The following is a 72,089-nucleotide window of genomic DNA, read 5'->3' as shown; positions in this document are numbered from 1 at the left end:
AAAATTAAAAGCAAGTCCTATTAAGCAAACCAAAATAGGTTGAACTTAGGTTACTCAAGATGGACAAACCACTACTGTCCTTATATTTTTGAGACCCTTAAGTTTCTTTTAGAGCAGGAGGAGCCAGTCAGAAAGCTCCTTTTAAAGGTGAATAAGGAATTTCTAACAGAAAAGCATAACTTATTCATAACTTGATCATTTACTTTGTTTATTAGATATAGAGGTATGACCCATGCATCATCTATTTTAGGTGAAAGATCTTACAATCCTAAGCGTTTCCACCACAGGGTCCATCGAATCATGATTGATGATCACAATGTGCCCACTCTAAAGTAAGTTTCTTGCCAAGTTGGCTGTCAGAAGAGGGCTAAATGAATTGAGCTCAATTTTTTTGAAGTACTTTAATTCAACTAAAAATTTTACATTTGAAATCAGAGAGATGCTGACTCTTTCGAAGGAAGTCATTGAGTGGATGGCTGAGGATAAAAGAAACATTGTGGTGATTCACTGTAAAGGTGGAAAAGGTAAAAACATTTTTCTTTTTATTTCTCTTTTTGTAGAGAAATGTGAAAAACATATTAAGGTACAAGACCAAGACATACTGCTATTAATCAGTGTTAATAATTGTTAACACTTTTTAATATTAGCTTCAAGACTGAAGAAAGGGAAGGAAAGGGGGGAGTAGGGGAGGAAGGCAGAGAGTAAAGAAGGGAAGAAAATAGGAATAAAAACTAAGAAATTTCCGTTGTTATTGACTATTTGGTTTCTTCATTTTTGATTTGCTAAAATAATCTGTCAAAATACAGTGTTTAGAAACTGTCTGAGCACTTGTGTTCTATTTAAGATTGTTCTTAAACTTTGTGAGAGGCTTTTAAAGTTAAGGGCACCAACAGTGATGCTATTTCAAAAACCAAATCTACTGGAATTTTTATAGTGTAATGATACAAAGAAGATGATTTTGGTGGGTGTACAATGAAAAAAAAAGCTGTTAGTAAATCCAACCAATTTAAGTTGAATTAGATTTTCTCTCATTCAACTTTAGACTTTTAATAATCATCCAAGCATATTTCACAATTTTTGACAAAGAATTATGTTTTTGGTGAGCCGTAAAATGGTTTTTTATATTGAATTCCGGGAAAACATAACTCTGTAAAACTGCCGTATATATTTGTGTAGAATCAAGTTTTAGTCTTATTTGAAAACTAGTTTCAAGCCCATTAGTGAGTAGGCAAGTTCTGTCTCCAGATCCACAGGTTGAAATATTCTGTATATGTTAGCAATTTACAATACCATGGATAAATGAAGAATATAGAGGTTGAACCACATGGAACTGTCAGTTTTGGACCATCTTTCACTTATAAAAATGGCCGTTTCACATGGCTCAACCTAAAATATTATAATTTCAAGCAATTGGCTTCACTATTCTTTTAATTAAAGCTAATTCCCTGCTTGAAGGAAAACATTCATTTCAAATTTCATTTTTTTCTTTTTTCTGAGAGAGGACTATTCTGTGTTCACATGTCTTTCATCGATTTCCCTTTAGGATTGTTTGGAGGGCTGGTGTTCAGCTGGTGCACATCAGAGCAGCCTCTTTTTTTTAAATTGTTATTCGTATCAGTTTTCCTCTATCTATCTATCCATTATCTATCTATCTATCTATCCATTAAATCAATCTTATTATCTATCTATTTATTATAAATCTATCTATCCATTAAATCAATCTTATTAATTATATTACTCAAATCTTTCTATTTAGTATTTCTTTTCTTTTTTACTATTTCTTTGTATCAACTATTTTGTATGTTGATTTCTTCTTTTAATTCTATCAACTTTTGCTTTTTATATTTCATAGTGTGTTGTTAGGTGCATGCAAATACATGATTATTATATCTTCTCAGTGGGTTATTTCTGTTATAAATTTTTCATCATTTTACATTCAACCTTTCTGTGTCATTTTGGTTTAGATATGTCTCTTTAAAGAGCATATACCTGCATCATTAAAAATGCAATCTCAGTATCTTCATTTTCCATGTATTTATTGCAATTGCTGACATATTTGGACTTATTTATGACATTCAGCTATATGTTTTATATTTACCACAATTTTTCTATGCTTCTTTTTATCTACTTTCCTGCATTCTGTGGATCCTCTCACCCTTTTGTTTTTCCTATAATGGTTTATTTTGAGGTTTCTTGGCTTTAACTCCTACCTACCAGCTTGACTCCTCTCTCCATTTCTGATCCTCTGAGTTTTCCTTGCCTTTTTATTTTTGAGTTCAGCCATCTTTTTTCTTTATCATTTCCATATGTTTGATACAGAGGTAGAAGTTTTCAATCTATCATTGGTGCTCAAACTATCATCTTGATTTAGAAATAGTCTTTTTAACTTTCAATCATCTTTGTTAGATTTCTTGAACTTTAATGCAAAGAGTACCCAGATTTAATATTCTCAGTACCCTTGTAAAGAAAACTCTTTAGATTTCTTAGAATAAATATTCTTTTATCTTTTATGGGAAAACGTAAGAGAAACCTCCTTGCCAGATTTGCCAGATAAATAACAAAATACCTCAGATGAAGCAAAAAAAAAAAAAAAAAAGGGTCCAGCAAATAAAACTCCAAAAACAGTGATCCAGGTGCAGTGAAGAAATACTGAAAAGACCAGAGGAGTCAAGCAAGCCTGCAGGTGACTGGAAAAGGCAGTCACATCAGTGGGATATAAAGGAGCTCAAGACTAAGATAGATACATTGATGTAGAACAGTCTTTCTCAAAGTGTGCATATTATTATGCAGTTGGTAATGGTGGGATAATTAGCATTGAACTGTCCAGATTTAAAACCTAGGACCATCGCTAACCATTTAGGTGAGTTAGATAGCCATTCAAAACCTCAGTTTTCCCATCTGTAAAATGGGAATTGTAATACTTACCTTAAAGGATTGTTAAGAAATTAAAATGAAGTAATGCATATTACACTGTGTAGTAGAGCACCTGATACATAGTAAACAGTGAGTAAATGGTAGCTATTATAATTATTAAAATAGAGTCTAAAGACAGCCAGCACCAGAATCGTTAATGAGGAGGAAGTGACCATAGCAAGTGTAGACTAGAGAGTCAAGGTGCTTGTCTGTAAAAGGACAGAGAGAAGTTAGTTGTCTGAGCATTTGGGGCTGATAGTGAGTGTTGTTTATAAGATAGGGTAAGGGGAGCTGAATATGTTTATTTGCCAAGGGAAAGGAGTCAAAGAGAGGGAGTGGTTGAAGACACAGAAGAGTAGGGCCTGATAAAGTCAAAACCCTGAGTTGAGAGAAGGGGATGGGATCCAGAGCCCAAGTGGAGGATTTGGCTGAATTAAGAGGAGAAACTCGTCACAAGTGAGATTCAAGGGAAGAGGTGTAGTCACAGGAATAGATGTAGTTACAGGAAGCTTGTAAGGGGGATTCAGGGAGGCAACACGTTATCGGAGATCCTGCCTCTGGGAAGAAAGAAATGAAGACACAAACTCAGAGTCAGTGGGAAGGCAATTGGGTTGGCGACCTAAGGAATGTAGGGAAAATTTCAACCAAATTCTAAGGGAACCAAGAAAAAGAACTGACTAGCACCATTGAGAAGTGTTTTGGCTGCAGTGAGGGTCTAGCTTAAGTGTCAGACCATTAATTGACATTATTACCAACGTGAAAAGTTGTGTGATTTTTCTCCAGCGGTTCTCTGTATCTCTGGTGTTTCTGCATCTCTGTTGTCTCTACATTTCTGGTGTAGGAATGGAGGAAGTGGGTGCCCAAATGGACCCAGTATTAGGTTTTTACAGAATGGGCACAGCAAAAGGACCAGAAGCAAGAATGGCAATGTTACTGGCACTGTTATTTAGTATTGGTAAAACCAACAGTGAAATTGTCCGTCATACTTCTAGGTGGATGAGGAAGTGAAAACAAAATGAGAAAAATGAGTGGCCATGGGACTGGATGACAGGATAAATTGAAAGAGCAAATATATTCATGCATGCCTTGAACAGCAGATCCTGTCTAGATGCATTTATGTGACAGTGTACAAAGCAGATACATGCACATCTCCCATGGAGACCACAGTCTATTGTTTACAGAGAAAATATATGTATTAGATGGTGACACGTGCAATTGAAAAAATAAAAATAAGGAGAATATGTAATGGGAGAGAGGTTGCTAACTGATATGTAGATGGTCAAGGAAGGTCTTACCAATACAAAGACATTTGAGCAGAGACGTCACACAAGGAGTACTGTGAGCGTACAGATGTGTAGGGAAAAGTGGGTATAAAGAGTATCAAGAGAGTATCAGTGAAATAAATCCACCAGAACTTGGAAAATTCACATTGGGCTTGAGTGATCATAGCTTTTCTTTATGTGTATGCAACAAATCCATTTAAGTATATTTGTGTTAAAATTTCTCCCTAAATTAACACCAAGGTTACTGGCTTACAATTTGGGAAATGCACTACCTCCTGATTTGCAAAGCAGGAAATGAATCAGCTCTAGGCTATCCACACCTCTCCTGCTCTCCACCATAAGGAATATCCAGGGATGCTGAGGAATCTCTTTTGCAAGTTTGTCCAGTCAGGAATTCTAAGTTTTCTGGAAAATAATTCCACTGGGCCCAAGGACTAGATTAACTGAGAACTCTCTCACAGCTTCATCAGCTATCTTTTATACATGTCTTTTACCAATGTTTAGTCTATCCTTTTCAATTGGATTTTTTTTCCCGGTTGAGAGACTAAAAAAAAAGAAAAGAAATTGAAAAGTTGCAGTTATCAAAACATAATGATTAAAAGCACAGGCTTTGAAATGAAAGATCTAGGTTTAAATCCCAACTATGCCGTTAAAGAATTTTGCGGCATTGAGTAAATTACTTAAATTCTCCATGCTTTAGTTTTCTAATAAGTATAATGTGGATGATGACAGTTCCAACCTCATGGTCCTATTTTAGAGATTAAATGAAATGTGAAAATTATCTATCTGAAAGAAGTATCAATGGCTTGATAATATTGGCCATTATTGTTATCCTTCAACTGGTATGCTATCAGTTTTTAGCAGCAGACTTATCTTTCCTGAGTCTTTTTCTAGTAGATATACAATGAACATATTTTTATTTAAATAATAGGAGTGAATGTTTAAGCGTCTCTAGCTCTTTCAAAGTCTTTTTTAATGGATGCTACAAAGTACATTTTCATTTGAGACATTCATTGTATCAAGCAAGGCAGTCAAACTGACAAAAGGCTATTTTGGTCTGAAAATCTTGAATGAGAAATTGCTTCAGTTACATGTTAAATGCTTTAAACAACTCTAAGGGATACACACACACACACACACGTACATACATACATACATATATACATAATACATAGAGCTACCACTCTTGGTGTCTGGAAAATCACCTCAGTGCTCTGGTTATAGATTCAAGAACTTGAAATATAAGATCTGCATTGTGAGGAAGGGTGATGGACACCACTTGAGAAAGAATAAAGTTTAAGGATTGTTGCAAAAGGTCATATAAGCTGGCATTAAGGTATCTAGCTATTTGACTATGTGAAAGTTTCTTAAACTTACAGAACCTCAGTTTCTTTATGCCAGGTTGTTTACCTCACTGAGGTGTTGTAAAGATTATATGAGATCTGTAAAGCATTACCCAAATGTTAGTTGTTATCATTATGAAAGCCAAAAATTGTATTATATTTAGAGGTGCAAGATGCTTTTGCCGACTTCAGGATAACAAAAGCTCTCTTACGACTTCCATCTGACCAACTTGGTGGATTATTTCATGTTCTCCATTCCCTCCATAAACACACCTATTGGTGTCCATTGGCATGTTGAAAACTTGTAGCTAGTATGCTTCTTTTTAGTATGCCTATGTGTTTCTGCTTCCACCAGTGTCTGCCAGTTCTACTTGTTATTATACTTATGTCAAATAATCAAATATTATGTAGATCTGTAAAATGTCAGAGTGAACAGAAAGAGTTACAATTTTATGAAACCTAAGTTGAATGTTTCAAGAAGATTCAATGAAGCTGACTGCCTACAACCAAAATTGCAGCTGAATTAAATGCAAGTACGACTAATGTAAAACATTGGGAGAAAAATTCCAGTAGTAAAATCTAGAAGGATCCTGCACTTAGATTGCTTGGAAGAATCTGAAGCTAGAAATATGGATGAGGCAATGGTTTATACCATGAGTCTGGCCTTTCCAAGAAAAAACTCCAGTTGGGGGCACTCAAAATGTTAAAACCTTGGTCCAATATCAGAAGTTTAGTGAATGAATGTACATTTATGTTTTAAGTTAAAATAAAATATTGGAGGCAAGTATGTATCATTTTTACGATTCCCCGCTGTACACGACTTGACTGGATGAGAGAGCATCTACTTTGTCTGTGCTTGTACTTGTCTACAGTCACAAGGACATGAATCTGCAAAAGTTTTCTTCAAATGGGAAAATATCAGAGTTATAGAGACCAGAAATGTCCTTGAAAATTGAAATGTTAACAGTCTATACAACTGAGAGCCAGGTTGTTAATGGTCAGTAGCTTCCTTTAGCAAGAAGCTTTTATTTGTAATAGCAGACGGTGGTACAAAGTCCTCTTTGGAAGCACTTGGCTTAGAATAGTGTTTTTCAAACTATGGGTTGCAAAATAAGTTTAGTAGTCCATTAAACAAACAAACAAAAAAGGACTAGAAAATAGAGTGCATCTCAAGTTAGAAGAGTAAGTTTGGAATTACATAAAATAAGTTCAGCATATACTGGCTAAGACAAAAGCTACAGATCATCGTAAAAATAAAAGTAACATGTTTTTTAAACTCAGATTTTGTATGGCAGGACAAAAATATCAATTGGAATAAAACATAAGAGACTTCGAGAATGAAATGACATGAAATCAAGGGTTTGCTTTACAATGCTATAGAGGAAAGAGAGAGAAAGAGGGAGAGAGGGAAGAAAGGAAGGAAGAAGGAAGAGAAATTAAATAAGTACAGCAATATAACATGATAATTATAGAATCTGGGAAACAGGTATATGGGGGTTCATTATACTACTCTTTTTACTTTCATATATGTTTTGTAACACACTTAAAAACTCTAATGAAAATGTAAGGAGTAAAGGGTATTCAAATACTCGATAGTGTTTTGGGTTCTGACCATGTTTTATCTTTTATAGGTACTTTTAGTTAGAAAAACAGGGTATGTAATTAGGTCTTAATTGGTAAGCAGCTCTTTAGCTTTGGAGTCCTAGAGCAGAGCTGATTGCTTCTGCCTATTACTGCAGCCCCCAGCAGTAGTAACTCAAGAACGGTATAGGTGTGCCCATGTGCGTTCATGCACAGAGTTAGGGCAGAATTCCAGGTGGAACCTCTGAGCAGTGAAACAGCTTTGGCTATTTCTGAATTGAAATATTTTGAACAAGCACTTTCAGAGTGAAAGAAAATCAATCCAAAATGAACTCTTGGGATATTTCTAAGAGTATTTTTATACCAAGTATTACCATGAACATTGGTTCATGAACTAACTGTTTTCTTTTCCAGGACGGACTGGTACTATGGTTTGTGCCTGCCTGATTGCCTGTGAAATATTTGTAACTGCAGAGGTATGAAAGATGTTACTATCAACTCTGTCCTGTGCTGATTGAATTCGCTAGTTCTGAAACCTTACTGGTAGGATGTTAAGATGATCCTTTGAGTCATGGTACTTATGAAAATGTAATTGGAGAGGTGGTTATTAGAAAGCTTGGTTTTAATACATCCTTGTTTAACTTGCTCTAGTTAGTAACTAACCTAGGTACCTCTTACTCTGGGCCAAGATGAGGGTGCTGTCAGTGACATACTCACCTTGGGCACAAAAATTAAGGGAATGCCAAAAATTTTAGTAATTAAGATAAATAATATTCTAATTCAATACTTTCAAAAATAAAAATTAATGCAAAAACTCCATGATGTATACAATAGCAACATTTTAAATAGAAACAGGACTCAATGGGGGCAGGATTGAGATGAGATGAGTAAGGTCCAAGTTATGCAATTGTACAAATACTCAGCAATCTAGAGGTTTTACTCGCCTCCCCTAGTCCCAGATCTGCTGTTACTCCCACCAACTGCAGAATTCTTCCTTCCTCACAAGAATAGTACCAAGATTGATGAGGTAAATTCTCCAAAGGACCTTAAACATCCTCAGAAGTGCTAGGAAGACAGACGGTATCATTTTTCAACTCAGAGCAGTCTTGCCCGAATATTATTATCTTTGCGTACTCAGTATATGTGGGGTCTGTGCCCTCTAGAAATTTGTGAGAAGACAGAGTGGGCTGTTTCTACGTCTTTAAGTAGGGTCGTCAGTCTTTTTTCTGCCATGATCTTGCTGAGAGGTTACCACTTAAAGGACACACTCTCAGCAGCTCTGCTCCTCGTTTGGCCGCCAGTCCAGATAAGAGGAGCTGTGGGTTATGCACAATGCCCAGCACTCTAATTCCACCATCTTCTTTTTTTCTAATTTGAGACACACAAATTATAAAATGGATGTTCTAGGACAGTGTTTTTCAAACTATGGATCATGATCTATCAGTGAGTTGTAAATCAACTTATTGGGTTGTGACCAGCATGTTTTTTAATAAAATAAAATAGATTAAATAGAAAATGTCAAATGGTAGTATTATTTTGTGAAACTTTTGTTTCAGGGGTGTGTGTGTGTGTGTGTCCTAGGTTTATTAATGTAGATTGTAGCTTTAAAAATAAAAAGATCAGGGCCGGCCCGGTGGCACAGCGGTTAAGTGTGCACATTCCACTTTGGCGGCCCGGAGTTTGCCGGTTCGGATCCCAGCTGCGGACATGGCACCGCTTGGCAAGCCATGTTGTGGTAGGCGTCCCACATATAAAGTAGAGGAAGATGGGCCCAGATGTGAGCTCAGGGCCAGTCTTCCTCAGCAAAAAGAGGAGGACTGGCAGTAGTTAGCTCAGGGCTAATCTTCCTCAAAAAAAAAAAAAATAAAATAAATAAAAAAATAAAAAGATCAAAAGCCACTGACCCAGAGCCCTAGACTGAGAGCCAGAGACCTATGCTGTGGGCCTGTGCTCTCTCAACTGGCTGCATACGTCTCCGTGACAGGTCACTTGGTTTTCTTTTGGTCTCAATCTTCCCCATTTGTAAAGTGGAAAGGTAGGAAGAAGGACCAGATGATCTCTAAGGTCTTTCCAACTCTGAAACTCCATGTCTTTATCAACCTTTGGATGAGAGCACACCTTCATGTTGCCTTCTTAGTTTTGTTATATTGGATAGCCTCTGCCCAAAGATCACTGATTTAAGGAAATAATGTGCCTTGGAAACTTTAAGAATACCTTATATAGGAAAGGAAAGTGAAAATGAGCCATGATTGGATTGTCCCCTTTTCTATAGGAGAGCCTTTATTATTTTGGCGAACGACGAACAGATAAAACCAGCAGCTCTAAATTTCAGGGAGTAGAAACTCCTTCCCAGGTAAGTTTCTTTTTAAAAAAAGGTGGGTTCTTTGGGGAATTTGGTTAAGATTGGTGCCTATTACTTAGTTTCATTCAGACTTTTCTCCTTTGGTGATCAGGTAGCAGCACTTGGGTGCCCCGTGACAGGCCTGGCTCCTTCCCAGGGCCCGAGAGCCATGCCTATGGCATGCCTGTGCTTTGCAAGCACTGAGTTCTCCCCAGAGCATCCTGCTTTCCATTTTATATTGGTTATTGTTTACAGAATTCAGGAGTTGATTCCCCTCCCAAAGTAGGAAGGTCCAATTCTAAGGTTCCAGACCTCTGAAAATATCTAAAGTCATCAGCCTTTTATTTCCCTGCAGAAAGGAACTGAGTCTTTCACAAACCCCTACTGGGACAATTCAGCCCTTGCAGAACATCACAAGTGTGTATGTGCACACATGTGTGTGTGTGAGAGAGAGAGAGAGAGAAAGAGAGATGGGGAGGCTGTGTTTTTAAAGAGCGAGAAAAGAGGAAATTAACATTTTTCAAAAACCCATTATATACCAGTCACTATTGTACTTTTACATATATTAGCTCATTTAATATTCAGACAACCCATGTGAAATATATGCTATTACCCTATTTTTTCCTTTTGAAAACATTTTATTGTGGACTTTTTCAAATATAAGAAGTCAAGACAGGGCCGGCCTATGGCCAAGTGATTAAAGTTCCACACATTCTGTTTCTGCAGCCCAGGGTTTGCAGGTTCAGATCCCAGGTGCAGACCTACTCCATTCATCAGCCATGCTTTGGAGGCATCCCACATACAAAGTAGAGGGTGATTGGCACAGATGTTAGCTCAGGGACAATCTTCCTCAAGCAAAAAAAAAGAGCAAGATTGGCAATGGATGTTAGCTCAGGGTGAAACTTACTCACACACACACAAAAAGTCAAGACAATCATATAATAAATTCCTTACAGTCACCTCACCACTTCAACAATCATTTCATCATATAGCCAACCATGTTTCATCCATTCTCTCCCCATTCTCCTCGCACGCGTGCACACACACACACTCACTCTCCATCCTTTCTCTATACCTGGATTATTTTGAAGGAAATCCCAGACATGAGATCATTTTATCCCACAGATATTTTAGTGTGACATCTAACATAAAGACTCTTTAAAAAACCCTTAAAACCATTTATCACATCTAAGAATATTATACCTTAATAATATCTTAATAATTTCAAATGTCTACTCCATGTTTAAATTTCCACAATTATCTTTAAATCTTTTTTTAAATTTAGTTTGTTTCAATCAGGGTCTAAACAAGGGCCACACATTTCATTTGGTTTCTTTGTCTGTTAAGTCTCTTTTAGTTTATAGGTTTTCCATCTCTCTTCTTTATTCCTTGTACTTTGTTTATTGAAGGAACTTGGACATTTATCCTATAGAGTTTACAACATACTAGACTTTGTTGAACCAGGCTAAGTGCTTTGTATTCATTATCTCCTTTAATACTCTCAATAACTCCATGAGAGGGCACCATTGTGATTCCCATTTTACAGATTAGAACATTGAAGTTCAGTGAAATTTTTTTGAACCAAGAACTCAAGTCTAGATCTGTCAGACTCTGAAGCCCATTATTTCCCATCCTCTGCACAGCATCTCATCTGTTTTTGCCTTTTCTATATTGCCTCTCAAACCGAAGTGAGAGTTGGTTGGCAATTGTTAAGTAGATGTGGATGCGGCTGTGAAAGAAAGTTTTCTTTGAATGAAGTGATGGGAGCTGAATAGATAACCTTGGCCTTGTTAGCTGGCTCTGGAAATTTAGTAACTGCTGGCTCTAGAAATTTAGTCTGGGGCAAAAGAACTCAGCCTTATCCACTGATACTTTTCTGCCACACCCAAGAAAAAAAAAAGATAGTAATAAGCTATAGGCTAAAAGTAATACTTGAACTTACTGAAGCCCGGCTCTAATCATGACATTTCCATGCTCAAAATCCATAATGGCTCCCCTCTGCCAAGGGCAACAAATATAAACATTTTAATCTGGCATCAAGATCTTATTTTTCCAGCCATTTCTTCCATAATGTACATTCACATGTCCTACGCTCTAACACGTTTGGACCATTTGCTGTTTCTCAGCCTGGTACCACTTTATACCCACATGCTGTTGCTCATGTGGACCCTTTTTCCTGGAGTCCTTTTCTCTTCCCAGCCTGATGTAGTCTCTTGCTTTTTCAGTTTTTATATCCCTTTGTGTTTCTTTTAGGGACTAAGTGACTTTATATTATTCTCTAGCTATTTGAAGTGGTGACTTCTCTGCCCCTTTTGCAGACAAGGCCCATGTCTTACCCATCTTCCCAACCTTGGCATCCCAAAGCACCTCTTATAGTATCTCCTTTGTTTGTAGTGAATGCTTACTAAATAGATGCTTGTCTTATTAACTTCTGTTACAAACCCTGTTGTTTTAGGCTGAAGGAGAAGGAAGAGTGAGAGTAAGAGCAGCTTTAGGGCCATGATGGGTTACATCCTTTAATGAAAGATCAAGAATCTAGTGGCAGAAGCCAAGGGGACGCGAGATGTAACTCCTTCAAGGACTCTCGCTGTACAGATTCCCTTCCCCATTTCTTCTGTAGTCATGCACAGTTTCTCTAACTTTGGTCCAGAACTGGCACTCCCTAGGCTACAACTGAATCTTTTCTGATTCACTGGGAGAGCAATACAAGGACCCGGCCCCAGGTTTCTGAGCTGTGTTGGCAAAGCCCCAGGACAGAGTTCCCTCCATGTGGGGAGGTAATTCTCAGATACCGTCAAATTCTGACCCTGCATTGTGGGCCATTCTACAGACTACATTTCATCCACCTCTGAGTTAAGAAATTGCAAGAGCGCTTCCCTTGACTGGCCCTTTCCAATGCAAAGTATGGCAGTTAATTTAACACTTCTCATTGGGTGCAGAAGAGTCCGCGAACTTTTAAGTCCAGTTGATTCAGTACCTGAACTCTTCAGCTTCTTGAAGAAAGATTCAAGGAGAGAGCCCTTGTGAGCAGCCTGCCACAGGAGAAGAACTAGACTAAAAAGGACAGGGCTTCCTTGAAAATAGAATTGGGGAAATGCAAAGTGAAGGAACGAGAGAAGAATATGTATCTACCACTGGCCTAGAGAAGTCTTCCTCTTGAGTTTTCACATCTGCCGTTCTCTCATGCCTAGGAGGCGACTCTCCACCAAACCACAAGCCTTCCTTTAACTCCGTCACAGTCAAGCTTCTACCCTTGGATCGACCTTTTTCACAGTTGCAGTTAGCTGCATCTCACTGTAATGTTGTTGAAACTGCTTTGTTGGTTCTGGTTGGTCAACCTCTCAGTCATAGCAGCCTATAAGCAACACCTGGCTCCTTTCTTGTTCCTTCCCCACAGCACTTAGTTCAGTATCTTTTTTTAAGGTAGATATTCAGTCGTGAGGCAACATATATAAAAACGCCTATAATGGCATGTATGTAGATTCATATAATGTCATCCAATAAATGTTTCCTTAATTAATTACTCTCCTTAACAAGTTCTATGTATAGAAAAAAAATCAGGAATGCTGACTTTAGACTTTTCATCTCCACTTAAACTGAGGCTTCTGTTGTTTTGCAGAATAGGTATGTTGGATACTTTGCAGCTGTGAAAAATATCTACAATATGAATCTTCCTCCAAGAAGGATACTTATGATAAAAAAAATTATTGTTCATTCAATTCATGGTAAGTGCTTTAGTATAATTGGAAAATTGGGCAGGAAGGCCAGTGTTCTTACTATTCGAGAGAGTTTCCCTTACGGTTATATAAAACAGACAATCCCAACTCACAGTTGTCTTTTTATGTATCCTCACATATGAACCCCTCCCCCTGGAATTTCCTATTGGCCTAGCAGTGCTGTGGTCATATTAGCAACCCTTAGACATCTTCTCCGTTCCTCTCCCATCACCACTTTGGGGGGTCCATCCCCTTCCCTTTTCTCTTGTTCTTATTGCTGCTCTGGTCTCAGCCCAGGTGGACTTTTCAGAGTGGAACCTCTGATGCAGAAGAGAGGAAGGGCCTGTGAGCCCTGGAGACCACTTCTCTCTCATACCCACCTCTAGTTCAGGGATGGTCTTGGCAGCAGCATCTCTACCATTTTCTCACCTACTCCTTTCAGAGACCCTTTGTTTTCTCACCACCCTGGTCTCTCCTTTTGCCCTCCCTCCTCCACCTGTAGCCCCCTCACTCTCAGCAGCTCCATCAAGATGTCTTAAATGCCCAAACAGCAAATGAATTTTGTCGCCACAAATTCTTTTTACAAATAACTACCGAATACCTGCTTTGGGCCAGCCCCACGCTAGTGTTTCTCTGCCCTTAAGGAGTCCCTGGGTGGTTAGCAGAGGGGCGGAATGAGTACGAAGATAAAGAGCTGACCACAGTGTTGGGAGCACACAGAGTCTGGGCCCCACCCAGCCTGGGGGTCAGGGAAAGCTTCTTGAGGGGACAGTGCTTAGATCTTCCCTACCTGAATCCACATGAGCCTGGAAAGGGTTGAGAGAAACCTGGGCTGTATGGGGTGTCTTTCAACGCCCCAACTGTTACTGATTATTACCAGGAGTAAAAATCCTTATAAGCTTCAAAAGAATTGATGTTTGCCTGCTTCAAGAATGATGGAGAGAGACTGGGATCCACCAGCGCCCAGGGAGGCAGGAAAATTGGTCAGATCGTCCATCTCTGGGACTTGAGAAAGAAAAGAAAGGAAGGAAGGGAGAGGAACTGGCCTCAAGTCCCATGTCTCTATTTCTCCATCACTCACCTCTCTTTCCTGCACAGCTCACCTCCAGGAGGTGGGAAGGCAGGGATGTCTCAGCAGAAAGGGGATAGGGCCTCACTCTCACTGCCAGAGGTGCAGCAGGGGGTGAGGCTTCTGATCCCTAAAGCAACAGCCAGATTGTAGACCATGAGGAGGTGCTGAGTGCTGGACCTCTCATGGGTGGAATGGTGCCAGAGCATTGGTAACCACCCAGACAGCCTAGTGTTTTCAGCATTCTGAAGAGTCACACAAAGTAAGATCTAGATATTTATTTTTTTTAGCATTTCATCCAATCATTTACAAATAAAAAAATCTTTAAATAAATATATATATACTACATAGTTGAAAAGATAGATTACAGTTGTTAAAATATAAAATGCTTTTTTCAAATTATTTACATACCTCCTCCATGCACACACACCCACCCATATCACCATCACCAAGAGGTGGTGGTGAGGAATTTTGGTGGATTACCACAAACAGATTATGTAGGTTTCTGGCTTCTGAAACCAACTTCAACCTAGTAGCATTGTTTCTGTGGGAAATTTTGGTCTAGATTTTCAAGCAAGCATCATGCAGGCAAAGCCTAGAAACACAGCCTGTTCTAACAGGAGGCTGCCCAGTAGAGGTCAGAAGCGCTTTGCTCCCCTTCCTTCCCACACTCAGTGGGGCCCTGCACACTAGACTGCAAGGCTGCTTTATTCCACAGAGTGAGAGGCAACACAGTTGGCTCTTGGAGCAGTTTCTTCCTCTAAGAAATTTAAAACCAACTATAGACCAACTGGATGGTGTGAGAGCCTGTATGGTACCTGAGTGCACACTCTGCCTCAGTTTCCTCTTTGTTAACAATGGGAATAACAGTATCTATACAAACTTCTGTGAGTATTAAACTATTCAAAACAGGCAAACAGGCATTTAGTCTAATGGAGTTTTTTTAAAGATCGGCACCTGAGCTGTTGCCAATCTTTTTTTTTTTTTTTCTGCTTTATCTTCCCCAATCCCCCCGGTAGACAGCTATATATCTTCGTTGCACATCCTTCTAGTTGTGGCATGTGGGACGCCGCCTCAACGTGGCCTGACGAGCAGTGCCATGTCCACACCCAGGATCTGAACCAGCGAAACCCTGGGCCGCGGCAGCGGAGCGCGCGGACTGAACTGCCCGGCCACGGGGCGGCCTCCTAGTTTAATGGAGTTTTAATGCATTTCTCTAATATGAACAATGAGAATAAGATTAGTTTCTCAAAATCCTAAGCTTAGAAATGTTTTTAATAAGTTCTAGAATTTCATATGTTGTTCCAGTCTGATATTGTATCCTAAGACTGTGACTTCTCTCTTAATATTTTGAATTTTATTTAAACTCTGTGGAGACATTTAGTAAAACCATAAGGTGCAGATGTGGTGAACAGAGGAACTAACCCAAATTTTTAAGTACTGCAGGTGAAAAATGGAGAATTTCATGCATTTGGTTTCCTAATCTCGGGCTAACATAAAATAGAGGATTTTAAAAGTCCAATTTGAGATTCCTCATGAAGACTTCCAGATAGAAAGTTGTGACCATAGCAGCTGTTCAGTACAATGTGGGTCTAGGCTTGTGGGGCCAACTTAAGAAGGCCTCTATGGGAAGTTAAAATTCTTGCTGCACCATGTAAATCATCAGGCCAAACCTAATGACACCAGCCTTCTTTTGGAATAATAATCTTCCTTTCAGATTGTTTTGATCACAACAGAAAGGGGATGGGAGACTGTCAGGAAAAAGTGTGGAAGACTTTGAAACAGGCAGTATCTTGTCTAGGGTGCCCTTCCGTGGTTCCCTCCACCTCTCATGGTCTTTAAGCTATTCTACAACTCTGTAAGTTGTAGAAAACTGATAATAATGCAAATAATTTTTGTACATAGAAAAGCAAATTAGTTGTGTTCAGTGAAAAGTGATTGATTGTTGACAGTTTTATATCTGTAAATTCATCATTCCTTATTTGCCTATAAATGTGCAGTACTTTGAACCAGCTGTAACATTTTACTGGTTCCTTATTAATTAAGGAGTTAAATAAAATTTTTAATGTGTGTTAAAAAAATGCAAGGTACAGGACAGTACTATGGTATGCAACAATTTCTGTAAGACAAAAGGGGGCAGTAATGTGGATTCATATTTGTGTGTGTGTACACATATAAAATTCTCTGGGAGAATATATATTCATATTTGATTATGTATGCATGAAAAGCAAGAAACTAATAGTAGCGATTATCTATTTGGGGCTGGAGAACTAAACGGGAAGATGGGTGAGACAGAGACTTTTCACTTCATCTGTTTTACCTTTTATTTTTAAGTCATGTAAGTATACTTCAATTATTTAAAAAATTTTAAAGGTGTGAGAATTAATTTAAGCTTATAAATCAATGCCCTTTTCTTGTCATGTGATAAGCATTTGACTTAGTTTAGTTCTACATTTTACTGATCTCTGGTAGACATCAGTAGGAAGAAGATTTGCAACTGGAATAGGACAGAGGGAGCTGAGGCAAAGAAACCATGATTCCTAATGACAAATCAATAATACGGTATTTGGGGCTGGCCCCGTGGCCGAGTGGTTAACTTCGCATGCTCCGCTGCAGGCGGCCCAGGGTTTCGTTGGTCTGAATCCTGGGCATGGACATGGCACTGCTCATCAAACCACGCTGAGGCGGCGTCCCACATGCCACAACTAGAAGGACCCACAACAAAGAATATACAACTATGTACCGGGGGGCTTTGGGGAGAAAAAGGAAAAAATAAAATCTTAACAAAAAAAAAGGCTATAAAAAAAACATAAAAAAAAAATAATACGGTATTAGAGAAAGCAACACAAACATAATATAAGATGAACAATCAAGAATGATTAGTATATGGGGGGCCTGGTGGCGCAGCAGTTAAGTGCACATGTTCCGCTTCTTAGCGGCCCAGGGTTCGCCGGTTCGGATCCTGGGTGTAGACATGGCACCGCTTGGCACGCCATGCTGTGGTAGGCGTCCCACATATAAAGTAGAGGAAGATGGGCATGCATGTTAGCTCAGGACCAGCGTTCCTCAGCAAAAAAGAGGAGGACTGGCAGTAGTTAGCTCAGGGCTAATCTTCCTTGGAAAAAAAAAAAGAATGATTAGTATATGACTTTATTTGAATATTTGTTTTAGTTTTGTACCTTTAGTTCCATGCATATTTAAGTGAAATATGCAGGGTTGAAAGGAAAACAATAAAAATTAATTGGAGGCTTGAGAAACCAGCCCTTTGAGGAAATGCTAAGGGAAGTGGGCCATTGGAATTGAAAAAGGAGCAAGAAACCATCTGTCTGTAAATACATCCTGACCACCGTAGAAATGTTTGGATACAGATATTCGATATTTTCAGAGACTGTGCTAGGAACTGGACTTAAATTTGTTAAGAAACATCATGATTAGAAGTCTGAAGAAAGAAACACATTAACAAGGAAGGTTGCAAGTCACCTTTTCTATTTTTTTTTTCTTAGAAAGATGAAAAGATGAGATTCTAAGTCTTAGAAGCTGACCTATATGACTTTTTATTTTTCTCCAGCCTTATAATGTCTGCTTTAGGAGACAGATTTGGGCTTAAAGCCTTGTCCTTCAAAGACAAAATCTATGCATGTCCCAAATGTTTCTATATTGACACGTTGTTAGCTGGGATAATCTTTTCTCGTTTTAATCCATAATTTTAATTGGGGAGACATTTTGATCTTTGCTCTAACCAGCCTAACTTTTTAATTTCATTCAGGTGTTGGAAATGGAAATGGACGTGATCTGAAAGTACAAATAATAATGCGTAAAAGGATTGTCTTTGTCTGTGCTGCTTCCAAGAACTGTAGGGTAAGAGAAAGCACGTGAACTGAAAATTCTGGTATTTGTCTCAATCTCAATGTCAAATCAGCATCTTGACCTCCCCAGACCAGTGCTCACCACAAAGAGAGGCCAAGTTGCTTTCTGGTTACCATCCGACTGAGTGTCCCTAGTCAGAGCTAAATTAAACTCACTGTTCAAACTAGTTTTTTCAGGGCATTTTCCAGAATATATTTTCAGTTCAGAGTGTTGCATTGTCTTTCATTTTTCCATAAATGTCAAGCAGTTTCCCAGGAATCTACCAGAGTATTTTTTCTTTTTAAAGGAATCCTTTTGGTTGTTTTTTTTTTTAAGATTCGCACCTGAGTTAATATCTGTTGCCAATCTTATTTGTTTTTTCTTCTTCTTCTCCCCAAAGGCCTCTCCCCCACCCCCTGCCAGTACGTAGGTGTATATTCTAGTTGTAGATTCTTCTGGTTGTGCTTTGTGGGATGCTGCCTCATGGTCCTTTTATTGGATGGCACTGATTGTGAAATTTTAGTGTGCATGAAAATCACCTAGGAGCTTGTAAGATGCAGATTCCTAGGTTGCACCCCAAAAGTATAATTCAGGAAATTTGGTTTGGGGCCCAGGAATCTCTAGACTTAGTGATGTCCCAAGTCATTCTAACTCAGATGTCCCATGGAACTGCTCTGTGAGAAACAATGCAAGAGGAATCTCTTTACCCAAAGCAATGGGAGCTGGTAGTCAATGTTTTCTTACATGTTGGAGAAATGCCTAAGACTATGGACCTTTTCTGAAGCAATAAGCAAGCTTCCTTAATGGGTCTAAGAAAAATTAACTTTTAAAATTCTCAGGCTTCTGTCTCTAGTTCTACTATTACCTCTCCAACAGCACTCCTTTCCCTTCTTTTTGTGCCCCCCTCCCAACTGAGGGCACTCACCGAGGCCTGATCCTTGGCTTTCTGTTCTTCTCTCCACACATACTCTATTATTGGTTCTGTTCATCCATCCCCCTGGCTTAAACTATAATTTTTTTCTTTCATTCACTCAATATATTTATGAGCACCCACTGTGTGATAGATACTGGAGCTACAACATGGACAGTCTCTGCCCTAACAATTCAAACACATTTGTCAATCCGTATTTATCAAATGAGCTTTTCCTCTGCTTCTGCAAATGACACCAGCATTCTCTCGCTCAGGCCTTCAAATTTGGTATTATCTTTGGTTCTCTCTTTGCCTTGGCCCCCTATATTCAGTTAGTCACCAATTCCCGCTGATTATACCTTTGAAATCTCTCTTCACTCTCTCCCTTCCTTTCTGTTCCCATTGCTACCACCTAGTCTAGAACCTCATTTGCTCACGCCTAGATTTCTACAATCATCTCCTTACCTTTTCTTTCTCCTTATAATGCAGTATATAGGATCCTGCAATATGCATCCTGAAATACTGCTCTCATTGTGAAAAGCTTATAGGTAGAGCAGAAGACAAACTGCGTGCCCATGGTCAAAGCCAGTTACTATATTTGGCTCAGTATTCTTATCTGTAAAATAAAGATTACATCTCAAGTGTTGTGAGGATTAAATTACATAATATAGTTGAAGTTGCTTTGTGAGCTATTAATCACTAAATAAATGTTATATGTGATAATTATCAGGCCACTTTGTCACAAAGGAAATGCCCCACCATATTCTTCAACAACTTCCTTCTTATTTCCCTGGCTCTTCAACTCTCAAGATACAGCCCTATCATACCTGAGCTTATTTCCATCATAACTTGACCTGCAGTCTCCACTCCAAGTAGACTGGGTCCCCTTTGGCCTTTGGAACACAATAATGTCTGATTCATGTTTTTGTTGGTCTTTCCTCCCCCTTCCTCTTTCTGGCCCCATCCCCCACCCCCAGCTGCCTCCTGCCTGAACTGGATTATCTTTTCAATGCTCTTCTTCATTTATACAAGTCCTTCCATGCCCAACTCAATTTCTACCCCCTTAGTGAAGCTTTCTCATTCTATACCTCTGGTTAACCTCCCCTGAAGCACACAACAGCACACTCAGTCTTCATCATACAACTTGACATGTCATTATATGCCATGCTACTATTGTTCCTTATGTGTATAGCTCCCTGAAGCGTCAACTGAGTCTGCACCTTCTTCTGTATTTTTCACAAGGTCTAGTATAGACCTTTCTCACTGTGGTGCCACTATTATACAAGGATGAAGCAATAACAGAAATATTCAGTATAGCTTCAAAGTTGCTCATTCCAGAAACTTGACATATCTTTGGCCACTCCATCCAGCAGTCTGCTAGGAACAAGGTCTATGATCCCATCAGCAATCACAACATTTTGGATAGAACGTGACCAATTATGCATTGCTTTTTGAATGTGAATATCAACTTTAAAATTGAGCTTCTTAGCATGTTCCTAATATATGAAAATTGAGTGACACACATTCAACAGTAAAGTTTACTTGGTAAACCTCTAATAGAAAATTGAATACTTGCTTTTCAACAGTGCCCCACCATAACCCTCAGATATGTTGGCCTTTCAAAAATGTAAACAACAGTATTGCAACTTTATAGAAATAATGATTAACGTGTAGATATACATGTGATTGGGCTATGAGACCAAGAGTACTCAATAAATATAGGAAGCCTCAATAAGTGAACGTGAACTTCGCTGTTCTACTCATTATCTCATTATTAGCTAGGTTTATAGTTCTGAACTCCATGTATTCATTCACAGATACATCATGATGTGGAAACAGACAGAGTGATAATTACTCCAGTTAACTGTCCACCTCTGTATGACGACGTGAAAGTGCAATTTTTCTCTTCCTCCGTGAGTAATCAAGAAACAACCTATGCCATTATTCTTGTCTGGTCTTTGATTCTGGTTTGGGATTTCCTTTGCTACAATTCCCAACAAGGGAGATGATAGGAGATGTCAATCCCTAGCCAGGGAGAGGGAGAAAAGAAAAGCAACAAGTCAGATCTATAATTTTTTTTTTAAAAGAAAAGCATATGTAATTTTAAAATTCTCTTGCTCATTTGTTTTTTCTAAATTCTATACAATTTGCATGGATTAACTTTCAAATAAGAAAAAAATACAAAAACCAAGATGTTAAAACAACAAAGGTATGTTTTACTCTATAGCAGTGATCACATTTTTGTTTTGTATCTTTAAAATACATCACTCCCCAAGGGGATGCACTATAATTAGTGTTCGGGTGGTGAACATGATGTAATGTATACAGAATTTGAAATATGATGTACATCCGAAAAAAATAAAAATTAAAAAAAATTAAAAAATAACACTAGCTTGTGCCAAACTAAAAAAAAAAAAATTCATCACTCCCCATAATTTACAAAATACTTTAAAGTGAGGGAGATTTTATTTTCCTCTGAATTGATTTATAATACATTGTAAATGGTAGTTTTAATCTAATATTTACTTTATGAAAAACTGAACGTCTGCCATTGTCATTACTCTGAATATCACGTATATAGTTTATATTGATAGTCATAAAATGTGTGAGTAGGGCCAGCCTGGTGGTGCAGCAGTTAAGTTCGCACGTTCTGCTTCGGCGGCCCGGTGTTCACCTTCGGATTCCGGGTGCGGACATGGCACCGCTCAGCAAGCCCTGCTGTGGCAGCCGTCCCACATATAAAGTAGAGGAAGATGGGCATGGATGTTAGCTCAGGGCCAGTTTCTCAGCAAAAAGAGGAGGATTGGCAGTAGATGTTAGCTCAGAGCTAATCTTCCTCAAAAAAAAATGTGTATTATTCTGTATATAACAAATTTCTAAGCCTCAGTAGTTTCATCTTCCTATTAAATCACCAAAGAGAACTGCCAATAAGTAAATATGCTGATCAATTTAAAACTTATTTCCTGTGCCTTCCTTCAGCTGCTGCTTGCTCCCTGTTGGGAGAGAATCTGTTAAGTATTGAAATGGTAAATATGTTGAAGCAGGTGACCTGGATTGTTCCCACAGTGGATGGTTACCCCTTGAATAATGGACCAGTTTGAATTCTCTATCAGTGGTCTCTACACCAAGCAGAAGCACTGGTGTAACGGCATTGACCCATTGACATTAGTAATACCTGGCCTTTGTGATTTTCCAGGGCCATGAGATGAAAGCACTTTCAAAAAATTTAGGTATTTTTATCATCATCAATAATGACGGTTAATTATCCAATGCAGCTGCTCCTTGTAGAAATGGACAATATATTTGGGCATAAATAATCATAGATCCTTAGTAGATTCTGTTTAGCACTATCTAAACCAGATTAAAAGACCACTGTCTACATTTATAAATACCTATCACAGAAAAAATAGATTTCCTTGAAATTTTTGGTAGAAACAGCAAAAGAACAGCAGTCTCGGGCCGGCCCAGTGGCGCAGGAACAGCAGTCTCAGGCCGGCCCAGTGGCGCAGCAGTTAAGTTCGTACGTTCCGCTTGGACGGCCCAGGGTTCACCGGTTCGGATCCCAGGTGCGGACATGGCACCGCTTGACAAGCCATGCTGTGGTAGGGGTCCCGCATATAAAGTAGAGGAAGATGGGCACAGATGTTAGCTAAGGGCCAGTCTTCCTCAGCAAAAAGAGGAGGATTGGTGGCGGATGTTAGCTCAGGGCTGATCTTCCTCAAAAAAAAAAAAAAAAAAGAGCCGTCTCTTAAAGCCTTCTCCTTTGTGTGTTAAGTGTAATGTTAAAGACTGTAAGTGCTGCATATTTAATGGCTACAATTGTTTGATAAACAAGAATAAAGGAAGGAATTTTAATCACTTTGGAATGATTAGTTCTTGGTATCAATTTTACTATGAAAAATAACCTTTTATTTTTAAACCATGTCTTTTTAGAATATTCCTAAGTACTATGACAAATGCCCGTTTTTCTTCTGGTTTCATACATCATTCATGAAAAACAGGTATGGCTATGATATAATCCAGTAGAAATGGCTTCATCTTCAATGTATGTGTAAGGTGAAATGGCAAGTCTTTTGCTGATTACCATAAGCTCAATTTATAGAAACCAAAAAGTCCTCTAGTCACCACTCTTCATTGCCTTACCCATCTTAATCTGAGTATTTAAAAAATATGGTTATTCTTGAGACCCCCTGTTGCATCATCCTCAAGGTCTATACCATAGGACTGCATTATAAGTTAAAATGTATTATAATCAGATCTCGGGTGTGGTGGTAAATCCCTCCCATGGAAGTTTAATATGAGTCTGCTCAGTACCTCGAATATGGCAGGTCCTCAGTATGTGTTGATTTACTGATGACCGGCCACCACCAAATTCTCTTCCAAAAGAAGGCATCACCTAGCAAGGCTTCAGCTAGTTTAAAAGCTGATTGACTCATTTATATCAATGGCAGAAGTTATAAGACAGAATAAGTATCATAAAGACAGCTAACAAAAATCATTAATAGTCTCCCATTTAAAAGGATTTTCTAATAACTAAATTGGGAAAGCTTTTTTAAAAATTAATTGATTTGAAGATTATTATTCCAAAGAATCTTCTACCATATCTGGAAACTCATTCCTGAGTCTATAAGTTCTTCACTTTAAGGAGTATGTTTTGTGGTGCTGAAAATTTCAGATCATTGGTATCACCATACCATGAAATACAAAAGGAAAGTAATATTCAAAACATTGTGCAGGTGAGTTTTGAAGAAGTGGTTGTGACTGTACGTGGCATGAATTGATAGTTCTCACTACATGCAAGCCTAGCCTTTCCTTCAACCCTGAACTAAATCTAATCACACAAGTCCAGTGACGCAACACTGAACTGAACATCCGGCCTACACACTTACAACGACACACATCTAATGGGTTCTGATAGACTGAACTTTGGATTTAATGGAAAATTTCTAGCAATTTTTTCCCTAGATGTTTGCAAACAATAAACTTTGATTCCTAACAGGAACAAAGTCCCTCATATAGACATCTGGGCAGAACGTCACTTGATGCTACTCCTGAAAAGTGGTTCTTGCTAAGAACAGTTTTTTCCTTTAAAACACCATAATCATATAGGAGAGGCAACAAATTAGATGACTTTTCTCCTCACTTATGTGTTTCTAAAGATTTAACATTTAAATTTCCATACTACCTAGTAAAGCTGTTTTTATTAGTTACAAGATTCTTAATCAGCTGAAAATGTCAGCTTCATCATTTAAAAGACACTCAGTATTTTATTACTGGGTTTTAATACACATCGAGTCTCTCTGGCTGATTTGTCACATATAGAAACTTATTTTATTAAACCCAGATGTCATTAACTCCATTACAGGCAATGTTAAAAGAATCGACGACATGTTGTTACTGCTGTGTTACTGAGGATTAAGATACTTTGCGTCTCCCTAGAGAAGGTGGGAGGACGGGCTCTGAGAAGGGGCTGAGCCTAACGGTGGCCAGGTCTCTTCTAAAGCTCTAACAAGCGGGCCCGGCTGCATGGCTTTCCTCTTAGCCCAAAATTAAACGTAATGATTTTTTTTCTATTCTAGGCTTTATCTTTCAAGAAGCGAACTGGATAATCCCCATAAACAGAAGACATGGAAAATTTACGGTCCAAAGTTTGCAGTCGAGATATATTTTCAAGCCAGAACTAACGTCTGACTGAGCACAGTGTCCTTTCCAGGATAGAATCACGTCTTTTCAATCCCTACTGCACGTTGACATCTTAAAAACCTGTCTCTTTGACAGTATACTTTTATTTACATATATGTACATGTGTTAAGAAATCTATTACAAATATAAAATGTCAGTGGCAGTTTTTTTTTCTTCTTTGAAGGAATATACTTCACACATAGTTTTCATCTGTATTGAGATAAATTTGGAACACAGTACACAGGAAAACTCGCCAGCCCTGGGGGTTAGTGGTTAAGATTCAGCGTGCTCACCACTGCGGCCTGGGTTCGTTTCCTGGTCAGGGAACCACACCACCCCATCTGTTGGTTGTCATACTGTGGCAGCTGCATGTTGCTGTGATGCTGAAAGCTGTGCCACCAGTTTTTCAAATACCAGCAGGGTCACCCATGGAGGACAGGTTTCAGCAGAGACTCCAGACTAAGACAGACTAGAAAGAAGGGCCTGGCCACCCACTTCCAAAAAAATTGGCCATGAAAACCCTGTGAAGAGCAGCGGAGAATTGTCTGATAGAGCGCTGGAAGGCGAGAGGATGGTACAAAAAGACCGGGCAGGGTTCTGCTCTGCTGTCCACAGGGTCGCTGGGAGTCAGAATTGACTCAACAGCACTAACAGGAACATTAAAAGTTACCACTTTTAAGAACTTTGAAATAAAACTTTCATATCAAAATAATCGAGATATTTTAAAAATGCGATTCTCCCCAATACTGTGGGTTTATTTCATTTACTTATATATTTTTGAACAAGTATGTATTCCCCGCTTTCACATTTGTAATTTCAGGTTTATTAGAAAGGCAATCCCTATTTTCTTCCTCCACTTGATTTATAAACTGTCTGTTAGCAAACATCACATTGGCAGCAAAGACTGTTTCAAACCCCAAGAACCATTCCACAAGCAGTCCCCCACCCCCAACACACACTTCTCTCTTGCCCCAAGCACCGCACGGTGTGACGAGCTTCCTTTAATTCTACAGGCACAGACGTCGGGGAGGCTAACAGAATCTTGGTAAACATGAAGGATAAAGAATCTCAGTAACTTTTGCTTTTGTGTAACATCATCAGTGAAGCCAAAGGAAATATTTGCCTGGAGAAATCTAGATTATTTTACAACCCACCCCTACTCACAACCAACTTCACTCGGGTGATGTGGAACTACGAGGAAAGGTCACCTTTCTGTCATAAACACACGCTAGCCCTGTGTCCACCGGAAATCATATTCTCATTGGTACTGGGTGCTATTTTATTCTAAGTACCTTCACTGCAACTTTATCTCAGGGCCATAATTGTCCTTGAAAACAGTTCTAGTTTGGCTTTATTTAAATTATCCTTGAGTGATTTTCCTTTTATTGGCAAGGCTCTCAACAGTCTAGACCAAGTTGAATTTATCAAGAAGTGAGAGGTAGCAACTGATAAGAACCGGTGCCTGTGCTAAAACAGTGTACTCATTCCTGAAAACCTTGTGCTCGGCAAAAAGCACACTAAAAAAAAAAAAAAACAAGTTCGTGGGGAAAAAATAGGGTTTGGGACGGACCACTCCAACTAAGCAACTTCGTAACCGGCATGCTAACCACTCACCACCCAGGTTGGCAGCTCAGACTATCTGGCAGTTGCCATCGTAGGTATCTTTTTTAAAGGGGACCTAGAGCCGTACTTTAGAGAAGGGCTGGTGGGTGGCAGAGCGGCACAGATGGGAGTAGAGCTCTGAGCCGCTGGGCATCATGGTGGCACAGAAAGCCGTGCAATCCTGGCAGGCTGCCTGGTTATGGTGCTCTTTTTTCCTCTCAAAATAGCCCACAAAGGGTCCCAGCTACCGGTGCAGCAGCGTAGCTGAAGGCTGTCTGCTTTTCTGACAGAAGTTGTCATTTTACTCCCCTAATTGGGCTTCCCTTGGAGGAAGAGTTATTGGAGGAACATGCTTTCAAGTTCCTTCCACGTTATGACTACTTTATTCCCTGTATTTGTGTGACAGAAACGTGTTGTGGCAGAATACGTTGTACGGTTTCCTTTAAAATTCCTGGAGCAACAACCCACGGAGGGCAGAGGTGGCGGCGGGCTTAGGGGAATGGGGAAAAACTGCGATCTCACTCTTCAACCGAGCCAGTCACCTTTCTCAATACTGCCAACAACAAGGGAAGGAAAGCGCAGTTTTTAAGAACCTTGCTTTTAGAAATAAAGGGGACTACAGTTGGGGTTTCTCTCCCCTAATCCTCCAAAATGCATCAAGATTTCTGGCAATTCTGAGTCACCACACTCCCCTGCTTTTGCTCACCTAACAAGAACTGGTTTAGGGCCTCTTGGGTATTGCTTTCTTCAAACCCACTGTGAAGCGTTCTTTGACCAATGCAAGAAACTTCCATCATAATACATCAGAATAATACTGGTTTTCTTAAACAGAATTTACTAATCTGAAATAGAATTATCCAAAACTTAATAGCAAGAAGTTTAACTATTTTAAAAAATAGAATGGCATCCTGCCAAGTCAGTCCCGTCCCATCCACAGCCTGGTGCAGGGGGAGTGATTCCAGAGAGCCAAGATTCATACCGCCAGTGTATGTAAAAAGTGTGTATTTTGGTCCATTTACCTACAGTGAAATAATTTTACATCAGGAATCTTGCTGACAAAAACCAATGCTTGTTGCAAGAAAACCACCACCTCGGAATATTACTAAACATGCCTCAAACATCACTGTCACTTAGTTCTTTGCATGGATATAAAGTACTTAAACAAAACAACTCATCATATGCTCAAATATTAGGTAAATAATTTAATGATGATAGAACAATAGAATTTCTTTAAACACAATATTTCAAGTTACTATATTTTTGTCTGGAGTACAAATCTGAAATGGTACAAATTGTACCCAAATACTGAACCATGAATTAAGCAAACAGAATGAAAAAAAAAATTCTCCTGACTTTGGTTTCCATTCCTTACTCCAACTCACTCTTCCTTGCCTCAGACGGCTTCTACTGCAGACACTTAGTTCAATCCTTAAAGGACAACATGAGAGGGTCTGCTGCCAACAGGGCTAACCCCCAGACGACCCACAGGCGCCGGGCAGGGGGACCACAGACTCTGAAGCACTTCACTTCCTGCTGGAAGCCAGTCCCATTTTCTACTTCGCGTCAAGCCAAGACTGCTGAGATGAGGCACCCCTCAGTAGCTACTGACCATTTAAGTACGGAGAGAAAAGCAAGGTAGAAAAATTATTTACATTCTGCCAACAGGGACAGACACACCTGGTATGGACTACTATTAACATTGTCAGGCTGCCTGCTTTCAGTCTCACAGGCTGCTTAAGAACACTTTTTACTGCGAGAGCCCTTGCTGGTCTTGGAGTGGCATGGAATGAGGCGGCTTGCTTTAGTGGTGCCGAGGAGGACTCTCTTACACCAGGTGGCCAAGGAGCAGCTGCCCATCCCCAAGTCTGGGGATCGGATGAACTGGGGTTTTTGTTGTGGTTAGTACACATACATGGCAGAGTTTAACAAAACGACTTTTCCTGTTTCCTTGCTTTATAAAGTCACACCCCCACATGGTCATCATTAAAATTCACTGACTGCCAGTACCAAATGTGAAAGGCTCCGAAACTGTAAAAGCAAGGCAAGCAGTATGGATCCTGAGACATGTTAGAATGGGTCAGCCCAGACATTACTCACAGTGGAGTGCAAACACTACACTGTGTCTAGTTCTGTCCGAGATGGGAGGACTCCACCCATGAGCCCCATCACTCAGTCACCAGACAGGGAACGAGGGCTTCTCTTGGCTTTGGCGCTCTGCTCGCTGGATGGGTTTCCAATTGGTGCAGGTAATGAGTGAGAGGCTCAAAGTAGATCAACAGCCCATAGATGGTCCAACACAATACTCTGGAATCCCACCCAGACCAGGAGCAAGACAGAAGCTAAGGGCTGTTGTCAGCCACAAGCTGACTTCACAAAGCACAGCAGCACAGCCCCCTCCCTTCAGCCCCTTCCTCAACCTAAAGCCCAGCAGACAGGAAGCTCTTTGGGAGAGGAGAAGGGAAGTTGGCACAGGGGAGGGCGTGCTGTTGCCCGAAGGCCTGATGCTCTAGGCCAAACCCAACAAGACATCAGAGTGTAGAATATGATTCCACCTAGAAAATGAATGGCACTATTTTAACAGTAGAGCATCCTGGGAAAATCCAGGATGCCTACTCTGAAACTTAAATCAAGAACATGGAAGCCACACCAGTATGCAGGTATGGTCTCCTCTTTAAAACACAGATGGATATTTTAGTTTTCAAGCACCACAGGAAAACTTTTTAAAAACTTTAACCACTTAGTATAGTATAGGTGTTAAGCAGATTTTAAAAGAGACCCTACATATAGGATGGCTTAAGCCATCACTTATAACCATCTTTATGAAACGTGGTTTACGCCTCTAGGTTTTCCTGGTGAGATTTGAGATCAAACATGGAACAAAGTGTGCTTCACTCACAACACATAGCCATCCAGACTGCATGTACACACATACAGGGTTACGCAAAAGCCCTGATATAACTATATTTAGCCTTTCAGATTCGGTACAGACGGCCAGCAGCTCGCCCTGAAAGTCCCACCAAGGACAAGAGCAGTAACTTTTCTATTTCAATACAATTATGAGCAGAAATTACATGATGCAAAATAGAAGTCCTTCCATAAAGCTGAAGATTTAAAGCAGAAGAAGAGAAGACAAAAACAAATTTCCCACAAAATCAAAATAATTCCACATTGGTCTTGTACTCCATGAAACCCTGAGATGAACTGCAGTCCTCAAACGCCTGTTTGGATCTAGGTTCGCCAGAACACGTCAGTAAGCTTCAAACTGGCTCATCATCAACTTTCTGCTGTATTCATAGGCCAAAAATAGTGCCCCGTTGGCAGGGAACGCTCGGATCATAGTAGGTTTCAGTCCAGAATACAAGGCCATTATTCCTAGAAGATAAAAGGTGATGGAAGACTGAGACTCCCCTCCTTGGAGCCACCCCACAAAGCTGCAAAGCATAGATATTTTTACACTTAGAAATCCAGCCAATAGCACTAAAAACCAACGAGTGATGGAAAGACTTATTTCCGGGTTTCCCTGGACTGACGGAAACAAATCAACTAACAGAAACAGGACAAGTGTCAGGTCTCCCAGCAAAGCTGGTTGATGCTTAGGTAACATATAGCAATTCCACACCTGGTTAACTTCTGGTAAATGGATTGGGTAGAGCTGAGGCCTCACGTGGGCAGACAGAAGGCAACCACAGAGCCACAGGAGGCAGCAGCCTTGCAGCTTCTCCTGGGGGGTGAGGGCCACGAGGCATTGGGCCAGCAGAAAGAGCACCGGCACTGAAGTCAGAGACCTGTTTCTAGCATCAACACCAGCGTTGAAGTCAGAGACCTGTTTCTAGCATTAGCACTGCCCAAGGTAGTTATGAAGAACTAGTTAGATAATTGAGGTGTGAGTACTTTGTAAAACCATAAAGTGTTACACAAATTCAAAGAGGGGTTACTATCAGTAATGTACAAGATGTCTGCACTCTATTTGGGATACAAACGAAACAATTTCTGCATATTGTTATGGTGCTTTTTTTTTTCTTTCTCTGCTTTATTTCCCCAAACCCCCCCTGTACATAGTTGTATATCTTAGTTGCAGGTCCTTCTAGTTGTGGGATGTGGGACGCCACCTCAACATGGCTTGACGAGCGGTGACATGTCCGCACCCAGGATCCGAACCCTGGGCCGCCACAGCGGAATGCGCGAACTTAATCACTCGGCCACGGAGCTGGCTCCTGCTCTCTCTCTTAAAATCAAGACAGGGACATTCACATCCCAAGGTTTAAGACGTACAGTGGATGCTGGAAGGACAGAACTTTACTCACTAGTTGCATAAAACTGGCTTTAAACAAACATTAACTGGGAAATCTTTATCCTCCTGCTTAACTCTAAAAATTGATAGCAAATTACCTTCAGAAGTTGCTCAGTGCATTTCTAATTCCAGAAGTCTTAGCATTAAGGATGTTGTACATTCTTTTAAATCCCTTCGTGGTTCTTAGAGATCATTTTCTGATAATACATTATGTAAAACAAGTGGTGCTAACTTCAAAACACCTATTCCCTTAGACAAAGCCCCTAGTTAACAATTCCCTCCAGGCTATTGAGAACAAAGAATCCTGACAGGTACCCGGGCCAGGGGTTAGGAATAAGAACTTTAAATTTTCTTGAGAGTAATGAAACTAACTAAACTAACTAACTAACTAAACTAAAGACAGGGGGTTGGAAACAGAAATCCACAAATGTGGATTAATATACAGTACTAGAAAAGGGATATGCGGCGGGGGAAGAAAGCAATTACACACCTGACCACCTCAATGAGACTAGCACCGAAATGACCAGCCCCTCTAAACATACCTCCTGTTTCTGCCATTACCAGACTCACCTTCATTTCTCACAACAGTTATAAAGGTTCCAAGAAATCCTGCCTGTTTCCCCGACATGGAAAGAACTTGAATTCTGGATTTTATACAATCCACTGGGTATACAGCAAGCCAGAGGCAGATTCCACCAATGCCACCACTTAACATCAAAGGGACAGGGCCTAGAGAAGAAAATTAGCAAACAGTATTTTGTCTCAAGGGCAGCTGATGTGATATTTCCAGAGGCCAATGGCAGTGGCCGGAGGTAGGTACAAACAAAAACGCTGCAAACACAATTCCCTGAGGAGACTGTCGAAGCTCTAAGAGCATAAGGTTCCGGTTGGTGGCCTGCGTCTACCCCTCATCATGCCAGGACGAGAAGCCCGAGTGAGGGTCATGTTGAGGCTGATCACTGTGGCACTGTGGCCATCCTGTGCCATCCTTGGAGGGCTGGCCCCTAGAATCAGCAGGCCCCCAGCAGCATGGCAACGCCTTACAGGAGGAATGAGAATAGAGGCCACTGAAATGCAGGGTGAGGCATTTATCAGCCTTCTCTTAACTATCTTAATGCCCCACAGCCCTGATTCTTCCTTTACCATGAAAAACCAACGTTGTCTTATTAAACAAGGCAGTTAAGCCTGGGAGCTTGACCAACCCCAGAATAAGTCCACCAACCATGAAGGGAGGTGTTCAAGAAAAAAGTTATCACCCATGTGATTCAAACATTGATATGGTTGTATCCAGCAGCTAAACAGAACAAACTAGAAAGAACTACACTTTTCACTGCTCTCAAAACACTATCAAGACTTATTACCAAGTTCTAAGTTTATTGCAAGCTGACTTATAGGTAATTTCCCACAGGGAAAGTAATTTCTATATTTCTTCTTCCCGAAAATAGATCCAGAAGAAATTCACAAATGTTATTCTAGGGAAGAAGTTCGGGATGTGCTGCTCCAGCCCCTGTCCTGAGGAAATTATGAAGCCCAGAAGAAGATGCTAGAAATCATTCGGCCCTGTTACTTTCTGTGATTTAGAATCTCCCCAGTGCCAGGTGGATCCCCTACAAGGCGGCGCAGAGTGCACAGAATCCGCAGCAACCATAGAGTCGGGAAGCGGACACCATCAACCCACCCGCCGTCCACGCAAATACATTTACCTAGTTCATCTTTTGATCTCCCAGATGCAAAAAACGATCAGCTCAGTTCATAGCCACCAAAGAAGAAGAAATAGCCCGGTACTTCTCGAAGTAAAGTGCTCGAGAGTCCATGGTAGAAGCCCAAGGGGCCATCCTTCCTAAGGATACTCTTCACGACAGACCAAACTGTACTGGGAGGAGACACAGAGAGACAGTTACAGCAGGCGAAGCAGCTGAATCTGTAAACAGAGAACCAGAATTCTAAAAGGCCGCTGTGGGAAGGAAATCTCAGGGAAGCTCAGATACAGCTATTTTATAACAACCTTTGTCACCTGAACTACTCCAGGGTAAAGAAATCTCATTAAAATGGATGCACACATTTCTAGAAGGCATATTATCAAAGATGTAAAAAAGCTAACATCCAATTTTTCAATACGGAACAAGTGAAATTACAATAAGGAGTTGTCCAAACTCAGCAAGAATAAAACGGTATCCTATTTGCCCAGTCCCTTACCTCCCTCGATTTCTATCTCCCCAACCTTTCTTTTGATCTGCTATGTTCTGAGAAAATTGGTTCAGGTGTTTAGGGTTTGTCTTATTCTGTGTCAGTGCAGGGAAACGAGCAAGTAACATTAAACATTACTTTAAGGCAAGACAAAAGAAATTCTAAGAATGGAGCTACAGCTCCTGTAAGGCAAGAAGCACCAGGACTTAGTTCTTAGAGAGGTAGGGGTGCAAGGCTTTCTAATTAAGCAGATCCGAGTCCTGCAGCAGCCGGAACACAGCACCCCGTCCATCTAGACTCCTCTTCCCGAGTACGTGCGCCGTGGCAGGAAGAGCGCAGAACCCGCACACTCAGCAGCCTGGCGGACCCCTCACTCCTCACTTTGTTCTCAGAGAGCAGGTGACTCAGTTTGGACCAATGAAGGACCAAGCCCAGAGGTAATAAAGGCCACCTGCTTTTGATGATTATCTTCCTTCCTCGGACTTCAGAAGGCTTCATCGGGTATTATCCATCAGCCAGGTCCTTCCTGCAACGCTGCTCTCATCCTCGGATGTGAACGTAACAAAGTAACCCAACTCGACACGGCCAGCCTACCTTCCCATCCAAGTCTTAACCCCAAGCTACTCTACACCCCTGCGTGGCCACTGCTATGCCCAAAATACAGTCAGCCAGTACTTACTTTCACGCAAGCTGTCCATCTGCCTAAGTCCTTTGGACCTAACCATTTTCCTTAAAAATACCTTAAACCACTTCAAGGGGCATGAGGGCAACTTTCTGGGGGCTATTAACGTCCTACTTCTTGGGCACTGGTTACAAAGGCATGTTCATTTCACACTTACGATTTCTGTGTGTGTTCGCGTTACTGTGTACACATACTATCTCAATAAAAAGTCTTAAAGACTCACAGTTTTGGACTCTGGGCTATGAATAATAGATTCAAATTGGTTGCAAAGAATCCCAAGGGTGCAGGAAATTGGGCTCTATTACAAACCCCAGCCTCGCTGCTGCAAGGGGACTGGTAACTCTGAAAATGGTCAATTTATCTACCAATTTTCCCCAGTGGATTGACAGGGTCTGAGTTAACCACAGCAATATTCACCCCCAGAACTGCAGTCAGCCAGATGTGAAGATAAATAAGCAAGTTTTGAGATTAATCAGGATAATAAATTGCTTTACAATTCAAATAAATCATATTACGTGACATATACACCTTCACAGGGTAACTAGGATCTTTCAAGACTGAGCTGGAGAGGAATTTGATCTGAAGGGCAGCTATGCTCACAACGGTCCTGCTCAGTGTTCCCAGAACTGGCGCCCTTTGCAGGTCCGCTTGAAGGATTAGGGAGGGGCGTAAAGAAAGTTACCGCGGGGATCTGAGGTGATCAGCCTGAACATCTACGTGAAACCTGGGAAAGGGCATCAAATATTCATCTCAGAACCAAAGCGGCCCTTATGAAGGCTCAGTTCTCACACACAGTTCCAAAGCTGTCTGCCATGTGCCTCCGAAAACAGCTGGGGATCATGCCTTATGCCCTCAACCGGTCAAAAGGGGTAGAAGCTCCTGGCTTCATCACTTCTGGGGTATTAAACACCTGTCTATGATGTTTTGTGGCCTGGGGGGTGGGTCCGACCACCACAAATGTCCGTTCAGAAAATTATTCTGATTGGTAGAAGTTCTAGAAACAGTATTTTGGATTAGACACATCTGTTTCTATATCTGTCACTTAATTTTAGTACAATATATTTTTTAAAATACTCAATACATGCTCGAGACCTAATGTTTGTGCCCAAGCGGTGCTTACTTCTGGCTTTTGGCTATCTTCCCCGACATCTGCATTTCGTACATGGTCTGTAGCCGGCACTTCACAAGCTCAGTGGGGCAGAGCACCAGGGCAGCAAACGCGGAGGCGAAGGAACCAGCAGCCGCATTATGCAGGTCACTGAAAGGACACAGCACAGGAGACCAGTTACCTGTCCAGCCGTTCATTCATGCAGCACTCACTGCGCTGAAACTCAGTGGTAAAGGAGAGGGCAGATGAAGGGAGAGAAACACTTCCTGAGCGCCCACCAGGAACGTGCACGTGCTGTTTCATTGAAGGATCTGCAACTCGGTGAGGCGAACAGCAAGACCCCAACTGCCACACGGAGAAAACGACACTTAGACATGATACATGTTGTGCCCAAAGTCACACAGCTGCTAAGTGGCAATGATAGGATTCGAACCCAGGTCTGCCTGACTGCAGGATCCATGCTCCTTTATCAGTCACAACGCTACGGACTGAATGTTGGGCCCCCCACCCCAGATTCCTTTGTTGAACCCTTTAACCCCAATGTGATGGCATTTTGCGGGCGGGGAGGGTCCTGTAGGAGGTAATTAGGTTTAGATGAGGTCACGAGGGTGGAGTCCTCATGAAGGGATTAGCGCCCTTATAAGAGACCAGAGAGCTAGGTTGTGCTCGCTCTCTGCCATGTGAGGACACAGCAAAGTGGTCCCTCTGCAAAACAGGAAGAGGGCCCTCCCCAGACATGGAACCAGCTAGCACCTTGATCCTGGACTTCCCAGCGTCTAGAAGTATGAGTAACAAATGTGTGTTGTTTAAGCCACCCAGTCAATGGTATTTTGTTACAGCAGCCAGAACAAGAAACACAGTGACACACAAAACAAAACCAAAAACCATGGAGGAGGAAAACATTACCTATAGTCCCATCACCCAAAAACATACACTATTAATACTTTAGTGTATTTGCCGCTAAGCTTTAAATAAAACTAGGTTCTGAGGCTATGCCTACATGCTCAAAATCCAACCTGGAGCAGTGGAGCATATAACTGCCACAGATGAAAACCCAGGATAAATTTTTAACCAAAAAGCTGCCATTGCAAAAAGATTTCCCAGGTCAGCTGATGACCGCCTCAACCTCAGCAACAGACGGCATGAGGGTGTGATGGTGCCAGAGGAGAGCATAAGGCCGGTGCACGTCAGCAGTTCGAGGGTTGTAGGTAAAATGACTATACTGGAAATGTAAACGGAGGAATGAATGCACATTAGTCCAAAAGCGGAAGCACTCACCTCATCTCCTATGGGTTTAGTACCACCAGCCACAGTCACCAGCACCATGCATCAGGAGGTGCATAACGTCTGAGCGTCTTTTTTTGTGATGTTGGCAGCCATTGGTAGTCATTATGGAGATCTGTTACTTTATTAGGGGTTGTAAAATGGTGATATTCCTATTTAATTCTATGATTTTTTTTCATTTATTAGTTGGAATAACTTGAAACATTTAAATACTCTTTCTGAAACATGAAAGAAGAGAGCCCCATTTTTCGTTGAGTAAATGTTAAAACAGTAATAATGACAAGTCCAAGTATTGAATTTGAATTGCCTCAGGGTATCTGAACAGGTCTTCCTGTTTGTAAATACAGTTTTTAAAAGCTTCTTAAGAAATTTTATGATTTCTGATTTCACTCTGATTGTGATTTCTGTTAAATGCCAACTGGTGCTAAGTGTAACGTAATACTTCTTTTGTTTCATTTTTAACAGGGACGAGGAGGAATAATGTCACTCACAGAGGTATACTGTTTAGTAAACCGAGCTCGAGGAATGGAAGTAAGAATAGAATATTTAGATATTCTTTTAACTAATTATAGACTTTCTTAATATAGTACAAATTCCCCTATAGTGAATAGAATTTGAGGAAGGGTTGTGAATATCAAAACTATTTGGAGAAGCAGTGTGGTGCAGTGAATAGAATACTGCCCTGGGGTCTAGGAGGTAGATTCTGTTCCTGGTTTTGCCAGTGATTTGCTGAGTGACCTTGAGTAGCTTACTTAACCTCTCTGGACTCAGGTTTTCTACCTTTAAAATAAGGGTTTGGACGCACAGATACCTTTCAGCTCTAATGTTCTGTGTTCGTATTGCTGTGATTAATAAGGTTGAGTGTGATGCCCCTTCTCTGTGATAGTCACCTGTTTGAATTAACTGGGTTGGATACCAATTGCCTGTAAATGATACAGAAAAAGCTGCCCTGCTTCTTTGGCTCTGAATCTGCAGCCGCTGTTCAACTCTCATTGTCCCTTCACACCCAGATGTCCTTGGCCTCCAGGGTTCTCACCGTTGTGCCCTCTAAATCAGTTTTGTGGTGTCAGCTCCATGCAAATGACCCACACCTGTCTCTCCAGCATTCAGCCTGCCCCATGAGCTAAGCCTCTGCTCTGTTCTTATTTCAATAGTCATCATAACTGCCATCAGTGAGTGTTCCCCATCCGCCAGGCACTCTGCAAGGGTTCCCTCATCTAGCCTCCCAATAACTCAGTGAGGGGCCTACTTTTACTGTCCCTGTCTGGGGGATAATTTGGGGAAGAGGAAATTGAAGCTTAGAAAGATTAAATAATTTGACCATGGCAAATTATTTGGACCCAGGCTGGGCTGGCTCTGGAGCCATTCTTTGTGACTCAGAGCTGTGCTTGTCAGCCACCACATGGGCTGAGTCTTTAAGGCCATGTGGTCCAGAAGGGTAGCCGCTAGCTAGCCACGTGTGGCCACTGTGAACTTGAAGTGTAGTTAATGTAAACTGAGAGGTGCTCTAAGTGTAAATTATACATTGACTTTACAAGATTTAGTACAGAATAAAGAATTCTTAAATATCTCAGTAATTTTTGTATTGATAATGTGTTGAATTTTTGGACCTATTGGGTTAAATAAAATGTACGTATTAAAACTAATTTCACCTGTTTCCTTTTATTTTTTTAATGTGGCTACTAGAAAATTAAAAATTACATTTATGACTTGCATTTTGTTTCTGTTGGATAGCACTGCTTTAATGAGTAGAAGTCTGCTTCTTTGTTAATCCTTTTTGCCTTGTAGTGATTAAGCTACCTAAAATCCTTGATAAACGATGCTTTAAGTTTGCTCTTCTGTTTCAGTGGTCATTATAATTATATAGCATCACTCTATTAATTTTCAGTGTAAACTGGATTTGTTTCCCCATTAGTTGCTCTCGCCAGAAGATTTAGTGAATGCGTGCAAGATGCTGGAAGCGCTGAAATTACCTCTCAGGTAAAAGGTCCTCCGCGGGGCCTTGCTGGCTGTAGTCGCTGCTCCTCACAGAGTGGACAGGCAAGCGCTGCCAGGTGCCGTCCTGCAGGGCCAGCCACCATATCGCCCCTCTTGAAATTACATTCCGTGTGAACAGAATTCACTGGGCCCACAAGCATCTCTGTCATTCTGGCCTCCATCCTTAGGGCTGGGCGTGGCCTGCGGGTGCTAGTAGTCTGACGGCTGTGGATTGAGGGCAGTGAGAGTAGAATGTAGGCACCTCCCATGAGGCCAGAGTAACCAGCGCCTCCTCCCCTAGACATTTTGCGTTAGTTTCTGGAAGCTTAGAAGTGCAAATATTGAGCTGTGAATTACATTTTCCTTATCCTCAGGTTAAAAAAAAGTAGCCATACGTATTTCTGGATTATAGAAAAGCCTCTGGATTATAGTTCATAATTTTATTACCTGTTTATTCATGAGCTTTTTAGTTATGCCATGGTTGCTTGTGGTCGTTATGTTTTAAAGGTTATTTTGTGTTATTCTTCCCCTCATACCTGGGCATAAAAGATATCAAGAAATACTTGCGCCTCCTCAGGGGTTGAAAATCCCGGATATTCATGGCTTTGTTCTCCCATCTGCGATTTGTAGGCTCCGAGTTTTCGACAGCGGCGTCATGGTAATTGAGCTTCAGGCCCACAAGGAAGAGGAAATGGTGGCCTCAGCCTTGGAGACAGTATGTGAACCCGGCTTCCTCTGGTTATTAGGGCTTGCTACCAAGACGCGATGCTTAGCAACTTGAGAAACAGGATTTCCTTTTGGATTTAACTTTACTAAAAAGTAACATTTGAAGACCCAATTAAAAACAGTTTATCATTAATGAATAAATAGTAATCAAAATTATACTTTGAAAGCTTTTTGAAACTTACCGATACTCGTAACGTCTTGTAAGTAAGGAGATAGAATTAGTGAGGCGTTCTCTTTTCATTTGATGCCCAGTGTTGAGAACAGGTTCTTAACTCTGTTAATCAGAATGTTACCCATGACTGAACTTTTTCTTTCAGTAACACCCACATAAGCAGCATTATAAAACATCACAAGTTGTTTTGTGAAATAATTGCTTCAAAAAATATGAAAAGCAACTGTAGTTTAGATGGCTTTTGCTGGCCAAACTGCTAATATTACTCATTAGGATATTTGAAATATTACTGCCTTCATAGCCTCTGCGGCGAGCCTGTATAATTTGAATAACTCATATTTATTATGCTTCTAATTTTAAGCTAGATGAAAATCCCAAGACTATAGGTATTTCTACCACATATTTTAAACTACATCTGTAGATAAGGGTCCTCAGTGGAGCGTGTAATATGCACTCAATTAGAATTTGTCGTATGTTCCTTCTTAGAATAGCCAATAGTTCTTTTTAAGCTTTACTGTAGCGCCTTTGTACTCCTGCACTGTTTTACTATGCACTTCGTGATATTTTAACCTCTTCTCTGTTTGTTCTGGGTCCTTCAGCTTTTGCAGAATTAAACATTAGTGAAGAAGAGGTGGTTCTGTAGTGGATATTCTTACATTTAGTAGGAAATTCAGTCCGTTATTCCTGAGTATACTGGTGGACGCTCTCCTTAGGTTGGCGCCTAGACGGTCCACACCATCACATTTTTCTGCTCTGTGTTTCTGTTAGGTTTCAGAAAAGGGATCCCTAACGTCAGAAGAGTTTGCCAAGCTCGTAGGAATGTCTGTCCTCCTGTCCAAAGAACGGTACGTAAGGTCCTTGCTCTTCATTACACCTTGTAGTTTGTGTTTCTGAACAGACACATGATTGTGGCTTTTCCTCTTGATTTCTAGGTTGCTTCTTGCAGAGAAGATGGGCCATCTTTGCCGAGATGATTCCGTGGAAGGCTTGCGATTTTACCCAAATTTATTTATGACACAGAGCTAAGGGTTTTGTATTTGAAATACTTCTTGTCTGTATCTTTGCGTCATGTAGAGGTTGTCTGACATTGAGCTCAGAGTAAACCCTGATAAACTGAGCATTTACAGGAACTTTGCAGTATAATATAAAACCCTTTTAATTTCTCCCTAAATATAATGGTCCAGGAAGGTTATTTAGGATAAATATAGGAAAATACAGAAAAATGAATGACAACGTGAATTTGAAATCATGCTACAGTTGTAAAGAACCCTCAGAGTTGAACTTGAAATATGGTAGTTTTTCACTCAATCCTCAAGTCTGACTATTTTTTAAGGAAAGGAATTTAGTTCATGGGGGAAGAAAAGGAGAAGTTGCATGTTTGGACAGGTTAGAGTGTTATTTTGGTGTGAGAAAAATTCACTGAATTATAAATAAGGTTTTTTCCTGTATCTAAAGTGCCCATTTTGGGGGGTTTTCATGAAGCAAGTCATATGTACGGTGTCGTCTAAGAACCTGACAACATTGGAACAAATATCAAACTGCGGAATGCTGTCAGCAGCTCCTCCTAAGGGCTTTTCTTTGGAAGCAGCCATACGCATGTCTGCAGCAGACCAAATAAAGCACTTAAAAAGGGAGAGAATTTTATTTGTCTTACGTATATATAATCTGAGTAGTTTCTTTCTTTCTTTTTTTAAGTGATGATTTCATAGCTGGCATTTAAAGAATGCAACTATGTCATTTTGTTTAAAAAGTACTGTGGATTTTGAAACTGAATTAAAGAGCTGTGTAGACATGCCCAGAGATAAGATTACAAATTTGGGAAGCAGACGGCTCAGGAATTCCCCAGGATTGTTGTGCAGGGGAGGGGCTGGGAGAAGCTTGAACTAGCTTAACAGGAACCTTGGTGCTCTTTGACCTCGAAGCCAAGGACAGGAACATAGACAGTGGAAAAGTAAAATGTCTCCTTTTCCTTCCCTTAAGGAGTTTCAACATTGAACTTTTAAAAATATTTCTATCACATTCTAGCAATATTTTTTTTCTTTACCCCACACATCATAAGTTGTGTGGAGAAACTATCTCACCAAACAGTATTACCGAGGTAACAAAAACTGGCTGATGTTGAATTTAGATTGCTTGAGTTTTCAAGTGGACTTGCCTGCCTTCATATGTTACTGTGGTACAGCATACAGTATGTCGGCATTACCTCAAACTCAGGGACCCCACGGGGACGAGAACACCCTCTTCCTGAGACTGAGTTGGAAGTGGAAGGTAGCAATAGTTTTTGACCAAGTCTCTGGAAGGGATAGTATCTGTATCCAGAGAACGGTTGAGACCAGGAGGAGGGGATACCCAGGGCCACACTCTGGGGTCCCTAAGACATTCTCACTGAGTGAGGTGGAGGGCCACTGCCTGAGGCTACTGCAGATGCCCTTTGGGGACCCTTTGCCTTTGCAGGAACCCTCGGCCGCAGACCCAGGGAATCCCTCCAAGTGCAGGCAGAGTCTGTCCCTGATCCCTGCCTGAAGAGTGGCTGTCACTGCTTTGTGTCCTCCAGTGTCATGGGAATGTTGTGGCTGAGGCATCCTGCCTTACTTAGTCTTTGTTCTCCAAATCTGTCACTGATTCTATATTGTGATGACAGATCCCCGAATTCCCCCATTGCTCAGCTTCAGGTTTGTTTTGGGGAAATTCAGTGTCGGCTGCCCAAATCTTTTGGGTCCTTGTGTGAGCCTGTTTATGTCACTCCCTTCTGAGTTGTGCTCTCACTGCTCTGGCATACTTGCACGTGCACACGCACGCACACACACATGATATCTGGCTACGGCTTGTAAAAATTACAAAGATAAATAATCTGTTTCACTGCTTAATGAGTTGCAACTAAGGTTGTTTGGGCTCCTGGATCTAGCTCTCATGGTTCGGATTCATTACAGCAAACTCCCATTGTTCACCATATTGATTTACAGTAGTGTGACAACATTAACAAACATGGCACAACCTGAATTGTATAAGGCGAACTAAAGAAGAAAAGTGACATATGAATATATTTTGCAAATGTCACATTAACTAAAAGACAAATATGAATAATTTCATTGTTTAATTTTTTAAGTGGGCATTCTCCACTGTTTCCAGACCTCTGTATGTATATTTTTATCTCTCTCTTTTTTTTTTTTTTTTGCCAAATAAGGTGTTATTTTGGTCCTCTGTTGGTAGAGGTTTTGTTTAAATAGAGCCAATCAGGCCCTAAGTGCAAAAAAGTTCTGTCTTGGTGCTTATCACTGGTGTGGTTATTATTTTTGCTTCCCTAACTTTGCTCTTAGGAGCATAAATCTGTTTGTAGCTTTATGGTAATGGGATATTTCTAGTCACATACTGTCAAAAGTTTTTTTACATTGTACAAGTGAAGATTGCTTTCAGGATTAAATGATTGGAATTAATGTATATAGAGTAAAGTTTTTGCAAAATTTAAAAACGATGTTTCTTGGCGTTCTTTTTAAATACTCTTTGAAAAATATATGAAAATGATAAACCTTTAGTTAGAATAAGCCAGTATGTTACAATTTTTTTGTTTAGATTTTATAATCAAGAGTTGATTATAAATATTTATGACCTCAAGCTCTTACTATTTTAGTTTTAAAAGAATGGGAAATGGCTCATGAACTGTTTTCTTCTAATTCCTGATGTGAATTCCACTGTTGATTGACCTTGTGTGTTCATGTGAATGTACTGTCTCTCATTCCCTGTTACCAGACAAATCTGACCAGACGTGATTGTCAGCATTCTCATGCTCAAATACTTAAACTGGTTCTTCTTTGCCCAACAATCTCAGAGTTTTCATTTTGTTTCAGTAGAGTCACAACTTATAAGGTAGTTAGGTTTCAAAGACTGTGCTAAAGACTGCCTAAGGATGAAATCGAGCATGCTCAAAATGATCCTTGAGAATCTCTTAAACTGCCAATAAAGTTCTCTATATTAGATTCCCTGTAGTGTGATACATGAGGATGAATAGTTTATGAATATAGTAAGTACAATATATAATACAAACTACATATCAACAGTAGACTTTTACAGCACCAATAAACTATTTAAATATGGATCCTTTTTTTTCCTGAATAGGATGGTTGAATTTATGTAAATTTATTGCTGATCCCATCCATTTTCTAGAGTGTAAGCTCACAGGGCAGAGATGTTTCTCTGGTTTGTTCATGGATAGATCCCCAGAGGCCAGAACAGGGCCTGGCACACAGTATGACTCAATAAATAGTTATTGAATGAATTAACTCCGGTGTATCTATCTATTTATAATTTGGCTCCACTTTATCCTACTTTTTATCTCCCAGTCACTTCAATTAAAACACATTTTTTTTTAATACATACTGAATTTGTGTGAGGAGCTTTGTGGGCCATTGGTGGGGATACAAAAGTGAATAAGATACAGCCCCTGCCCTTAAGAGGGTGGCCCGGTTGGGCAAAGAGACATGTGAGCAACCTTAATTGAAGATGGAAGGAAGTCCATGCCATGAAAGGGGCACAGGTACCACGCTGTGGAAGACAAGGAAGGAGCTTTTCGTTTTGAGGGAGGGACCTGGGAAGGCCCCGTGGGAGGGGAAGAGCTTGGTAAACTAGACTCACGAGGACCAAGAGATGGTCAGTAGGTGGCAGGCATTGGGTCACGGGAACAGCGTGAGGTGTGCCTCTTCCTGTTGCTGGGACGCTTCCCCTTGTCTGTCCAGACTTCCCATCGTTCCTTCTTCCCACTCACACCCCTACCCCCACTAATCAAAATCATGCTTTGCTCAATCCCACCTGCTCTAGAAAAATCTGTTTCCAGTACACAGCTCTATTTCTAAACTCCCTAAGAGTTACTGTCCGTCTCATATACTTGACTGTGTTTTATCTTGCTCTCTATTTGTTGTCTTGATGCCGTAATAAAATAGAGAAATTGGATTTCTTTGAGTTCAAGGACTTTCATATGACACAACTTTTGAATTCCCACTCCTAAGTCAGTGATTGTACAAGGTAGATCCTGGTTAAGTACTAACTGAATGGAGCGATTTTGGATTATAATGTGCCATGAGTTGACTCACAAACCTAAATCAGTCCTTTACCCTTCTTCCCAAGGGGCTTCTCAACCAGACTTGTCAGGGCTCAGCCTGTCTGAGATACACTATCTTATTCAAATTCCATGACACAGGCCACATCCATGATGTGGGAAGCACTCCAGAAAAGTCAGGTTAACACACATGTAAGATCTTGTTATTACAGTGTGAAAACTGGGTAATTCGTGTCCTTCCTTGTGCCCTGATAATCAGGAGTCAGTTAAAGCTTTTCTCTCAGGGTATTATCTAGGGAAATACAAGATCTCTCCATTTGTATAAAGGATGTTATTGAGATAGTGAACAATTTTCACACAATTTGCACAAGATCATTAGACCAGTCACTGACCCATAAAGAGAATTCAGGATATCTAGACAGCCAGCTTTAGTTCAATACTGACAAGAACATACCGCTGTCCTTTTGAAAGCTTTTTTTTCCCTTCAAGTCTATGTGCCTTCTTTTAGAAAAGATTAAACTGTTTTAACTGTCCAATAAAGACAGTAATACAGTTTGGTGAGAATTCTAATGAAGGCAACAATGACCAAGCATCTCAATAAAGCTGTTATTTAAGAAATGACCAAGCACGTTAACCAGCCACTTGTACCTGGATTGAGGTCCTGGGGAGAGAGTGTCTTTGAAAGATTAACGCAGAGCAAGTTGCTTTCTGACTGTTTCACCCAGTCACCAGAAAACTTCAATATAACCATTATTATATGCCTTTTATAGTGAAGGAAAGGAGGGATTAAGTAATTTGCCCAAGGTTACAGAGGCAGGGCTGGAATTAATCTCAGCTGTATCTAACTCCAAAGCCCACTCTTTGCCTTGAGCTTTTGCTTTTAAAACTGAAAATGCCAGGGACTGTGGCATTTGAAAAGGAATCCCAATTTGAGCTGATGAATGGATATTGGACTAGATAATTCTGTTGGTAGTGAAAGTGGATAATGACTTTAAAGCCTCTTTTGAAACTTTGGGTAGATTAAATGAATACTGCTAGAATTAGTTATTTGACAAGATAAATACTTAGCAAGTTTAGTACCTCTGGTAAACTGATAATTGAATAATTGTGCCATCTTTTAAAAGATTAAGTTAGATTCAAAGACCTGCAAATGCTGTATTTTTTTGTTTTAAAAATTGAGGTAGGGGCTGGCCCCGTGGCAGAGTGGTTAAGTTCGTGCACTCTGCTTCGGTGGCCCAGGGTTTCGCCAGTTTGAATCCTGGGCACGGACATGGCACCGCTCATCAAGCCATGCTGAGGCAGCGTCCCACATGCCACAACTAGAAGGACCCACAACTAAAAATACACAACTATGTACTGGGGGGCTTTGGGGAGAAAAAGGAAAAATAAAAATCTTTAAAACATTAAAAAAAAATGGAGGTAAAATTTACACAGTGAAATGCACAGATCTTAAGTTGGATGAGTTTTGACAAATGCATAAAAAATCCATGTAAATCGCACACCAAACAATAGAAGATATCTGTCGTTCCCAAGAGGTCCTTGGTGCCTCTTTCCCATCACCTGCTCCCCAGAGGCCACCACCGTGCTCTGATTTCTACTACCACACGTTAGTTTTGTCTGTCAAGTGGTGTATTTTGTGTAACAGAAAAGCAAATGGTGAAGTGCGTTGCACTTCACAGTGGACTCGAAAATGACAGCTCTTAAGGTGAACTCCATCCTCTTGTGTTCTTTTAAGAAGACAACTTTAACACATGCGGATTAGAGTTTTTTAAATGTTCTTTTTGATTTATTGAACAACCATTTCTGGCTGCTAAGAAAACGAAGATGCACTTTACCTGAATTGCTTCCTTTTGAAACTCTTCGATGACATTTGGGAAACCAAGTTTACAACCCACCAGTTATGCACTTCAACGACTGACTTTTGTGTTACCCCAGAAGAAAATGACGCTGGGGAAGTGACTGAATTTGAACTGGTGGGAGACTGCTGGCTTGTCCTTAAAATCCAGGTCCAGCCTGCGGGCTGCGGGTGTGTGCGCGCTCGGGGCTCCGCACCCGCTTCCCGCAGGCCCTGGCCGGCCAGGAGCGTTTCCTGCCGGGTTTCCCGTCCAGCAGCGCGCTCGCCCGGCGCGGGCAGGAAAGGATGCGCAGCCCAGAGAGGGCGGGGGCAGACGTGGCCGCTCGCCAAGGTCCCCCGCCCTCCGGGTGCGGCCCTCCGGGTGCCGCCCTCCTCGCGCCTTCGGGGCGGGCCCGGGCGGGGCTGCGGGAACCCGGCGCTGCTGTCCAGGGCGCGCAGTCCTGGGACGCGGGATGCTCGACGCCCTGCCTCGCGGCCCCTGAGGCCTCCTTCCTGCCACCCTTCTCGTCGCCTCGCTCGCCCCGGCCCGGGCTGCTGCGCCCACCAGTCCCGAGAGGTAAGAAGAGCCTTCCGCGATCCGGCGGGCGCTGCTGAGCCGCGAGGGCTCCCGGTGGCTCCGCCGGGGCCCGGCAGTGCGCCCGGACCCGGCCGCCCCTTCCCTCCCCGCAGCCTGAAAGCACAGGTGGACACTCCCGTTCCCTGGACGCTCCCGGTCCCCTGCCTTCGCTTCTTAGTGCTCAGCCTCTGCCGCCGAGGAACGCGCTTGGAAAAGTGTGCCTCTCCGCATCTCGGAGTCCCGGCTTTAACGCGAGCGCGGCTCTCCCCTGGCGCAGGTGTGGCCGAGGGGCTGAGGCTGACGGTAGCGGGGTGTTGAGTCCCAGTTGGGATGCGAAGCGTTTCAGAACAAGTTTGGGTCTTTCTAAAAAGAAATCCTCTCTGAGATATAAGCATTTCAGAACAGTCCTCATTTTAAGAGGGCTTTGTGCTGGCGACGCGGGCAGGGCTGGATTTCCAAGTATGAACTTGACTTGCGGGCCTTTGGAAAGCTGAGTGGAGGTGGGGAGCGCCCAGCTTCTAGGGAAGCTGCGTCCAGCCCGGGGGACCAGGGTAGAGCCGATCGAATATATAAATAAGGCCTGTTTACACGAGCTGCTTTGGAATTAGGGATTTCCTCCTAATAAATATTATTATTAGATATATACACACACGAGCGTGTGCGTGGTTGTCAGAAGGGTCAAAAATCACTTTGCTTATTTTTATTTTCCCTTTTATTTGGTAAGTCATTGGTCCCATGGACTTTAGCGTAATTTATTTTCTTTTTCGGCAGCTGTGAAGACCCTGTAGGGGTTTCTCTTAGCTGGTTTCAGCAAAAACATGGGATCTGAGCTTGGCATGATGCTGTTAGCCATTGAGAATATTCACAACAGATACATTTAAAATTTGTCTGTAAACGTTTTTGTATGTGAATGCTATATAGAAGTATCTTAAAATGTGTATGAAATACACCTAAGTTCTTCTTTTCTCAAAATGATTCTCAAGCCAAACATAAGTAGCCAGTAGTGTATTGGGAACACGTTGGAAGAAAAGCAAGCAAGGTGTAAAAAAAGGAAAATTAAAGAAGCATGCTATCTTCTTTAAAAAGTGTAGTGCTTTTTATCCAGCCTTCCATTCCATTCTGGGGTGTTCTGTTAATATCTTCAAATTAATGGTTGAGCTGGTAAAAATTGAGCATTTATTTTCAAAAGTGAGAACATTTTAAAAAAACATCCTTATTATGATTTTTCAGGTAGGCTGGTGTATTTTATAATTCCATTTCCATTCAGCTCTAAATGTAGATTATCACACAATTCTGTGTTTTACTGGTCATTTTCAAAGAAGGAAAATGTGTTATAATTGCAAAATCAGTTGTGATTAGGAGCTTCTTTAAGAAATGATTGTCATGGGGAAGCAAGCAGTTTGGGAGAAGCAAGTTCAACTTTTGGGAGCTACAGATCACCTGCTCCTCCTCTCTTTTTTTTTTTATCTTTTTTTTTTTCCTGCTTTTTCTCCCCAAGTCTCCCCAGTACATGGTTGTATATTTTAGTTGTGGGTCCTTCTAGTTGTGGCATGTGGGACGCCGCCTCAGCATGGCCTGACGAGTGGTGCCATGTCCGCCCCCAGGATCCGAACCAGAGAAACCCTCTGAAGCAGAGGGCCGCTGAAGCAGAGCTTGAAAACTTAACCACTCAGCCACAGGGCCAGCCTTGCTCCTCCTTTCTTTGGTTACTGAGGATCAGTGACTTAAAGGAAGTCTTTAAAGTGCCCTCAGCACCCACACTTGCCCAGGAGATCCAATGATGCTCACCTGCTGTCTTTGGCCAAGTTTCCCATCCCCGCTCAAGGAAAAGATTAGGTCCAATCTATGCTTAATTCCAGCAAAACTGAATTTCCTTTTTTTTGTTAGGGAGGGGAGGGAGCTCTAATCATTTGCATAATTACACTTCAAATCTCTGCTTCCCTTTGAGGAAGTCCAGTATTTCCTTTGTTCAGCTAATTTCTACTGAAAGGAACCTCCTGGGCCAGCCCTGTGGCGCAACGGTTAAATTCCCACATTCTGCTTCAGCGGCCTGGGGTTCGAGGGCCCAGAGCCCAGGTGTGGACCTACGCACCACTTGCTAAGCCATGCTGTGGCAGGCGTCCCACATATAAAATAGAGGAAGATGGTGGCAGCTGATGTTAGCTCAGGGCTAATCTTCCTCAAAAGGAAAAAAAAAGCTCGTGGAGACACACCAGTTCTCTTTCCATTGAATTTTTTATTATTTCCATCAATTCTTTACATTCCATTAATTTCTGTCTTATCTAAAGGGATGTAACATACATATATTGGAATATAATATGCTTAGTAAAAATATATTAGCTGTGCATAATGGGAATGTAAACATTAAGAAAATATACATTTGGTTATGTTTAGTAGCCCATAGTTTCCTAGACTTTGGTATGAAAAAAGTGGCACTTAAATGCCCTACATCTTATTCTATCACCTAACAGTCTGTTTATATCAAAGTGCCTCCTTCCACAAGTCATTCTGAACCACAGGCCAGCAGGGTCTTTCCTGCCCTCCTAGGTGCTTTGGGAAGATTGCCGCATGAAATCGTCTGTCTCCTGACGGATACCAGCAGCGGCAAGTATTGGAAGACTGACAGAAGATGATAATTGTTGTTTGTGTTTTCTCTTTACAGTGCCCTAAACAAGGGACTCAGGGTCACAGGGAGTTCTCATTTAATTGTAATACCCTGGGTATCTTTTCTAAAGGTCTGATAGTTTTGATGGAGCTCCTAGGCATTAAGAAATGAAGCAATCCTACTAACACACCAATTGTGTAAGAGAGACAGTGTTGGTAAGCCCATTTGTGGAAGCAAGGCAGGTCTACACAGTGCAATGAAACTTTGGCAAAAATTTAGTATATTAATCATTGTGAAATGACTAGCAGATGTATCATTTAGATTGGCTATTGGCTTTGATGAAATTAAGCAAATAATAGCAAACTCTCCATGTAAGGATGTGCTATAAAGAGAAAGACTTGCTGTCTCGCAAAGACAATCTTGGTGTTGGGCATACCTGAATGTTCTTAACAGGTGCTCTATCACGGAACAAAAGGGACATGCAGAATTACAGATCATTTCCCCGGGAAAAATTAGTGTCCTCCTTATTTTGTTTTCAGTACCAACTAGGAAATTTGACTTCTTAGAATGGTTTTATCATTTCATGATTACTATTTTATGAATCACATTGAACAGAGCCATCCATTTTTTGAGGTTCTGGTTTCAGGTGTTTTTGAAAAAAAAATTCACAATTTGGATGCGAGAAAGGACATGAGGAGACCAAAGACCTGGGATTTTGCTGATCAGAATGAAACAAATGTTGAAAGACTTTTCAAATCGCTTGTTGGTGGTGCTCTGTGATTGTGGTGAGTATTGTGAGCATACTTAATGCTATAGGTGTCAACAAAGAAACATCAGCGTGAGGTTTAGAAATGCATTGATGTCGACCCTGTGTGGAGGAGGCAAGGCAGGGTCTCCAGTGCAGTACCTTTTAGACTGTGATCCTTGCAACCCTGGGTTCTCTTAAGGGACTGCATTTTTGCCTCAAAAAATAGAGTTCATTTCTCAGTTGTATGCAACTACTGAACCAATAGATTCAACAATGTAATACTCTTTTCTTTTGATGATTTCGAAATATTTCATAGCAGTTCATCTAAGCAGTTGATGGTATGAGAGTGGAAATTGTTTTCAAATTGATGAAGAAATTATGATTCAAGAGACAGAGCATCCTGGCTCGTCTCGTATCAGTGGCATATCCACTTAGACCAGAGTGTATATTGTTCATTGTGTCCGGGGAATCTCCTTCCCTAGTCTTTTCTTTTTAAGAAGTTTAGTTAAACAAGAAGATGCTTGATTTACTGAAAACCAATCTGGGATTCATTTCTTTTAGAATCATTGATCCCTACTTAAAAACAGATTGTTCTATGTGTAACAGCCTCATACAAAAAATTATAAAAGTGTCCTTGGTTTCGAAATGGTAAATAAAGACACCAAAGTCTTCTATTTAAATAAAATCTGCTAGGATGTTTGTCATTGTTGAGAGCAAAATATCTCACTGGAATGTAAAAATAAAAGTTGAATGAGTGTAAAATAGAGCAGAACATAGAAGTTGAGTGCACAAGCTACTGAGGGAAAAGGAGATATTTTCATAGAGCTGGATTTTTTCCCTTCTTCTCTATCAATATCACTTGATGTTGATTAAATATGTTGCTACCAGTTAGTTTTTTTAAAAGAAAACATGCTTATATTGAGACATGAGTTACTTTAAATACAATAAAGGAATGGAGAGAGAAGAAATGAGAGAATAGAGAACACTCTACAATCATGCACTCCATAACGAGGTTTCAGTCAACAATGGACCACATATACGACAGCGTTCCTGTAAGGTTAGTACTATATAGCCTAGTGTGTGGGAAGCCATGCCATCTAGGTTTGTGTAAGTACACTCTATGATGTTCACACAATGATGAAATCGCCTAACACATTTCTCAGAACATATCCCCACTGTTAAGCGAGTCGTGACTGTACTGTAGTAGTCAGGATATGATACAACCAAACTGTAGTTTTCCAAATGAGAATGTATTCTTCTTTGTAAAAACAAAGGTTTTAGAGTAAAGTAGCAAGTTCTCTCTTTGCCACTGCTTGTACCCATCAACTGTATCTTTTTTCTCCATTTCCAAGTGAGCACGTGTGTCTCTTTCTTTAGCTGGCTGCCCATCAAATCAGAATCTGATCTGCCTCATTGCCAATCTCTGTCCTTGACAGTAGGCTTTCATTAGTTAGCTAAGGGGTGTATGCCTCTCGATCTTAAAATGCATCTCAGAACCATCCTGCCCCATCAGATTCAAATTAATCTGACATGTGTTCTCAGTCTTAGCTCCTTCCTTGGGCTATGGTGAGCACTGCAGTCTCTTTAGCCACCTATTCCCAAAAAGCTACCAGGTGGGCTCTGAACCAGTATCCAAGCTGCTCCAAAATCAGCTTCCTTCCTCAAACTTGAGTCATCTCCATCCAAAGGGGAGTATCCCTCAACTTCTGTACTGACTAAGTGAAAATAAAGAGCTTTATCATATTACAGTTTCCAAGCAAGTGGTGATCAAGCATTCAGGTCTGTCCAAGTTTTATGTATTTTATTTCACCTCATCTTAAATAAGAAATGGGTAAAATGCTGAACTAATTAAAAAAAAACAAACCCAAACCTTTATGTGCCCATATATTCATGTGCTGAGTCTAACAATCATTGATTGAATACATGTAAGGTATATTTAAAGACTACCAACCCAAACAACACATTGAGTCTTTTGGACATATAGGATGTGTATGTTATTATTATTAATATAATATATTGTATTATATTATGTATACATATTAAGACTAACAAATTCATACATATGTTGTTTTTCAACCAAAAGGATGCTGCAGCCCCTTAAGTCTAGAATTATTTCTTACCACAACCATGGGCCAGCTGATTATTACTTTGCCAAATTCTGTCTCCTTTGATATGTATTTGGATAAGATTCAAAATAGAAACAAGGATTCTTGTGTGTCTGTTTTCTCCACTCTCTACTTCAGCTGCTCAGATAGGTCTTTTTTAAGAAGGTATGATTGATCCTAACTGAGTGATACTTGTGGGCTAGTAGTCATCTCTTCTCTCTAGGCCAATAGGACTTACTGTAATGTCATTAAAATTGTCAAGGGCAAGCCAGGCTACTTCATAAATGGTCACTCTACCCCTTGGATGATCCTTGGAGAATAGTGTCAACATTTCTTATTCCTTTAAATACTTCTGTCTCATACAAACCAAGGGCACTGGTTCCTTTACTGGTGAAAATGCCCAAGTACTTGTCTTGAATATCAGAAAATAATAACTTTGAAGTATATTTGGGATCTTACATTTTAAATAGTCTAGAGCAGTTTATATTATATCATTTAAACCAAGCTTTCTTTCACTTCACTGTAAATCCATTTTCCCCAAATACTTAAACACCAGAATTTGATTACAGTGAGAAAAGTGAGGTGTTGGATTTTTATGTTGAGAGTCGTTACTCTTGCACTGTAGATTTTCATTGCAAATATATTACATTATTCAGTGTTGTGAGTTCAGAGTATTTATCGCTGATTAGTTACTTTAAACATAACCATGAAAGATGAAATGTAGGAACAAGCCCCTTTAGAATGGGAGCAGCACAGTGCCCAGCTCCCAGGATAAGCACTCGGCATCATTTTACATCATCCTTGGCTCAGTTCAGACTTCTCTTGTGTCTAAAATGCTGTTTTCTTCAATGGCACCAATAGTCCTGCTCAAAACACCTTTTTAAAGCCCTTTCTGACCATTTCATTTCAGTTCTTGGAGAAGCTGAATACCTCCTCTTGGGAGAGCCAGGCCATGTAGCGCTAAGCAACCACACGGTGTCTGTGGATTTCCATTATTTCGATGGTGCTAATGGGATGCTGAGGAATGTATCTGTCCTGTTGTTGGAGGCTGACACCAACCAGACTGTTACCACCAAGTACCTTCTGACCAACCAGTCCCAGGGGACGCTCGAGTTTGAGTGCTTCTACTTCAAAGAGGCTGGCAACTACTGGTTCATGATGACTCCAGAAGCAGCAGACAACAGCACTCCCATCCCCTCGTGGGAGAAAAGTGCCTTTCCCAAGGTGGAATGGCCTGTCTTTCACGTTGACTTAAATAGGACATCCAAGGCAGCAGAAGGTACCTTCCAGGTGGGCCTTTTTACCAATCAGCCACTGTGCCCGTTCCCTGTGGACAAGCCCAACATCTTGGTGGATGTCATCTTCAGCAACAGTCTTCCCGAGGCAAGAAAGAGTCAGGGACAGCCACTGGAGATAAGAACTAGCAAGAGGACAGAACTCTCTCAAGGCCAATGGGTTGAGTTTGGCTGTGCACCTGTGGGGCCTGAAGCCTATGTCACTGTGGTGCTGAAGCTGCTTGGCCGAGACTCGGTCATTACCTCCACAGGACCCATTGACCTGGCCCAGAAATTTGGATACAAACTAGTGATGGTGCCGGAACTCACATGTGAGTCTGGGGTGGAGGTGATGGTGCTGCCCCCACCATGCATCTTTGTCCAAGGAGTGGTCGCCGTCTTCAAGGAAGCCCCCAGACACCCTGGGGAAGCGATCATTCGACTGGCTGAAAACAGCCTGAACTTGGGAGAGAGGAGAACAGTATTCAACTGCACTTTGTTTGACATGGGGAGGAATAAGTACTGTTTTGACTTTGGTGTTTCCAGCGGAAGCCATTTTTCCACAAAGGAGAAGGAGTGCATGCTAATTCAGAGAAATATAGGTTGGTATTGAGATTTTAAAAAAAATTTTTAAATCAAATTGATGCCTTCATGCAATCAAAATTATGATTTTGAATTTAAGTGAACTTAATTTTCTATGAACTGTATCATAATTTTTATGGTTTATTCCTCATAATGTCCCAAACGGCATTATCATCCTTATATAAAAAGTCAAGAGTCCTGATAAACAGACCTGGCTGGCCACTCATGTAACCTCTCTAGGTCTCGGTTTCCCGATCAGTAAAGTGGACATAGTAAGAGTATCTACCTCAGAGAGTTGTGAGAATTGAATGAAGGAAATGGATACAGTTCTTAGCATAGTGCCTGGCATATAGGAAGCACCAATAAACATTAGCTATTATTACATTATATTTTAAAAATTATATTATTATGTCACATGGCAAATCCATGGCAGGTACGATCAGAGTTCAAAGCTAAATCCCAAATCGTGTTTAGTAACTTCTGTCTTCCTTCAGCTGAGTACATCTCCTTCCTTAGAGGAAGGAAGTGTGCTTAGTGAGATTACAGGGCAAGATTTTTAAACTTCTTCAAATTCTGGATTCTTTGGGTAATGCCCTAGCTAATCACAGGAAAGGGGGTTATCACCATCCCCTCCACCCCGCATGTTCCTCTGCCTTTCTTTCCCTTTTGCTGGGTGCAGGCCTGGTCTTGGCAAGAGGCTAATCTGGCAGAGATTGCCTGGGTCACTTACATATGCTCTTACCTTCCTCCCTACTGAGCCTGTGCCCCCTCATGGCCCAAACCTGGGCCATCTTTGTAACTCCAAGTGTATTTTGCTCCAAATTCACCCACATTCTCTTTTTAGAAGACGTCCCCTTCCTTTAACTCTGTCCCTGCCCACTGGCCACTTCCCTGCTTGCACTTACCTCTCTATCTGGCCTAGATTCTGTGGCCCATCCCTTTAATCACTTTCCTACTAATACCATAAACTCCTCTGCCCTGTTGTTCTTCCGTTGCACCTGCCAGGCCACACCCCAGCTCTGCATGGATCCAGCAATCTGCCAGCCGCCCACTGTACCCAAGCTGGATGAGAAGGTCACACCCAAGTACACTGGGGCCAGTGTGGGTGGGTCATGCCTCTCCTCTCAGCTGGGTTCACCATGCCACCCAGTAAGGCACCCTGGTCGGCTCTGCTCCTGTTCCCCACAATAGCTCGTTTAGACCTCCTGCTTTCTCTTTGGACCTCACCTACTCCCTGGCTAACTCTCAGAGCTGACTTTGCCTCTGACCACACAGAGTCGCTGGAAGCCATCAGGTGTGAGCTCCCTCGCCCTCCCACTGAAATCTATGTAGACCTACAGGCATCGTCCCATCCTCTCCCCCTTCTTTGCTGTCACCGGAGGAGAGGTGTCATTCCTCTGGTACAAGGTCAACCCTCCTCTCCACTGTGGATCCCAGCCTCTCCGCTCATTTCAGGAAACTTGTGTTAATCATTATCCTCTCTCTCTCCTGTCTTTAACTGTCCCTCTTTACTGGCTCATTCCCATCAACTTTGAGATGTACTTAATTTTCTTATCTAAAAACAAAACAGACCCCGCCCCTCAACCCCTGGTTCTCCAACAATTAAGACCCTCTTTCTCTCTTCCTTTCATAGTCCAGGTTCTTGAAAAGGTTGCCTACACTTTGGGGTTCATTTCTTCACTTCACATTCACTTTTCAACCCACTCGAAACCCACACCCCTCCCTTGAAAATGGTGTCACTAAAGCAGCCAGCAGATGACTTCCAGGTCTCCAAATCCGGGGGTGCTTTTCAGACCTCCGTATCTTCATTGACCTTGATTCTGTGACCTCATACTCACCTTGTTTACCTCCTACCTCCGTGGCTGTCTCCTTTGCCTGCCAGTTCCACCACCTCCTCTCATCCCTTCAGTGTTGGACCTCTGCATTGTTTTACTCCTCACACACTTCCTAAGTGATTACTGTCCTGGCCAATGACTCCAGATTGGCGCCTCTCCCCTGCATCCAAGAGCTGCTGAATAGCTGTCACCCCTCAGATGGCTCCCAGGTACCCCAAAAGCAATGTACCTGGAATTGGATTCATCATCTTACCCCCTAATCTTGCTCCTCAGTGCTGGACTCCACCTCCCATCTCATTGTTCAAACCAGAAACCCAGGCGTCTTCCTCTTCTCCTTCAGCTCCTATGAATAATAAATCACTAAGTCCTATGGATTTTTGTCTCCTTGGGGCCTGAAGATAGTGTGTAAATAACGATTTACAGCAAATATATAATAGATGTTGCCAAAAATGATTATTTATGATTTTCATTTATCCTATTTAGTGTGAATGTTTATATTTTTCTCTGCAGAAATGTTAATGCGTTTGGTTATGGGATGCTGCCTGAGATCCCACTAGGGGAGTGTTAGTAATATACAGCACAGGCACTGTAATAACTTGAAAAAATCGAAATTGAGAAATTCTAAATTCTGAACACATCTGCCCCAAGAGTTTCAGATAGGGAGTATGGACCCTGTATCTCAAGGCCAAAAATATATATATTTGAGTTGAGAATTATTATTGATAGAGGGTATAAATTCATATTCACATATTTTTATTTTTTTTACTTATTTTTTGACAAAAATTGTACATATTTAATGCATAGTTTTCTTGATATTTTAACATTTTTGGCCGTCTTTTTGTTTCTCCGAATAGATGATCTTGTTTTTCCTTCCTAATGACTAAACAGGAGCTTTTTACCAAGAATAGGAGTGCTGTCACCCCTGTCATTTTGTTCTTATTTGTAGCTGTTTGCGATAATGGTTTTATCTTTAATCCTTTGCTGAAATCGGATTAAGCCACTTGTCTACTTTGTGAGTTAGTTTACCTAAAACTAGAAAATATAATTTAAAAATCCCTGTAAGCAGACCCTTGGATGCTGTAATACTCGTCACTTCTCTGAAAGTGAATGAACCAGTAAAACCCTTTCATTCAGTGCAGCTCCCCCTCTTCCTCTGGGATCCCTTTAGGACAGCTGACGTGCTGTATGTGACCATGTGACATGATAAAGCTAACATTTATATAGTGATTACTTTGCATGAGGCACTGGTCTCAGTGCTTTATGAATATTAACCCATTTAATCTTCATAACAGCCCTATGAGTTAGGTTTATTATACTGTCAATTTTATAGGTGCAGAAGTGGAGGCACCGAAAGGTTAAGTAACTTGAACAAGGTCAATGGTGGTTAAGTGGCTAAACCACCACTGGTGGTTAGACTGGCTCGACAGTTTGCTTTTACCACTATTCTATGGTGCCTCCCATATAATCAGCTGTCAATCCATGTATTAAACAATATAAAGCTTTTAGATTAAAAAAATGTTCTAATATTTTCCTCCTCCTCTCACGGGTTCGTCTTGTGCTGCCCACCCCCTTGAGCGACATACAACTCACTTTGGAGTCCACTGGCCCAGGCAGAAGCATGATTTGTCCAATATAAGTGAGCCTTGTTCTGTGCCCAGAAAATCTGAACTGCTTATCCAGGAGACTTTGCTCCTACTGCTGCTTGTAGCTACTCACTCATGTCAGTAGAATCTTCTTATAAGCATGTTTTGTTTAGTTACCTTAGTCTTTTGAGCGAAATGTCTTGCAGATGTGAATATTTCACAGGCTGCATTCCTTCAGATAGTCTTGGGGTGGAAACAATCTCCCTTCTACTATTCCAGAAAAATTTTGCTCATTCAGAATTAATATCCTCTCGAGTGGCCTGAAAGGTATTTATCCTGGCAAAACAGGTTTGTTATGGAGTGTGAACGCATGTGTGGACATCTAAACAGGACAAAACAGACAGCCTTCCATTCATAAAGTTAAGACTATTTGGAATATTGGTCATCTTGCTCTTCATTTCTAAAACATGAACTACAGTTATTTAATTACTTCCCATTTTGCCAAGTATTTCCCTCAAAGTTATTAGTAGAAATCTTCAGGGAACAGATAGAGTTACTTAAGGCATTTTTTTATTTGCCTGATTAAATTTTTCCATTGCTTTATTTTAATGTTTTCCTGTGTTTCTTATTTGATTAATTTGATCTGGAAATAAAAAGACAAAACGTAGCTTAAATGTTTGCTTATTTTCATTGTTGATTATCATATAAGCTGTGATTTCACTTTCAAGGGCAAAGGACACAACATTTCAAAATGAGATTTTTGACATTAAGATTCAAGCTTTTATTAAAACTTTCATTTTTTTCTGGCACCTACTAATGAAATTTTTGTTTTCCGTTTGACAAATGACTTTCAGTATTTAAATAAATTACATTTATGTAAAGTAAAGGCAGAGTTAAGAAAGAATAACAGAAAGATTCTCAGCTTTTGTAATTCTCCCTTTTGTGGTCTTAAATATGAGCACAAGGGAAGGATAAACTATACATTGACTTAATTTTCAATTTAGATTTCACAGTAGTGGAATTCCTAGTAGATATTTGAAAAATAAATCATAATACTTTAACTTAGAGAGACTTTATTATGAGAGTCCCAAAGCTTTGCGAGCACTGGGGGCTTAGTGTCTGGACAGCTCTGAAGCTTGAGGACAAAGCCGGCTCATTGTTCTACCCTTTGAGGAGCTGCAGTGTGATCTGGGAGGCACAGAACCGATATTGTGTTCAGTTGGACCTCTGGGTGGAACATAATTACCACACCTCAGTTGATGTGAGTCCAGGATACTGGTTTGTAATGCTCCCACTCTTGTGAAGATCCCAGAAACTTTTAATTGCTGTGAAGAACTCATATTCCATGAGTCACTCACTCCAAAGATTGCACCACTTGGCTCACCTGAGAATGTCTCTGCCCTCCACGTTCTCCTCATGTTTTCCTAGTGCTTTATATACCTTTGACTGCGGTATGAGTTTTTTTTCATAAAGGATGAAGAAGGGCTTTTATGCAGAGGTTGTTTTGGTGCCTAGTGTTGGCGTGACCTGATGGGTCTTGGGGTTGGATGGGTGCTGATAGAGTAGGCAATTAGGATTATTTTTTAAGAGGGGACTACTCAGTTATTCTATCTGGGAGTGGTTGCACCTATGCTTGCAAGAGAAGTTTGCATTTCTCAAGCAATAATGACTGTTTGGGGAGTGTTTTTTATGTATTTTGAAGCTCTGGTCTTGTGAGGGTTGTTAAGTCTCCTCGCTGAATTGACCCTTTTATCTCTATGTATTGTCCCTCTTTATCCCTGGTAGTATTCCTTGTTCTGGCATCTACTTTGTCTGACGTTAATATAACCACTCCAGTTTTCTTTTGATTGATGTTCACAAGGTATAACTTCTTCCATCCTTTTACTTTTAACCTATTTATGTATTTGTATTTAAGGTATTTTCTTTAAACAGCATGTAGTTGGGTCATGCTTTTTTATCCAGTCTCACAATCTGTCTTTTAATTGGTGTCTTTAGATTATTTATATTTACTGTAATCATTGTATGGTTGGATTAAGATCTACCAGCTTTTTTTCTTTTTAAGATTTTATTTTTCCTTTTTCTCTCCAAAGCCCTCCGGTACATAGGTGCATATTTTAGTTGTGGGTCCTTCTAGTTGTGGCATATGTGGGACCCCGCTTTAGCATGGCTTGATGAGCAGTGCCATGTCCGTGCCCAGGATCCGAACCAGCGAAACCCTGGGCTGCCGCAGTGGAGCGTGCCAATTTAACCACTCGGCTACGGGGCCGGCCCCAAGATCTACCATATTGGTAGTTTTATATTTGTTCCATCTGTTCTTTGTTTCTTTTCCCCCTTTTTTCTGGCTTCTTTTGTATTAATTGAATATTTTTTATGGTTTACTTTAGACTGTTGGTTTATTGTTTCTACCTTAAAATGTTTTTTAGTGGTTGTCCTAGAATTTGCAATATTCATCTTTAATTGCTTTCAGTCTGCCTTCAAATAATGTTATATTGCTTCACATGTAGTGTAAGGGTCTTGTGACAGTACACTCCCAATTCATTCCTCCCATTCTCTGTGTGATTGTTGTCATACATTTTACTTTATATGCCCTATAAACACATAATACATTCCTGCTATTTTACAGTTACTTGTATAAGAGACTATCTGATATTGTCCCAGACCTCTTGTGTATTCTATTCTGTTTTGTTCACTCTTTTCTTCCTTTTTGTGTTTCAGTTTTCGTGATTTCTATTGATCTGTATTCAGAGTCACTGCTTCTTTCCTCAGCTGTGTCGTGTCTCCTGGTGAGCCTCTGGAAGGCATTCTTCATCTCTGTTAGCACGCTATTCATTTCATTCCATTTGATTCTTTTAAGCTTATGAATCTTTGATGAATTTTCCATCTGTTCATGCATCTTGCTCATGTTTTCGACTAAAGTCTTTAACATATTAATTATAGTTATTTTAACTTCTCTCTTTGATAGTTCCAATATCTGGGTCACATCTGAGTCTGGTTCTCTTGATTACTTTGTCTCTAGATGGTTTATGGTTTTTTTCTCACTTCTTTGTGTATCTCACAATTTTTGTTTGAAAGCTGGACATCTTTTTTAGAATTGTAGACACCGACAGATAGTATTTATGCCTGGAAATGGGCATACCCTGTTTTTGCTAGGCCTTTAGTGTGGGGATTGGGTCAATGTGGTAAGGAATTGGGGCTGTTTGGGCTTTTGCTGTTGCTATGGCTACCTTCAGTGCATGACAGAGTTCAAAATTTTCTAATGTTACTTTGTGATTAGGGTAGGAGTTGGGTTGCCAGAGGGTTTTTCTCCATGCTTCTGTTGCACCCTCAGCTTTAGGCTTGAGCCTGTACATCAGAGAGGTTTTCCTGTCACTCTTGCCCCTGCCTCAGCAGTAGACTGTTGTTACTTGATACGTGGTAATTGCTGGCCTGGTGCAGCATGGGGGTCGGGCAATGGGTGTGGGAGAGCATCCTCTTGTTCCAGTTCAGCCTTAGTCTCAGGCAAGTGCTGTGCCCCAAAGTCTCAGTGATGGGGCCTTCCTGATGATCCTGCCCCTCCCCAGTGCTAGAAGCTCTCTCATAGTCTGGGCCCAGGATATTGTCTGCTCCTTTCCAGGGTGAAGGATTTTCTTCCTTCTCCATTCCGTAGTGGCACTGAGTTTCAACCGGTGCTCTTAGAGTTACAAGGTTTGCTGCCTTGTCCCCAGTGGTCGAGGCTTTTGTTGATAGAGCAGATGTGGAGGAGGGTCTGGGTGAGGTCTGTGTCTTTCCCACAGCGCTGCTCCTTCCCTGCTTGGGCTTCCATCACAAGGGAGGCTTTCTCTGCTCTCAGTCCTTGTGAGCATCTGCTGAGATCCGGGAAGAGCCTGCAAATGGGTACAAATTCCCCCTGCATATGTGGCTCCCAGGGGTCCTATATTCCCATGCTAGCCCATACTAGGCCTCTAGCAGTTCATTACATTTTTAGATGACTTCTCACCAGCTTATATGAGGCCTGGTGTCTGCCCCAGGTAAGCAGTGTTTGCATCCTGTCTTTCCTTATATTCCAGGCTAGTTGGTGGCCCTGTGATCTTACCTCTGTGGGGTTCTAGGAAGGTTAGTGTTTTGTAGATTATATAGCCTTTCTTTGTTTTAAGGGTAGGAGCAACACTCTTTTCCAGCTTTTTCACATCTTTAGGAATGTTTTTATTTACTGACTTTTCAAGACCTGAGATTTGAGTTGGCTGCTTCATTTGGGTACAGTTAAAGTCTGATTCTCAAATGAACTAGCATTAAAAGCATGGCTAATGTCCTTGCAGAAACTTGGGGACTGTGGCAGCCGTGGAGCCAGTGTAGTGTCACGTGTGGGGATGGTGTCAGAGAGCGTCGCCGCGTGTGCCTGACTTCCTTCCGCTCCAGACCTGGCTGCCCCGGAATGTCCTCGGAGACCTCCCTGTGTTCCCTGGAGGAGTGTGCTGGTAGGTATTCTGCCTTCAGGAGTCTCTCCTCAGAGCCTCCATCTGAGAGATTCTTGAACCCAAGCTGCCTGAAAGTCACTAGTCTGAGTTCGGGGGTGGACTCATTAACGTTCTCTTATTGCTGTTGGCTGTACTAACCCTGTATTCCTTAGTGTGTCTATGACTGGGAGTAACTGGCCAGTGGGATGACAGGGCATTTACCACTGTGGAAGATCAGGAAATGACACGGAAATCTATCTAACTTAAAACTTCAGATATATTAAATAATTTTTAAAAATACAAAAATGGGTGGGATGATCATTTCTTCCCAAGAGCTTTTTTGTTTTGTTACTTCTCCCCACCAAAACTGTGGGAAAACATTCAAAAAGTTTTCTTCTCCTTATCATCCCAGAGAAGCCCTAGGGGACCACACAGACGGTTATTTGTCAGAACGAGGCAAGACAGCTTGTCTTGTCCCTTGAATGGCTCTACATGTATTCCATACCACCCCTACCCAGGAGGAGAAGGTGGGGAGATTTCATCTTTCCTTCACCTGGAGACTGACCTTTCCTTAATCGTCTAAGCATCTTGAAGGTACACACTGGTAGATGCTCAATAAGTGATGTGTATGGTCCATAGATGTGATGCTCACATGACTTAGTTAGCTGCATCCCATTCATTTGGCATAGGTTATAGTAATAAAGGCTCCTTGCTCGTCCCACACACCATCCCACCTTCTGATATACAATCAGCCCTCCACTTAGTTGGCTGGCCTTTGCTCTGGTCCCAACTCTCAGATAAAGTCATTCTGTCAAGTCCTGCCTTCTTCCACTGTCCAGTTCCAGGTTAAAAAACCATCCCTAGTTCCTTTTCCCTTTGGGATAGGGAGAAGTTAGGTGTTTTTCTGTGTTTGGCTCCCAACACAACTTTTGGCTAAAGAGCACCTTTTAGCCAAAACCACAGGCATCTGGCTACATCCTGGCCAGTGTCCCGGCCTGTGGCCTTAGAAAATCATTGTTGCTGTCTCGTCTTTCCAACCAATACTGTAGGCTTTGTTCTCTTTATTCTAGCATCCTGAGGATATCCTCACTTCTGGGTTTTCCTATTACAGCCTCAGGCCCAGGCTCTTCTCCTAGCCCTCACCCTGCCCCTCTTCTTTCATAAGCCCTGGGCCCCACCCTGAATTGTTCTTTCTCCAGTTGTGTCTCATGCTGTTGTCTAAGGCTCTCTTCTCTGTCTGCTCTTTTCAAGTCCTCTTCACTTTCCACAGCTCCTTCCTTGTGTATAACTTCCTCCACATATGCCTGCTCCTCTCAATTCTGGGAGAACAGAATCGGGTTAAGATATTCCATGTAGAGTTCCATAATACTAAGATGAACTTAAAATTAATTGCCACTGGCTTCTACTGCACCCTTGGAAGTGACAGCAGTGTCAACCATTTATTGACCATCTGCTATGTGCCAGCACTTTAAATACATTAGCTCACTTACAGCTCACAATAATTCTATGAGGTAAGGATTATTATGTTGGGCTCAAATCTTGAGAGCTTGCTGCCTGCCAGGCATTTTTCTAAGTGCCTTGCACATATGAAGTAGGTACATCATGATCTCCACATACAGATGAGGACTCGGAGGCCCAGAGAGGGTAAGTGACCTGCCCGAGACCATAAAGCTAGAAAGCAGGGACCTAGATATGACACCTATCTACTAAGCTACCTATCTTGAATAATTGCCTTAATATACAAGCCAGTCTAGCTTTCTAGAAGCACCGACAGCCTGGAATTTGCAATCATTTTTAGGATATGTGGTATTATTTCATGTTCTGGCATCTCAACTCTTTAATTCCAGGCGGGAACTAGAAATTTGTACATTATAAATTAGTGAAAAGGGTAAGTGCTGCAGGTACCCTACTTCTACTCTAAGTGGTCCTCAGTTAAATGCTTACATTGGTAAAAATGGTCATTTCTTCCAAGTGTTCTCTTTTTCCTATTCAACCTATTTTCCACTCTTTGGAAATGTAAAGATCTGTTTGCAGGCTGCTTAGCATCAGGAAATCTCCATCACTTTTGGTGAAGGGGGAAAGGCTAGATGAGGCAGAGATGGGCGAGGTCCGCAGCTTTTGGGCTTTCCTCCAGCCATAGTTTTGCAGGGAACCAGCCAGAGTCAGAGATGACAGCTAAGTAAGGGGTTCCATAATGTACCGGAGCAATGCTGCTACCCACTGACCTAAGCAGCCACTGCAGATGGAAGAAGTGATGAGTCAGCAATCAAGTCTGTCATCATTCAACTATTTTCACTTGGTTGAGAGTTTAGAGTTTTGTTTGGCTTTGAAAGGCTATTTTTGTGCCAAAGTCTGAGGGTAGTTCTGTATTAATTTGGTCCATCTTGTTCAATACAAGAGTGGGAGGATCCAATAGCCCTTGTACCCACGTTCTGTCTGGTGGGATATTGATCATTTTGCAGTTACCTTTTTAATAATGAATCAATTAATTAATCTAACATTTATTGAGTATCAACTATGTGCAAGTTACTGTGACTGGGTTGGGAATATATGGATAAGACATGTCCCTGTCTGGAAGGGGCTTATGATATAGTAGCTCAGCAGACATATAAACAGGCACAATACACAGTACAATAGAGAGCCTACAATGATGAAGGTATCCACAGCTTGCTATGGATGCTTACAGGGGTGATAACGTATGCTGGGAACACCTCCATTCTTGGAGGAGGTGATGATTGAACTGAAGTTTGAAAGCTGAGTAGGTGTCACCAGGTGAAATACGTGAGAAGGGAAATTTTAGCAAAGGGGGCAATGGAAGAAAGTGGCACATTAAGAGACCCAGAGGATGGAAAATGGTTTCATGTGGCTAGAGGATAGTGTGTCAGGAGGGAGTGGTAAAAACGAGGCTGGACAGGTAGGCAGGAGACAGATTCTGAGGGGCTGTGAAGGTTTGGACCTGTATTCTAGAGAGATCTCTCGGCTGTAGTGTGGAATATAAATCAGAAGGGGTAGGGGTGGCAGCAGAAAGGCCTGTTAAGAGTTCTTCACTAACCCAGGTAAGAAATGAAGCACTGGCAGTGGGGATGCAGAGGAGAGAGGGATTCCAAGACTCCGATGTGGTGAGTGATGGAGAGGGAAGCATCAGGGATGAAACCCAGGATTCTGGTACTGGCAACTGCATGGACAGCAGGGCCATGCCGTTGAGATTGGACATATCGTACTGGGGGGTTCTGGGGGGAGGAGGATGAGTCTTGGGCATGTGGAGGTGAAGGTGTCTGGGATGCTGATGGAGAGAGCAGAGCTATTGCAGCCAGGATGAGATCTAGATCTCCCTGGCTCCAAAGTTCATGTTCTTCTCGCCAGTTAGTTAAGTGAATGTTATCATTGAAACCAAGAAGAGAAAAACTCACAGGAAGTGTCAAGACAGTAACCAGTGCTGCAGCAGTCAAGGAATATCAGGACAGAGCGCCTTTGCATTTGTCGTTTGGCTATTAGATCATTAATGACCTCGACAGGACCCGTTTCATTGGAATCCTGGGGACAGGTTGCAGGAGCCAGAGGCGACGATGTGGAAGCAGTAAGTCAGCAAATGTGGACTCCTCTTTCTGTAAGCTTGGCTGGGAATACCAGGAGCAAGATACAGCTATGGCAGTAGTGAGAGGGTTCTAGAAAGGTCTTTACAAAGTGAGAAGAGCTTGAGCATGTTTCTGTGGAGCTGCACAAAGGAGAAGCTGGAGATAATTGGTACCAAGGGACGATCCCCCTGGAGAAGGGTGGCCTAGAGAGTACTGGGCGGACTTGCTTTATAAGAAGAGACTTCTCCCACTAATTCCATAGAGAAAGAGGTAAATAGAGATGTGCCTGCTGCTAAGTTTATGGGGGAGGAGAGGATGGCAGAAGAAGTTGGGAATGTACTTGCCTGATGGTGTCTATTTTTGTGACCTAGCAGACTGCCAAGGAAGGGGATTAGGTGGGGGCGTGAGGAAAGTGGTGAAACTTTGAGGCAGTTTTATTGGAATGGAAGATGGAAGAGAGAATTGCTTAGGGAGCCATGGACGGAGTTATGGGCAGCCGAGGTTGGGCGCTGTCAGTGCGTAGAGGCACTGGCCTGCATGGGTGCATTATTTTCTCCACCAGAGCTCAGGGCCTGGGTGCAGCAGCTGAGAATCTGCTGGGATTCCCACACCCACATTCCTGGATTTATCTAGGGATGGACTTTTGCTGCAGAGCAGGGAAAGGGCTATAGCTCAGTATTAGTGGCCAGAGAGTTGAGGTTTTGGCAGGAGAATGGTTTAAGTGATGGATCATGGGTGTAGGGAGAGAAGTGAGGCCAGGAGGTGGCTGGCAGATTGGGAGAAAATGCAAGGGTTGGGGAATCTGAAGTTGCAGTGAGGTTGAATACCCAGTGTAGTAATCATGAGTGAAGGAGAGGGGAGGATACAGCCAGAAAGTGGGCTGTGAAGTTCAAGATTTCAGAAGAGGAGCAGCTGCAGACAACGGAAAGGTATGACATGCTGGATGGACACTGAAGCACTGGGACTCCAGTAGGACTCAAGTACTAGTGACTGATGGCTGCCACGAGGTTGGCAGATAACAGAGTTGAAGGAGGAGTCGGGGGCGGTTTGGGTGGATGGCACGGGCATCAAAAGAGTAGAAGTTTTATACAGAGGTGAAAGAGTTGGTTGAAAATGGCAGTCAGGAATGAGGAGACAGGATACACCCTACTTCTGGCCCTGTTTGCTTATAAAGTATGTGTCACAGCTTCCACCCAAGAGGGTGGGCAGGGGGAAGCTGTGTCCTGCAGGATATTCAGTCTTCAGGTAAGGCAAGGAGGCAAAGGGAGTGTTTGGTGGAGAGATTCCGGATGTGGAGGAGGTTGGTTACCACAGGGTACAGTAGAAAGGAGAGGAGAGAGTGGGAGAGTGTGGGTCTAGCAGATGACGCAGAGAGCTGGTGGTGATAAGAGAGTAGGCAAGAAGAGAGAGGACAGGTGACTGGAAGGGCTTGAATGGAGGACAGTGACCACGGAGGAAAGGGAGATGAGGCCTGGTGGCATTAGGTGGTCTCAGGTTCCCAGGTGTTTCGGTGGCAGTACAGCCTGAGGCCCCGCTGGCCTCTGAGCCTTGCTGAAACATTTTGATGACTGTGGGACAAACCAGTTTGAGAGAGCAGAGAAGAAGAGGAAAACTCAAGGCCACTTGGAAGGGAGGAAGGGAAGTGGACAGCTGAAAATAGAGGAATGAGAAAGCAGAGGCTTCAACATTTAGGAAAGACAGTTCCTGGGTATTAGAAGGGAGGAATGAATTCTGTTGTATTACCGAAGATCTTCTTTCACCTATCAATTTCTCTCGAGATGTGCAAATTTAGGTACAACCTACCTAAATTATTTTGCATTTCAAGTTTTATACTTGGTAGGAATTTTCCAACGTGCATCTCAAAGGTACATTTAACTACAGATATCCCATGTTTACATCATTGTAAGCAAAAACCTGGATTTTACCTTGAAACTTTCCTCATGCTACTTCTTTGTGAAAAATGTGAGACAAGCGTCAGCAGGAGCCCCCGAGTCCAGGAATCACCTTAAGTGTGGCTTATCTGGTCACCTCACTTACATGGGTCTCTGTTTCTTAGTTTGGCTTAAGCTGCCAGCAGAGATGCAGATGTGGGACCAGAAATCTTTGTTCTTAGAAAAGCCTCTCAGAGACCTGAAAACCACCAGAGAAAACACTACTAGAGAATACATTTGTTCTTCCCTTTTTTGTAGCTTTCCGGCCATCCAGCCCGTCTCCTCTTCAGCCGCAGGGCCCGGTGAAGTCCAACAACATCGTGACGGTCACTGGGATTTCGCTGTGCTTGTTCATCATCGTGGCCACCGTCCTCATCACGCTGTGGAGGAAGTTCGGCCGCCCCCCCAAGTGCAGCACCCCCGCTCGGCACAACTCCCTCCACTCGCCCAGCTTCCGGAAGAACTCAGATGAGGAGAACATCTGCGAGCTGAGCGAGCAGCGCGGGAGCTTCTCGGATGGGGGTGACGGGCCTGTGGGGGGCCCGGGGGACATGGGCATCCCTCTGACCTACAGGCGCAGCGTGCCGGCCACTCCCGAGGACGACGCTTCCCGGCAGTGACAGCTTCCAGTCCAACGCGCAGAAGATAATCCCACCGCTGTTCAGCTACCGCCTTGCCCAGCAGCAGCTGAAGGAGATGAAAAAGAAAGGCCTGACAGAAACCACCAAGGTGTACCACGTGTCTCAGAGCCCCCTGACAGACACGGCCATCGACGCCGCCGCCGCCGTCTCCCCCTTAGACTTGGAGAACCCGGAAGAAGCTGCCGCAAACAAGTTCAGGATCAAATCCCCGTTTCTGGACCAGCCCGCGGTCAGCGCCGGGGAGAGGCCTCCCTCCAGGCTGGATGTCGGGGTCTCGCAGGCCACTTGTGCCGTGAGCCCCAGCCAGACCGTGATCCGCAAATCCCAGATGAGGCACGTGGGCAGCAGAGGGGGGCTGTCAGAGCGGAGCCACCCCAGGAGTTCCCACTTCCGGAGGACAGCCAGTTTCCACGAGACCAAGCAGGCGCGGCCCTTCAGGGAGAGGAGCATGTCTACCCTGACCCCACGGCAGGCCCCCGCCTACAGTTCTAGGACGCGGACCTGGGACCAGGCAGAAGACAGGTTCAGGCCTCAGAGTCGGGGTGCTGCCGCGCTTCCTGAGAAACTGGACCATTTCCAAGGGGCAGGTGGAACCGCTGGTCCACTAAGCCCCCTCCCTAAATCCTACACCTTGGGGCAGCCCACCAGGAAGCCAGACCTAGGGGATCGTCAGGCGGGATTGGTGGCAGGAGGCGAGAGAACAGAGCCTCACAGAGCTCGGCGGGGACCGTCCCCCAGTCACAGGAGTATCTCAAGGAAGCAGCCCTCCCCCACTGCCCCCAAAGATAGCTACCAGAGGGTCAGTCCTCTGAGCCCTTCTCAATGTCGGAAAGACAAGTGCCAGAGCTTCCCGGCGCACCCCGAGTTCGCCTTCTACGACAATACATCATTCGGCCTCACTGAAGCCGAGCAGAGGATGCTGGACCTCCCGGGATATTTTGGGTCAAATGAAGAGGATGAAACCACAAGTACTCTTAGCGTGGAGAAGCTGGTCATCTAGACCAAGAGTCAGCCTGAGACTTGACACAACTGGGGTCCTTTGCTCAGGTTGTGGTACCAGCTGCTCACATTGTTGTGCGGACTGTTTTGTATAACTGTTTGTGCAGGAGGACAGAATGTGGGGAGGAAGTAACTCACACAGACCAGCATGTGTGTGTGCACCTGTGTTTGAATTTATAAGGAAGAAGTTATTTATCCTGAACCTTTCCCTTTGTAATCCTATTTCTATTGGTTTATTCCTAATAACAATGATAATAGAATTTAAACAAGAGTGAAATAGGGCTTGGTGTCTCATGTGGATGTGAAAGATGACAAGATGTGACTTGTGAGGATGAAATGCTTTGAAAAGTTCATTTGCCAATTCCAACCTGAAACAGAAATCTGGGAGTCTCAACTATAAAAGGGCTGGAACAAAGCAAACTTGCTAATACAACCCTGAATGGTAATTTATTAAGTTGTAAATGCATAAGAATTTGACACCTACAGGGGCAGTATTGAACCAGTTTCATATTTGGCTGATGAAGTCACTTATGACTACCATGCACCTAGGAATGGTGATACCACAAGATATCCTAGAAGAACTTTCAGGCCAGAGTTTGGTGATATCTTACTGTTTTTTATGCAAGGAAGAGCCCTGGTATGTGACACAAAATTATGTGAGTTAATTCTGCTTTGGGGAAATCACATAAGAAGCTGATTTTTCAGGTAGTGAGTCAAATGAAGACCTATCCATCCATCCATCATTGTTTTGAGCAAAAAAGTAGACAGTTTTGAAAGCAAGGTGTTGTCTTCTGAGAAAGCACCAACTGGAGTGGGTAGTGGGTGTTGGCCAGGACACTGCCCGACATCAAGATGCTGACTTTGTGTTCCTGGACCAAATTGGCAGCAGGGACCCCAGGGGGTGCCATTCTGAAACTGGTGTGTGTATGTTTCTAAAGATAACTTTATCATGTTACTCAGAATGTGCTTAAATTAATCTCGGGTATATGGGAAGCAGCCAGCCCGGTGATCTAGTGGTTAAGATTCAGCGCTCTCGCCCTGCAGTCTGGGGTTCGTTTCCAGGTCAGGGAACCACGCCACTTGTCTGTCAGTTGTCATACTGTGGCAGCTGCATGTTGCTGGGATGCTGAAAGCTATGCCGCCGGTTTTCAAACACCAGCAGGGTCACCCATGGTGGACAGGTTTCAGCAGAGCTTCCAGACTAAGACAGACTAGGAAAAAGGACCTGGCCAGCCGCTTCTGAAAAAAGTTGATTGTGAAAGCCCTGTGAAGGGCAGTGGAGCATTGTCAAATACAGAGCTGGAAGGTGAAAGGATGGAGCCAATAAAGACTGGGTAGGCTCACTAGGAGTCAGAGTCGACTCCACAGCACACTCAGAAAAAAATGTGGAAAGTAGGTAGACTGGATTATGATTTTACAGCTTAAGCTTTTTTAATTGGAAGAAAGAGGTAAAGAGGGAAATAGAGAAAAGAAGTCTTTTAGAAATTTAGAACCACTTTTGTTTTCTGATTCAACCTCCCGACCACATTATACAGAGGAAGAATTTGAGGCTCAGGGAGGGGAATTAGCCCTGTAGGGTTGGATGGACGTGCACTCATATTTTTATCCTAAATGCCTACCTCTTTGCACTCTGCTATCACAGCCTTCGCAAGTCTTCTCTAACAGCAGAAACTTCAGGAGAAAGCAGGCCGTTTTTGCAATAAGAGGGCTTAGAGAGATGCCTTTACTAGATTTTCCCAAAGGAAGGAAGCTTTCTTCTGCTTGATGTTAGGACTGGTCGTCCAGCTTGCTTTGTTTGGAAGTCAGGCCTAAACAAAAGAACCCGAAGGTGGGGCTCCTCCGTTGGAAGTCTGTCACCAGTACCAAGTGGGCACGCTGCAATCTGTGTGCTTCCTTTCAGCCCTTGAACCTCATGCCTTATCTGCATGCACTGGAGTAGCTGCACTTTTCTTCCTGTTCACCATGACCCCTCTAGCGACCACACCCTCCCTGCCTTTCAGACTGTTTTCCTTCTTCCTTTTGGAGTTTATCAGGGTGTCAGCCTGCTGGCGAGGTTTCAGGGATCAGTGGAGAAAGTGGAATTAGACGGGAAAAAGTCACAAATGCAAATACTATAGCTGTAAAAGTTTCTCTTCTGTTCTTTGCATTACCACTTCATTTGTGGCCATTTTTATTGAAAATTAAAATATACTTCCTTCTGGAAATGCTGTAATAATAATATCTACCTTTCAGGAACAGAAGAAATAGATTATTCAGAGGGATCTGACAGCTGGTATGTGCTGATGCAAAAAAGAGGAAACCAGACTTTTTAATCTCCATTTTCTTTGTTTATCATACTAGAAAGCTTTGTTCTCTTTCCAAGTTCACAGGCTTGTGTCCCAACCTTTGAGGACAGAGGGTACATGCTCACTTGTTCCAGATTTCACAGTGAATTTTCCTACAGTGTCAGAATGAGACCAAAACAGCCACAGGAAAGGTGAAAATTAGAGAAAAACACTGTGAGCAGAAAGATCTTCTGTTAAGATCTGTTCTTCGGCAGGATATCATGCATCTAAATTAATATCACAGTGAACTAATACCAGCTAATAGCATGTTCACCACCCACCTCCCCAGTTTTCTGTGGCCCTAACAAGAGTCAATCTCTACATTTCATACTTAGAAGATAACTTGGCCTCTGCCTCTGAGAAAGAGAAAACTAGGTGCCTCAGCATTGTCTTTGGTGGATAAGTGGTAAACATTAGAAATAATCTCGTATTCTTCACCATTGTGTCCCTAGGTCCTAGCCCCAGTGGCTGCCATTAACTAGAAGCTCAATAAAGATTTGTGGAATAAATGACTAGCTATTCAAAAGCCCTCAAAACTACCTTTGCAGTTGAACTAGAACAATTCTAATACTTTAAATCTTAAACCATTATGAATGTGATGTGTTCCTATGAGATATTGTAGGGTTTTGATTTCTAGAAGTCTCCAGAAACAAAGAGATCTTCATCTTTTGCAGATATCACCCTGGCTGAAGGTGAAAGTGTCTCTAGAGTCTATTGCAGTGTCTGCACATGGCAGTCACTTAACAATTATTAAATGCATATGAGAGAGTGGCTTCCAAGTGGATGGGGTGCCCTGTCTTCCTAACAAGTCTCTTCCATCCATGCCACTGCTCTGGAGTCTGCACCACCTCTTTGGGGCAATTGCTCCCCAATTGTGACTTCTAAAGTAGATTTGCTAGAGCTGAGAGCATTCAGTGTGCCAAGCCCTTGCCACCGTTACCCAAATGATAATCCAGCCTTTCCTACCAATTTTCTCTCCTCGAGTTCTGGTCCACTCCAACCTGACCCACCCAATATAAAATTGTTGTTTTATGACTTTGATGATTTCTCATTGTATTCTAGGTATGCAATTGTAAAATGATGTTGCACAGTTTTTAGTCTGGGCAGTTTCTGAGTCATTTTTATGCACAAGTGACAGCATATTTAAAACTCATAGTATTATGTAAATTCTTTTTTTTCCAGGTCATACCAGCTGAGTCATGGTTTGGACAAAAAGAAGTAGTTTAGCATAGTCAAAAGAATACAAGTTTAATCCTGGCCCTTCCCTTTCTAGCTACGTG

At 41.9% G+C, this 72,089-nt stretch overlaps 1 protein-coding gene and 2 pseudogenes across 2 annotated transcripts; 2 read left to right on the top strand and 1 right to left on the bottom strand.

The window, feature by feature from the left end:
• Positions 1–27,481: 27,481 nt before the first annotated feature.
• On the bottom strand, positions 27,482–35,628 carry LOC123275625 (mitochondrial ornithine transporter 1-like; annotated as a pseudogene).
• Positions 35,629–35,643: 15 nt separating this feature from the next.
• Positions 35,644–42,990, top strand: LOC139043419 (vacuolar protein-sorting-associated protein 36-like). 2 transcript variants are annotated; one of them, XM_070503558.1, is made up of 6 exons: positions 35,644–35,762; positions 36,304–36,369; positions 37,754–37,818; positions 38,446–38,530; positions 39,482–39,558; positions 39,646–42,990. In XM_070503558.1, exons 2-6 carry the CDS (start codon positions 36,319–36,321, stop codon positions 39,737–39,739), a joined length of 372 nt encoding a protein of 123 aa, XP_070359659.1. In that variant the 5' UTR covers positions 35,644–35,762; positions 36,304–36,318; the 3' UTR covers positions 39,740–42,990. The 2 variants fall into 2 exon arrangements, with proteins under 2 accessions (XP_070359659.1, XP_070359660.1); XM_070503559.1 differs by lacking the exon at positions 35,644–35,762 and having other exon boundaries at positions 36,056–36,369.
• Positions 42,991–46,036: 3,046 nt separating this feature from the next.
• Positions 46,037–68,762, top strand: LOC123288827 (thrombospondin type-1 domain-containing protein 1-like; annotated as a pseudogene).
• Positions 68,763–72,089: the final 3,327 nt, after the last annotated feature.

The sequence above is a fragment of the Equus asinus genome, unplaced genomic scaffold (genome assembly GCF_041296235.1).
Source record: "Equus asinus isolate D_3611 breed Donkey unplaced genomic scaffold, EquAss-T2T_v2 contig_230, whole genome shotgun sequence".
NCBI lineage: Eukaryota > Metazoa > Chordata > Mammalia > Perissodactyla > Equidae > Equus > Equus asinus.
The sequence above is the reverse complement of the archived record's forward strand: the minus strand, read 5'-3'. Positions and strand labels throughout refer to the sequence as shown.

What these genes read in the sequence shown, in the direction of transcription:
- LOC139043419 (XM_070503558.1), top strand. Translation starts at nt 36,319, where the DNA reads ATGTCACTCACAGAGGTATACTGTTTAGTAAACCGAGCTCGAGGAATG. An exon ending in ACCGAGCTCGAGGAATGGAA is followed by an intron (nt 36,370 to 37,753) that starts GTAAGAATAGAA and finishes TTTCCCCATTAG; the next exon opens with TTGCTCTCGCCAGAAGATTT. An exon ending in GTCCTCCTGTCCAAAGAACG is followed by an intron (nt 39,559 to 39,645) that starts GTACGTAAGGTC and finishes CTTGATTTCTAG; the next exon opens with GTTGCTTCTTGCAGAGAAGA.